The sequence below is a fragment of the Curcuma longa genome, chromosome 7, assembly GCF_044706935.1.
Source record: "Curcuma longa cultivar G26 ecotype Majalengka, Jawa Barat chromosome 7, ITB_CL_G26_1.1, whole genome shotgun sequence".
Taxonomy (NCBI): Eukaryota; Viridiplantae; Streptophyta; class Magnoliopsida; order Zingiberales; family Zingiberaceae; genus Curcuma; species Curcuma longa.
In genome coordinates, this window is record NC_133867.1 from 8,280,333 (window position 1) to 8,349,577 (window position 69,245).

The following is a 69,245-nucleotide window of genomic DNA, read 5'->3' on the forward strand; positions in this document are numbered from 1 at the left end:
TGCACTTGACAGAAATGAAGTTAGTCGTTTTTTTTATAATTCAATGATTTAATTTTTACGATCTAATTAATTTTGAAAGTAGTCGATCTGGTTCTATAGAAATTATCAACCAATCAAAGTAAATTAAAAAATACAAATGGATCTTAGAAATTTGTCATATCTTTCTCATCACATCATAGTTCCAAAGACAACATTTAGATTTTTTTTTTTTTGAATTAATGAGGATTCCAAAATTAATATTGAAAATTTACTTCATATTCAAAGTTAATTTTCAAAATTGTGGTTTGATTTAGAAGAAATTAAAATAAATAACATAATATAATTTTAATTCTAATTCGCCCAAATGGCCTTGAACTAAAACACTCATTCTGAGTTAGGGTCCTAATTAGATTTGAGTTTATGGTATCGAATCGGAATCCACATCCAAACTGACATTCTTAATAGATTTAAATCACCTATTGGATCAAATCTACACCCTCGAACTCAAACCTAATGACCTCCTGTTGGATCAAATCTACACCCATTAACTTGAAACCTAATGGCCTACTTATAGGGGCTGTAAATGAACCGATTCGATAGGTTATTATCTAATAATGCATCAATTATTGATAATCCTTTCTCATACCTTTTCAACAAGAGAAGTCTGTGCTGTTAAAGAATAGTGCTCGTGTCGTGCTATATCCCTCTTACATCACTGTTTCTTGAATGCACTTCTTAGCGGTTAATCCTTCTGTTTCTTGAATGTACTCCTTTAGTGGTTAATCCTTCAGGAGTCGACTACTAAGTTGATTACATCAGTCTGTTGTGCCGCAATGAATACTTCAATCAACTCAATCTATCATCAGTCAACTAAGTGTTGTAGCTTCTATACCATTTGAAGGTTGCAGCTTGACCATGTGAGACCGATGACTATTTGATGGTTGTAGCTTCGATACCGTTTACTGGTTGCAGCTTCAGCTCAATCTGTCACAATGGATGCTTCAGAGAATCTCAATGTGTCTCTGAAGTATGAGGTCTGTATACTTGAGAAGGAGCTTGGGATTCAAAATGAGGAAAGGGACTTCGACCAGAGACTGACTGATGATACTCATTGGCAACACCTAGAGAATATCAAGAAGATTGCAAAGCTTGAAGCTGAGTGCCAAATCAGTTCACAAACTTGTGGAACTAGTTGAAGGGATCATTCAGAAAAGTAATGAGAGTAAAACCGGTCAAGGCATATCATCTGGAGATGATGATGGTTCTTCTTTACATGATAAATCTGCATCAGAAAATGGATATGTGGCTCGAACATTTCAATGGGGAATCTCCAATCTCACTTCTGTTTTACAGAATTTTATAGCAGCATGCAAGGATCTTTTGTCTGGTAAGATTGGCCTTCAAAGAAAGATTTGGAGAACATTCCAAAAACATCTAGTACTCAGAGTGAAGCATTGAAAGCTCAGCTGCATGAATCAGAAGCAAAAGTTTCAAATTTACAGAAAGGAATTGAAATACTTGAGAAAACCAAGGAGCAGATTGAAGAACAGATTGCAAATAAAAAATCCATTAATGAAGACCTTGATCACAAGTCTTTAATCTTCGCAGGAATAGAAAAACTTGCCTAAATCTAGGGAAGCAGTTGAAAGCATTGGCATCAACAGATGATGGACATTTATTAGACAAGGTGATATATATGACCGCGAAGTCTAACCATCATCGCCTACAGTTGCTTGACCATATGAGAGAAAAGGATCACTTGGAGCCCACAAACTTAGTTCTCCAAAGAAGGAAAATCCTGTGACTGAACCACCACATCCACTGATTCCAGCTTCCGAAAACACAAACCTCAGCCATAAAATCTCGTTGAGAAGTATAGTTCAGATGTCACTGGAGAAAAATGCTTCCAATAAGAACCCCACCAGGCAAGGCCGATGAAGGAATGCTCATGAACAAGTGTCTTTATGTGAGGAACAAATTGAGACACAAGAAAGGCATTGAAATCAACTGAATGGGACTGAACGGATAGTCTTCATGTAAACTAACCTGCCAGCATAATATCAATTCATATTGACCAAAGAAAGGCATTTACCTAAACGATACCAAGATAATAGACAATGCTAACAAGCATAAGAGAAATTTTAGTAGTAAGCTTGCTTAGTGATAAAGGTTCTTTTCTGTCTATTAAGATTATCCCTCATCCTCAAACATAATGACGAAGAAAATAGCTCCCCACTTAGTATGATAAGATTGCCTGGGCTAATCTCTACTGCCTAATTTTGCCTGATATTATTACTGATTATGAAACGACTCCAAATCTGAGTCCGAGTCTTGCCCTACTGGCCATTCCTTCCAATCTTTGTCAACATGCTTTTGGGCCCAAACTACTGCTGCACGTGCAGCTTGAGGAGCACCTGGAAGTCCTTTCTCTCTGAGTGTATCAGCCATGTCGATGAATGGAATAACCAGGAGTGTTCCCGGCCCACCATATTCTGTATGTAGAAACTTGCTAAAGATCTGCATCAAAAGCACCATTACATAAGAATCACTTGGATGAGAATAGGATGTGTGATTTAACAAATAGATATACCCTTGTCATAGTTCAGATGAAGAACAGAATGCCAATAAGAATGAAATGCCACTCAGAGGCCAGGTGTCTAAAATTGAAGCATTTCAAACTAACAAATACTTCAAAAAGAACCCAACTGATAGAGATTGTCACCTCAAGCAATCTGAGTCACAGCTAGTTAGAGATGCACTAAGCAACAACAACAACAACAATAACAATAATAACAACTCCTAAGCACCCACCAAAAAAAACATTCTTAAGCAGAATAATAAGCACATGAATTATGCAATGACTAATTATCCCAGGGGAAAAAAAGAAAAGAAAAGAAAAAAAACAGCATGTTGGTTACTTAGAGAACATATTAACATAACTCCTAAGGGCTGCAATTTACTTAGTACACAAAGTTGGAACATGCATTCTTAACCACACTCCTAGAATTGTTTATAGGACTGTTTTACAGTCTAATACAAAAGCAATTCAATATACCCCTGATAGTCATGATCAGGCTACCTCCGAAATCTCAGAAAGTTCACTTGTAAATTGCACCTCCATGACACTAAAAGCTAAAATTACAGTCATTTACATCATAAATTCATGTTATGCATCAGCAAAACCATTTAAGCCATAAAAGAGTTAAACCACTTGGAAGCTTAATCAAAATAACAAATATTCTTGTTCGACAAGAATTCACAAATCACCTATGATGTCACACCCCACTTAGATGAGAGAATGACCTATTGACTAGTTAGGACCAACCACTAGCCCAATACTAAACTAGGGTGTCACAATCTCCCTGCATAAGGCTTGATGTCCTAGTCAAGGCTCAAACTCCAACTCATACGCCAGAATGCCTAATCACCTACATGTAAGGCCCAATAGTAGCAGAAGCACACATTTCTAACTGCTTGACATATTTAGATTTAGATCTACTCTAATACTAATTGTAACGACCAACTTAGAAACCTATGTCAAGCCTAACCACCAACATAAAATATTTAAACCAAGTCTCAGTAGCTAAATCATCTAAGCTCGTAAAACTTCTTTACTAGCGAGAAATTCACCATGTGGGATTAAGCTTGGGTATTACATATGACATTGTAGTACTCCTTGAGTTTGATCACACATAAAGTTATTGGTAGTCAACTAACTTAAGGAACTCCATTCTTTAAAACTTAAAGCATAAAAAGTCATTTCAGTTTAGCATCAGCTCCACATTTTTCCTAGAACAAGATGAATAACTATAAGATGATGCTCTCATCATATGTGGTACACAGTAAAAGATGAAGGATGACTTCACAGAAGAAATCATTCTTTCACTTATTACAGAACTTTAATCAATCCTAATTTGCCTCAGTTCTTGATCTTTCCGTATGCATCAGCTCAGCTTCAAATTCACCTTTTTGGTTGAGTAGATACAACAAGAATAATTTGGCACTATAAAATACTATCTAGAAGAATCAAAGGCAACGATAGATGTAGGTACAATTACCAACTACCCCATAGGACCGAATCAAGGAATGGATTCATCACCACCACCAAGAGAGCGTATTTGAGGGCATAACATAGTTACCCTTAAGAACACTACGTAGAACCAATGAAGAAAAGCCTTCAAGTAAACAAAGTGACGATAACAAGAAGCTCCAATTTAGTAAATCCTACACATAAAATTTAGGACGGAAGCATACCTCGGTACAGACATCGACGACTTCACCGACTGAATCACCGAAGTACTCTTTCTTTTTGGTCAGCCTCTGAAGCATATGCGCGCGGAACCTGGTTGTCTCCTGAACCAGAAAATCCAAAAGAAAAAAGAAAAAGACGCAAAGAATCACCAGCAAGTCCAAGAGCCCAAATGGAGTAATTAAAGCCAAAGAAGCAGGGTGGGATATGCGCGCGCACGGCGAGGGCAAACTCGGGAATCGGATCGGGGAACTTGTACTCCGCAGCTCTGCACAGAAGGCGGTCGGGCCGACGAGAGAAACGCGAAGAGCGGCGGAACGACGAAGGCGGAGGAGCGGACGAGAGGCGAGAACGGGCAGGAGGAAGGGAAGGCTGTGCGAAGGGGCGGTAGAAGAGGGAGGGACACGGCGGAGGAAGAGAGGAGGTGATGGATCTGGAGAGAGGAAGGCGGTGGTGGGAGCACAGCAGAGCTGAAGCCCTACCAGCCGCCATGGACATCGTGAGTTAGGATCAGATCGATTATTTTTCAAAATTAATTGAATTATAAAAAAAATAAAATACCTAGATTAAAAAAATTAAATAAAAAATCAAAAGAATATTTTTTTAATTGAAAACGTCAAAAGAATTTTTTTTATTTATTATCAAAATAGAATTTCATGTATTCTCACTATATTTTTATTTATGAAAATATTTTTATTTTTATGTGGTGGTAGCATTTACAATATGTGCATTTTGATTTTGATTAATATTAATAATATTATATTAAATTATAGTAGTTATAAATAGATGGTACAATTAGGATACTTTTATTTCTAATGAAACACTTATCAATAATATCTTGTAATAATCTGAAAATGATTGATTGATTATTATATGACAGATTTATTGAAATAGATAAGAGTCGAATCTAGACGAAGCTGAGACAATGTCCTTCCTCGTAGTGGTTAATTGTCTGATTTATTTTTTAGTGATGATTATGAGACCGACCGTGTAAAATTGGAGTAATAGATTTCACTTTTTGTTGAAATGTAATAGCTAATAACTACTACGATAAATTATTTCTATTCAATATTGATCAAATGTTTCTAGCTACCAGCTAATTTTTATCCAAGTCACTGATGAAATGCTAAAACTCCAAAGATTTCTGGTGCTGATACAAACAGAATTAAAGAATCCCAAAACAAAGAATAACAATGAAAAAGAAGATCAACCAAGGCATTGATATTATTAATTAATTAGATTATGCCGAGAATCATCATACAATAATAGTACTCTTTTCCGACCAAAATAAAACTCTGAGAAATTAAAGCAAACACATGCATGGACAAGATCATGAATCATCCTGCTGCCAATTAATCCTTAATATTAATACTTAAGTTCCACTTTGTTCCTAGCTTTGATCGAAGAAGAAGATCTAGAAGCATTTCCGGTGCACGATCGATGGCCCCGACTCATCGTACTCGGCCTTGGCAATCCACATCTGCATTCATAATCAAGGTCAAAAATTAACAACTCCACAAGAACTACTGTTCAATCCCGATCGATCGAAAGATATATAGATCTGTGTCACTCACCTGTTGGAAGGTGCTGAGCGATGCCAAAATGGAGCCTCCGATCCACACGCTGTACTTCCTCTCCGGCGGCGCCACCACCTTGATCTTCATGCTGCTGGGCGCCAGGGCGATGATCTCCTTGCTCATCCTGTCGGCGATGCCGTCGAACATGGTGGTTCCTCCGCTCAGCACGACGTTCCCGTAGAGATCCTTCCTGATGTCCACGTCGCACTTCATGATCGAGTTGTAGGTGGTCTCGTGGATGCCCGCGGCCTCCATCCCGATCAAGGACGGCTGGAAGAGCACCTCCGGGCACCGGAACCTCTCGGCTCCGATGGTGATCACCTGCCCGTCGGGGAGCTCGTACGTCTTCTCCACCGACGAACCCTGGTTGGCCGTCTCCAGCTCTTTCTGGTAGTCGAGAGCGATGTACGACAGCTTCTCCTTCATGTCTCTGACGATTTCCCTCTCCGCGCTGGTCGTGAAAGAGTACCCGCGCTCCGTCAAGATCTTCATCATGTAGTCCGTCAGGTCGCGCCCCGCCAGGTCGAGACGAAGGATGGCGTGCGGCAGCGCGTAGCCCTCGTAGATCGGCACAGTGTGGCTGACGCCGTCGCCGGAATCCAACACGATCCCCGTCGTGCGGCCGCTGGCATAGAGGGAGAGGACGGCCTGGATGGCGACGTACATGGCGGGGGCGTTGAAGGTCTCGAACATGATCTGGGTCATCTTCTCGCGGTTGGCCTTGGGGTTGAGAGGAGCCTCGGTGAGCAGGATGGGGTGCTCCTCCGGCGCCACTCGGAGCTCGTTGTAGAAGGTATGGTGCCAGATCTTCTCCATGTCGTCCCAGTTGTTGACGATGCCATGCTCGATGGGGTACTTCAAGGTCAAGATGCCGCGCTTGGATTGAGCCTCGTCGCCGACGTACGCGTCCTTCTGGCCCATGCCGACCATCACTCCTGTGTGCCGTGGACGGCCGACGATGCTGGGGAAAACGGCCCTCGGAGCATCGTCCCCGGCGAAACCAGCCTAATTAATTAACAATATTATATTACATTTTAGTTTTCACATTAATTAAATATATATAATTGTTTGTTTTAATTACCTTAACCATTCCAGTGCCATTGTCACAGACAAGAGGTTGGATATCCTCGCCTTCTGCCATTAATCTCTAGCTAGTCGATCGATCGACCTGCACATATATAAATATGAGTATATATATTAAATGGATTAGCTTGCAATGGATAATTAAGATTAGACAAATAATACCGAATGTGGATGCAAGAAAATGAGAAGATTAATTAATTAGGAGGATTTTGAAGAACAAAATCACTTTCTTAATTTTAAGATTTGATCGTGGTGTGGTGATTTAAAAGGGGAAAATTAAGAAGCATAGAGATCTAGAGGATTCATTGGGCTATTGTGAGCGAGAAACAATGGACATCCGGGTATTTCTATCCGACTTCTATGGGGCAATATAATTATATTCTATGGTGTAAACTGTTGTTAAATATATAATAAATATTTCAGTAAAAAAAGTATTTCTAACATTTAAATACAATTTTAATATCATGTTTGTCTATTTTACTTTTATCTATATTTATATTATTTAACTAAAAATATTAATTTTATTTTGCAACTAAAAGTATAAATCTCTTAAAGAAATCCAAAAATAACATGTTTGTATATGTTAAAATGATGACTATATTATTGGAATCACCTCTTCGGCAAAAAAGATAGAATCTGCCATCCCCGATTTTACACGGTTGCCTCCACGATCATCTGTAACTCTGTTTTGCAGTTGTAACCAACTCAGCTATACTCCAAAAGCTATTGAAGTCACCTCTCTAACTCCCATATCCTATCTTGGCGTTGATAGGTTATAGATGTGATTTGATTAATATAATAAAAGATGAGATAATGTAAACAACAAAGTCCACAATTTCTTATGAAATTCGCTATTATTATTATTTTTTTGAAAAAAAAAAATATTGTAAGCTTTTAGTACTAAGTATTAAAGTTTTCGAAGAAAAAAAAACTCTTCAATTTTATTTAGGTTGGTTTGGAAATGGCAAACGATAGTATTTATTTGATCCATTCTCTTAATTACTTCCCCTTTGATGCTAATCTAAATAAGCATCATTTTTAACAACATTTTTTTTTATCAAACTCATATTCTTTGATTTCTATTTTTCTCACCAGACAATGATATACTTCATGAAAGTAATGGTAATGGAAGTTCCCAGAGGGATCGACAATGAATTATTTCTGCAGGACAATTACCAAAACAAGTCACCAAAGGATGAACGCAACAAGCAGCAAAATTGTTCTATAACAGCAATTCAGGCAGCTTTCCTCTCAGTAATTCTACATTCTTCATTTTAGGCATCTTTCTTGCTATCGGGCAAAGAGTTCTCGATCGAATGAATTTGGTTTCGGAGGTTCTGGTTGTCGCCTAAGAGACGGTCATATTCGATAAGCAAGTCGTCTGATCGTTTCTTGAGAGCTTCTGCCTTCAGTTCTGCAACCTTTGCTTCTTCTGTTCTCTCTTGTGCCTCGAACTTTAGTCGTTTTACTTGTTGATTCAGACTTGCAATTTCTGCATCCCGGGTCTTGATCTCATCAGAACCCCCAGCCTTTGCTTCTTCCAGTGACCGGTTTTGTTTCATCACTGCTTCCATGCTCTTTCTTAGCCCGCGCAGTTCTCTAACGTAATGGTGCAGACGATCGATTATGAGTGCAAGAAAAAGGGAATAACCTGCAACATGCAGATGTAACTTCTGTAATACAACTAGTAGTTTTGTGAGATGCCAGTTGATGTAAAAGGATTGATATCAATGATTCAAAATCCAGAAAGATGCATATTATCAGAAATCAAGAAGATGTGCTCATTTGCAGAATGATAGTATGGATGTTTAGCATGAGAGAAAAAATAAATGAACACGTCAGGACTACCAAATATTCAACAGTACGGCTGCCAAAGTATACAGCTGCTATATACTACAAGTCGCTATAGTCACTTTTATGACTTCTACATATTAGTTGGTCAGTTCTATTAATTTGTTACCTCTGCACTATACCATGAAAATCAATATCAAATTAATTTTACTTATAAATCCATCATCTAATTCATATTCTCTTGAAGATATGGTCTAACCTCATAATGTTCTTGTAAATCTAGCAATAATTGGATTACAACAGTTACTCTGTCATCATAAAAGAATTATTTACAACCAAGGTTTACTAGTAGTCCAGAAGAATGATCATCCCAATAAGTTGCCTCTCAGCATCCCAGGTTATGCCTTTGGATTTGATAACAAAAATGCAGTAAGAAGCAAAAATCCTTGTCATCAATGAGAGAGGAGGGGAAAGTTATTGTTCATGACCTTAGCTTTGATAATAAGTTATCTTATAAGTGACCACAAAGGCTAAATTTTTGGGTAGAAATTATATTGGTAACTTCTGAATTTGGATTCAGGTTGTGATTCAATCCCGATAAGCTCTCTCCTCAACAGTCATATCAAATTGCAATATAAACGAATGATTAGGCTTCAAATTCATGTTAGATACTGGTACTCTCTCAATGACTATAGTTGCTAAAAGTTATCAAAAGTAGGAATTAATTATAAATTATTTAATGACTTAGTCTAGAATTATAAAATTGTGTCTAAGTTACTATAACAGTTTTCCCCTGTCTACTGATATACATCCCTTGTTTGACTACAAGTGAATCACATAACTAACAACTCTAAATTGCCAAGTAACAAGTTAATTCCTTTTATGAAAAGAAAAGTTGCATTACTCTTGTGAGAATTTTAAAAGGAAGCATGTCACGAATTAGAAACAAGGTGACTTTATGCTTAGCTAGACATTTAGAAACAAATCTCATGCACTTATATGATGGCAACATTTAGTCATAGATCTTCTAGTTGAGAATCAACTAGACAAATATGTCAAAACACTAAGGAGAAATAGAGTTCATGAGTGTTTATATAAATCAATCTAAAGAGATATGTGATGAAAAAGAATTGCTAGACAACATACAATTTTAGGGACTCCCCAAGGGAATGCAGTCACTTAGAGAAGCAAGAGAACTCTCACATACATGGTTAGATCCATGATGGCATCTGCAAATTTGCCTATATCTTACAAGGGTAATGCCTTTCCAGCTACCATGTAGATCTTCTAACCTTCAGTATCTTCTACACTTCTACTACTTATGAACTTTGGACCAGAAGTTATACATGTCATTTCTCCTAGTGATTGCAACTCAATCCATGAGTACAAAGCACACAATTCAATCTCTAGATCCGTCGTCCTTTGGTGAACAATAACTCATAAAGTTTATATATGCCACACATTTACATTACAAAGATTTTCTATCATGTTGTCTCACTTCATCTCTCATATGTTTATAGGCCTTTGCTCTATCTGACTCCTGATTACCAAAGTTGCATGACCAATCATGCTAGAGCAGGCAAAACCACCAAAATTCCCTATTCCTTTAACATCCATATCAGATCTGATTACTAACTTGCTCATGCCAAGTCTTCTTGTCACGAATCCGCCCCACAGCCTGCCCTATTTCAACGACGACCCAACATGATTTGATTTTGACATAGATTTTTTAAGTAACAATAATCGCATAACAAATTTGCAATTGTGAACTTTGAGTTCTTTTTTAGTGATCGAAATCATATAAAGAATCAGGAAAAAAATCCATAGAAGATCTTTTCCAAGAAAGTTCCCTTTTTCGCGGGTTAAAGCTTCGATCATGATACGATAAATATGTCCATGATTCACGCACACCATAATGCGATCAAAAAGACAACGGAACGAGAAAGATCTAGATGGCAGAGCGTATGTACCCATGAGGGAAGCCTCAAGGAGGTGGCGACTCATGAGGACCTGGTCGGTGGGCGTGAGGCCGAGCTCGTCGGATCGGCTACGGATCTTGGCCATGCTGTAGAGGCTGGAGCTGAGGACGACGAGGACGGTGCCGGCGACGGTTTTCACCATGACTGGGCCGCGGCCGCGCTTGAGGCGGTCGAGGGCGAGAATGGCGAGCTTGCGGAGCGGCGTCTTGAAGAGAAGTGACAACGCCACCGCCACCTCCGCGGTCAGCACCGTGAACAGCAGTTGGATCATCTTCCTCCCCCAAATCGGATCGCGAGCAGCGAGCAAGGAGATGAATTGGATCGATTCGATGGACTCCAACGCCTCCAACACAAGAATTCTATGGGCAAAGCGAAAAGTAGCGAACTTGTATTCCAACAAAGTGTTAAAAGGTCTAAAAACGGAAAGATATCCCCGAAATATTCTACCACCGCCACGTGCACCTATAAAATAATAATAATAATAATATAATAAAGTGATATAAATTTTATAATATATAATATACAATATTTTCTAAATTTATAAATTTTAAATATTCTCACAAATAAAAATATTTTAAAGAACCCTCAAAGGTACACAAAATCTATAATTTTTTTAAAAAATCCATTTTTAAAACATAAAATATATAATTTTGTGAAAACATCCAACAATTATCTGGATTGGCTGGTAAAGGTTTGACATGCGGTATATTTGGAAGGCAAGGGTAGAAGGATGATACATGGAGTAAGTTTGTAGAGTTTGATGTATCTTAAGGACTAAGATTTTGATAGGAAACGACTCAAAAGGCGAGGGAAGAAGGATGACACGATGAGCAAGCTTAGTACATTTGAGGTATTAAGGGCCTAACATGAGATGCACTCTCTCGATCGAAAGCGAGGTGAACTAGGGGTAAAGGATTGGGAGCTTAACCCTACCTTAGGCAATACAAAACATTGTTAAGGTGGGAAACATACAAATGTGTAACCTTTGGCCAAATCGGTGAGGCCCTCCCGCATCGGGGAGAGCTCGGGAGTCGGGAGGACCACCGGTGTGACGGGGCATGGCGAGACCAGTGGGGCGATCCCGCCGGATTTCTTCGCGCGGATGAGGAATGAAGTCGTATTCCGGGGGGCGAAAGGGGCGGAGCGAACGAACTTCTTCTTCGAGTAGAACCGGATCGCCTTTACGTGATTCTCGTACTGGAACTCTTGAAATGTCGGTTGATTGTATCCACCGACAATGCCACCGTCACCAAGAGGCACACCTCCGGTAGCCGCCGCCGCCTCCTTGCGGTGACCCACTAATTTCTCAGCCTTCCAGTTCATCACACGACCGGGCATGGCTCCGCCGGGGGCAACGAAGGGCGGAGGTAGCCGGCAGGAACTGGTGAACCCCCATCGGATCCTCCGGCGCCGGAGGAGGCCAGATCCCAAAGCCACGGTTCACCATCATCTGCGAGGGGTCGTTCATCGATTCAATCTAGAAACCCTAAATCCGAATCCCCCAAACACAAGGAGCAATCGAACCCCAGAAAAATCGAAATCGAAGCAAGCGATCGAGTAATTTAAGAAATCCGCCGCCGCCGCTAGGTTTCGCTCGCACAGGGAGAGGAGTCATTCGCTCGCGCAGGGAGAGGAGTCGCTCGCTAAGTTTCGCTCGCGCAGGGATGAGAGGGTTACGCTTACGTCTTGCGGGGTAATAAGGTAAAGAAAATTTACTGAACCCCGGAATACGTAATTACCTAAGTTTTTCTTGGTTTTCTGATTCCGGGTTGGATACCCTTTTTGCTGATGTATGCTGATGTGTCAGGCATAAAACATTACCTGGGAATCATTGATTACCTAAACCAAACAAAGTTTTTGTTGATAACTTTGGATGAATAACTAAGGTAATCACAGATTACCCCCAACCAAACGCACCCTTAGTTCAAAAAGGTTGGAGCTTAAGCCTCTGTTTGGATGGGGTGAGGGAAGGTTTATTAACGGAAGGGGAAGGAAGGGAAAGGAAGGGGAAGAGAAGTATTTATATTTTTCTTGTTTGGGAGGAAGAGAAGGTTCATTAACGTAACATATGCTATCTTGTTTGAGAGGAAGGAGAAGGAAATGAAGGTTAAATATATAAAATTATAAAAATATCCTTATAATCTACAATAATTTAGAAATAATTGTTCGTTAGATATTTTATCTTATCTAATGTCTTATAACTATTCGTTCAATGAGTTCGTCAATCGAAATTATAAACTAAATATATAAAATTATAAAAATATCTTTATTTTTTAAAATAAATTTATATGTGAAAATATATATATAGCTCATAAGATTAACACAAATTAATATTTACAACTTAAAAAAATAAAAAATTTAAAAAATAATAAGTAAATATATAAAAAATATACGAAATACACTTTGGTATGATAAAAGATAAATCAACATTTATATATATATTTTTATAAAAATTTACTGATGTAAAAATTTATGACGAAGGTCGACATCGAGGAATGCGAATGATGAGATCCTGTGACGACTGCGTTATGTGACGAGGAGCAACGGTGCAAAAATCTAATAGATAAGTTATTTTAATAATTAATATTTTAATATAAGGATAAAATTGGAATAAATATGTTTTAACATTTCCTTCCCCTTTCTTACACCCCAAATCAGAATGTAAGGAATTATGTCTATTTATGGACATGCAAGGGGAAAGCTTACCTTTCCTTCCCCTTCTCTCCCTTTCCCTCACTTCTTTACAAACAAGGTTACAAATTCCCTTCTCCTTATTTACCCTTCCTTCGCCTTCTCTCACCTCCTCCCAAACAAGCTGTAACTCTAGGTACCGATCTGTCATGTGATAGCCTTGTCAGGCGACCTGACTATGTAGCGACCTTATTGGGCTACTTGGCCACGGGCCTGGCCGAGTAGCTAGGCCCATGGCTACCCTAGGAAAGCGGCCAAGTCAAGCAATCTGGTCGATTAGCCAAGGTTGTCATGTGGTCAAGTCGAGCAGTAGGTTGCTCAATAGCAATGGTAGAATCCGAAATTATAATCTATTCAAGTTTATCGTGGAATTTGATTTCAGAATTTAAGATTTATTAGTCAATATAAGAATTGCATATAAAAAAATCCTAAATTGATCATAAATTTTTTTGTCTATGATGAAACTATTTAAGATTTTCTTTTTAGGATTTAAAGATTGAGTTATAGTATTAAATAAAAAAATTTTAAAATAAAAATAATTTAGTTGCTCATGGGATGTACGAGGTAAGGAGTGCGAGATAATAATCTGACACACTCCATGAGCACCTATATTTTTTTTATTTTATAAATTCTTTTATACTTAATAATATAACTCAACACCTAAATCTCAAGATAAAATACTAAATGGTTTCACCATAAGTATAAAAAATAAAAAAAATCGTACGGTTCATAGTTGCGTACAGGATATATGAGATAAGGAGTGTAGAATAACAATCTGACACAGAGCAACTAATTTTTTTTCATTTTAAAATTTTTTATTGTACTTAATATTATAATTTAATCCCTAAATCCTAAAAAAAAATTTAAATATCTTAATTGTAAATAAAAAATAAAATAAAAATAAAATGATACTGTTCTTATTTCAGGTGCTCGGATGCTTATGTCTAGTACCATGCGCACATATATAAATGTGCAGGATATCATATTCATATATAATTTATTTAAATAAATTTACTATTCTAGGTAGTTTTTTAGTCCTTATACAACTCTAATAACCAAAAATAAAATTATAATTTAAATAATTTAACCATCTTAAGTCCCTCTACTAATTTTAGACAAATTATTTCAGGGTTAAAGATCTGAGTGAAGTGGATGAAGGGACATTTTCTCGAACACCTTGTCTACACTGTCTTAAGCTTAACACACAACGAGATGTAGCGAAAGCGGATTATTATCCTTTATCAAGTCTCGTGCCACGCCCGCGCCGCCGGCGCTGCAGACCATTCCATTCCTTGCCTTCGTGGGTTGGATTGGAACTCGACGGTGGCGTCAATGGCTAGGGTTTCTCTTGGCCGCTTCCTTCTCCCTCTCCTTCCTCTCTCTGCTCCTTCGTCTCGCTCCTTCGCTCCAAGCCCTTCCCTCTGTTACACTCATCTTCTCTCTCGGGGTCCCGGAACTCCCGCTTCCATGAGCTCCTCGGCTCTGTACGTCGCCGATGATCAGATAACCCACCGATGGAAACCCATGTGCCTTTACCACACCCAGGGCAGGTGCACCATGGTACGTTTTCGAGGTCCTGCTACCTGAGCGCGCAGTGCTGAATCTTTAGGCTACGATCTTCTTTTTTCTTGAGAAGTTTTGTAGCTTGAAGAGTGTATGGAGGCAGTGGTAGCTGCGATTAACTGAATTTTTTGTCGCATTTTTCTTTTGAATGATAACAAGTGTCGCTCCGGTTTCATTTTTATTCCCAATCTTGAAATGTTGTTGGCATCATTACCATTTGCGTAAACTTCTGAAGGATTGCAAAAATTCTGCAAATTCACATTGCAGTAAAGATTTTTTGAAACCACCGTTGATTTTTCTCGATGCATGGTTCTGTGCTATGACTGACCTCACTCGTTCCATTTCGAAGCTGCAAACCGCTTGGAACTGATTATCCTCGTTTTGTGAGGAAGAAATTGTCAGATAGCCTATGCAGAGCGTACATGCTAAAATAGTACATATGGTTGGAGAAAGTGGTTTGATCATAAGGAAGCTGAACATCTTTGTTGGATTTTATTAGTTAGGACTTGCTACCCTGTGGTGATGGAAAAATAAAAAATATCCACCTGGACTTTTGGTATGCCAGTTTGCAATTATATTTTGCCAGAAGGTTTACATCTGTTGCTTTTGGATGATCTTCAACTTATTGGGTGTAGAATATTTTTTATGGTTTGAAATTTTATTTTTTTATATCTTATTTAATTTTATAAAGCTACTAAAATACTATTACATACTTTAGAACACATGAAAGATCAACCCCATTCTGCAAGTAAAGTTGCATTGAATTTAAAAACAGTTTGCATCAGTTAGTAGTTACAGTTACATATGATACAAATAATGAACTGTTGAAAATGCTAATATGGTCAATATAATACGTATGACAATAGAATGCCATTTAATACCATGAGAAGAACGAAATTATTAAGTATTAGCTTCATCATATGCAGATGGGTGATGCTTCGCACCTGCAGAAGTTTAATCATGATTTCCTGGCAGATCTTAAAGCAAATGTTACGACCCTCAATAAATTGAAGCCTCAGAATCTAGATTATCTTTTAGTTTTGGATCTAGAGGGTAAAGTAGAGATCCTTGAATTTCCTGTTCTGATGATCAATGCCAAGAGTTTGGATTATGTTGATTCATTTCACAGGTACCTTTTTTAAGAATTAGAAATCCTCATTTTCTTCTTTTCCCCATTTTATCACTTAGTTAATGAGGGCATCACACTAGCATGCCTAATGCTGGTATTTTCACCTAGTTGAACATTTTTAGACATTTATTTTGTGTGCCTTAATATCTTCCAATAATTTGAGTCGAAATGATTAATACAAATAATTCAGTAATGATGAACCTAAGTTGTGTCAGGTGATTTTCTTGTTTTTTCTAAAAAAACTTCACAAAGGTTAAAGTGTTGTTTAGAATTTACAAGGATTTTGATTCTTTAACAAACTATTTACAATTTAGGAAAGATGATAATTTATTTTTATAGATTATTTAATGAACATTATATAATTATTTAATCTTGAGAAATGAGAATTGGGGTAAGTTAGGAGTCATAAAATTATTAATAGTATTATATTGAATGAGGTTAGAGAATTTTTTAAGAAGAAAATGATATGAATTTGATTAACTAAGTTATTTAACCAAAAGATTGATTTAGAAGATGACTCAATTGGAGGAAAGTTTTCTTTAGTACCAATTTTTAGGAATTAAGGTGACATATAATGTTTCAATTGATGTTATAGTATTAAATTTCTGGAAATAATTATTGAGAAAGGAATAAAAGATTAAACAAATATTTCTAAATTCGATTTGAATTTTCTGTTTGGAAGATCAACTATAGTTGCTATTTTTTGAATAAGACAACTAATAGAGAAATAAGAACAATTTGCATTTTGTCTTTGTTAACTTCAAACAAGCTTATATAGAGTCCTTAGACATTAATCATTGAAGAAAATTTATAACTAAGTAAAATTGACTTCGTTAGGGACTTGGATGGTAATGTAGTTAGTGGTAGAGTTATTTTGAAGTGTGACAAATTATTTTCCTATAACTAGACATTTACATCAAAGGTTAGCAATCATGTATAACTCCAACAAAATGAGTTAAAACAAGTTAAGATGGCATGTACATTTATAATATGCCCAATACATTTTATAGTAAAATAAGTTGAACCAATTAGAGTTTAAGGTGTAAGAAGAAGAGGGTGACCAAAGAAAACTCCAAAATAATCAAAATTTTTAAAATGATTTGAATATTACTAGTGAAATAACCTTGCTTGGAGATGAATGTAAGAATAGGATCCATTTATCTAATTCCAAAATAGTTGGGGCTAACACTACACTACTTGATGATAATCAAATTGTACGATTGACACATCTTTTAAATCGTTGATGAATTCTGAGGAGAGTCTATTGAATTCTCAATATAACTTTTAACAAATTGGACTTCTCCATTCAACTTACGATTTAAAAATCTGGTGGTGAGATTGTCCTTTCTAAATCATTACACTTTTTTATTCATCAAAAAAAGATGTGTTTCAGTTATTACTAACTTTTGGCCTCACTAAGAAGCAATACTTTGGTTGCTGGGAGCAAATATCCATTTTTTTTTTACTAAGATGCATTTTCTATATGTAGGTTTGTACGACCAACTCTGATGAGCGAGCACAGGATTAATGAGTATATTGAAGGGAAGTATGGGAAGTTGGGGGTCGATAGGTATGTACAACAGTTGATACTCATTGACTATTTGCATCTTTCACCGTTATTTATTTATATCCTCTGTCACATATTTCTGAATCTGAGATTGCAATTAGTCTTGGACATGATTCATGCAGCAATTGTCATGTAAAAGTGCTCCCAGCTTTAATTTTGAGAGCTATAATGGTTGTAGGGGTGGCATATACTTAATTTGTTTGTTGCTCAAGGAGCATCACTAAATATTGTTCTTGTAAGCCCTTTGTATTGGTTACTTTAATCACTCAAGGTTAAAAATTCATAGATGTTTATATAGATTGTTTTTCTCTGTGCTCTTTCTCACAATTCATTAATCATTACTCAATATTTGAAACCCTAAAGATTATGCCAAAGATGGAATTAGCTTTAGCTGTTGGTTGCAACCTTAAAGGATCTGAATAATGGTTTCTAGTCCATCAATTTTCAATAAAAGAGAGAGGAAGTGAGTGATTTCAAACTGGCAATTTAGTGAAAACATGAGCAATGGAATGAAACCAAGACAATAGTTGCGTCTTGGATAGATGGGGACAGCCATGGAGATGGTGATGTAGGACAACCTATAAGAGTTTAAGGCTTTCTTTTTAGACTAATTGGAAGGAGAAGAAAGGATGAGGAAGAATAATGTTTTCCTTTTAGACTAATGGAATCAGAAGAAAAGAAGAGGAAGAAGAAGAAGGCACATATATTGTCCTGTTTGCCTCATCAAAAGTAAGATTTATTCAATTTTTTCCTGGGAAATTCATTTTCTCATCTTTTCTACTCATCAAACTCACATGCCAGCTCTTGACAGTCCCCAGGTGAGATCTCAATCACATGTTTCAAAAAGCATCCACATAAGCCACTTATACAGCCACATATGCTGATGTAGAGGTATTGTATTGTAGCAATGTTCAAGCTATCATGATTGGATTAAAATATTTTCTCTGTTAAACAAACAAGAAGCATATTTATGGGTTGCTTAGATCAATGTGATCTTATATATATTGACAAATAATTAATATCATTTTTCTAAAAGAATATAGATTTCATATGCATTGTGTGGTGGCATGATCACATACTGCCAGCATACTTTTTTATAAAACATTGACCACAGTCTGCGCATTCATGTTTTTCCTATATCTAGAGATGGAACCAATGTGATAAGACTGCATACAATAGACTCAATGTGGTTCGATTCTTTCTCGGGATCGCGCACTAGCGGGAGCTTCGTGCACAGGCTGCTCTTTTAGAGATGGAGCCATGTTTCTGTACAAATCCATGTTATGACACTTTCTTAGACTGATACTGCCACCCATTTTTAGTTACATTGACTAAATTGCGACCATTTCTAGCTATGTGATTGGGAGATAAAAGGAAGGTTAGTTTGAAAGACACCTTGGAGAAGCTCTAAGTTCTCCAAACCCACCACAAGGGGAGGAGTAATCACTCATATTCTACGACCAACCATAATTTGTTGATTCAGAAGTCCACTCTCAATTACAGACAATCACAAATAGTAAAAGATATTATTGATCATTTTCTTTGATCAAGCTCCTTTCCACCATAGGAGATACTATTCGTAAGGCTCATCCTTGTGACATCTTCAATCATATCTTCAGGCCATCTAGATTTGTGGCCTGATCAAGAACATTTCCCTTTATTAGATGAAGCTCTTGTATCTTTCGAGCAGACAATCTAACAAGTTAATGTAAAAATAGTAGGAATTTCCATTTGGCAACTTACTATTTGCAAAAAGATGCACAGAACAATTAAAGTTATATAAAAAGATATACTCAATTGAGCTCAAACCCTAATTGTTTACTGTTTTTGAGGTCAGAGTTGATTCTCTTTTTTCTATAATCTGCTTGATTTTTGTTAGGAGTTTGCATGTTCTGCCGAACTTATTGTTCTATGGGTTAAACCAAGTTTGTTGAATATTGCTTGACTTGCTGGACAGAACTAGAGGCAATTTTGTAAAATAACCAAACACCTAACTTATAGAAAATGTTTTTCCGTCTTAATTATAGTGTAAGTTCATGCAAATAGGAAAAATGATGGTTATTCTTATTTTACATATGCCAAGAGTCCAAATCTGAGTTGTCACAAAATTTAAGAAAATATGGCCTTATTCAGTCTGAATTCAGATTTTTTTTTTTCAAGATCCATTGTCTAATGTATCTTCATCAATTATGAAAGTTTTATATGTTGACCAATCAAACTATAGATTGTTTTTGTGGTCTTATGTACCTTTTAGCCACCACATGTTATGGGGAATACGGTTATAATTTTGTCAGGTGTGCATAAAATTTTAAATGTATACTTCTTTCTTTACTTTTTGTTTGTGACAAGAAGCCCTTACCTTTATGATTTGTTGTCATATAACCTTTGAATCGAAAGCCACTACTTTATTGGTGCATTTCACTAATCTAAATTGATGCCACCTCAAGGTACCTGATCAATTCTAAGATATGCCATCGTCTTTGTATGACTATCTGTGGCAAGTTCATTTGGCTTTTTGAATAGGAAGCAACACTCCTTTCTCTGCCATTTAAATAAGTCATTCTATTGTTATCATTTATCATTCCTAATTAAATTGATGCATTCCTACACTTATCATTAGATTAATACTGGCATATTATAATATTCTAAATGGTTTCATATGATTATGGTGTTTTATCTTCATGTGAGCTTCATTTTAAATCACTTGTTTAATTTGCAGGGTGTGGCATGATACTGCCATCCCATTTAAAGATGTGCTTCAGGAATTTGAATTATGGTTGCAGAGTCATCAATTATGGGAAAAGGAGCGACGAGGCTTACTTAATCGAGCTGCATTTGTAACTTGGTTAGTCCTAGTTCAGACTATACCTGTCATCTTTCATCTTATGGTCATGTGTGCGTAAATCTGTAGATGCTCATGTATATCTCAGCTTGGACTGCCGTTGAGTTAGGTAGGAATATAAGAGGCTTACAATGTCATTGTGATTTTGCTTTCCTTTATATGAGTTTTACATTTAAGCAGCTTCCTTTTATTAAAGAAATAATCTGATGATATGCTTTTCTCTGCCTTGTGATAATAGTGGAAATTGGGACTTGAAAACAAAGATCCCTGAGCAGTGCAAGGTTTTGAAGATAAAGACACCTTCATACTTTATGGAATGGATCAATTTGAAGGACGTTTACCTAAACTTTTATAAAAGAAGGGTAAGTAAATTTCTTTTGTGTTGTAGTCTCGCGGTTTAGTCTGTCTGTCTGCCTCCAAAATATTCAGTTGGGTACTAAAATTTCACTAGGGTGTTCTTAGAATTCCATTATTATCAATTCATACTCCTATCTCATTCCAGGCAACTGGTATGATGACAATGCTAAGACAACTGGAGATTCCATCATTGGGCAGTCATCACCTTGGAATCGATGATGCTAAGAATATAGCGAGAGTTCTTCAACGTATGCTCATTGATGGAGCCATTCTGCAAATCACTGCAAAGAGGAGTTTGTCATCTCCTGGTGATGTAAAGTTTTTTTTCAAGGACAGAGTCAGATGATCATCTGAACTCTGGAGTAAAGAACTATTGCAGGCGCGAGATCAGTGCTGCTCCTATGAGCAAGTTTCTTTTGGGGGCATTGAAGAAAAGTTGACAACAAACTTAGAAAGTGCAGAATGCATTATCACCTTGTGTTTTAGATAAGTTGAGGCCTCGAGATTTTGTTTTCCTTTGTATGCATGGAACTAATCTAGTTATTTGTGTTTAATTATATCTGATCCATGTGTTTTTTTTTAATTAGTGCAAGAGCTATAACTTCCTCAATGAGTGCAATAAAGAGTTCTGATTTGTTGATATAGATCCATATGTAACGTACCAAATCTGTACTAGATCTCCAATTTGTTGGTTCAATTAATTCTAACAGCAAGTCAAATTAGTGGATCAAGTTATCTTTTCATTGAAAATTATTAGAACTAGAAATACTCGTACCACTGAAAATATGAATATTGATTTCAACAAATAACATGCAAACCATGATTGAATAAAAGTAGTCCAATCTCCAACAATAGAGTAAAACAACCAGCATACATGAAGTCATTTGAGGTTTAAAGCATCTCCAACAGAAAGTATTACCAACCCCTCATCATTATACACCAAAATGTGAAGGCAAATTCACATAACTATTTGATACTAGATCCAAAGATAAATAGGGAAGTATTAACTAAGCCAACAATTCGGTGACATTTCTGCGCCAAATGTCAGCTCCTTAGCTTCCATTCTTGCATTATTGTGGACGGTATCAAACAGTATCCAGACCAAGCATCAGATCATCACAAGCACCCAGCTTCAGGTGATCAATCGCCCTATCTAGAACACTTGAAAAGTTACTAATTGTAAAACTTAATGTGAAAATAGTGAAATGGAACTCACCAGTTGTACTTGGCATTTGAGATGTGAACAGGGAGAAAGATGTTTCATTGTCTGTGTTGGTTGATGAGGGTCTCCCAGTTTCAGACCTGTCCATTCTAGTTGGCAGCGGGATGGAAAATCCGAAAAGCCTACAGTTTGTCACAGCACTAGTAAGATCGCCGTGGCCATTCTCTGGAATCGGCTTTGCCACTTGAGCATTTTCATACAATTCTGATCTACGAATCCCTGTGGAGGAGCCATATATTATGTCACATGGTACCAAAGGCATTTGTTTTTCAATGTCAGGCGGAAGAGCAGAATTGCCACCATAACCATTTGGGTGCTTATCCATACCATGCACTACATGAGAGCATGGAAATTGTGCGCTTGCTTGTTGAAACATCAGAACGGAGGATAGAGATGACACTTGAGCTGAAGACACAGGTGGTTTAGCAATCGCAGTAAATTCCTGTAATGGTCTATTAGACCAATTATTTCCCACCCCAAGCAAGTGACTAAAGACACTTGGACCACTTTTGGACCAAGTATCGGTTGGATAACCCTGAAGAGGGGGCTTCCATGGACCTATTTCTTGACCTTGCAAGACCTTGTGGAGACATACAGATTCCCCAAAGCCCTTGTAGGGAAAGCCAGAATTACCAAGTGGAATTCCGACGTTGGTTCTCATATCAGTTGTTCCATTAATATCCTCATAAAGAGTTCTCAAACCAACTATTTCTTGACCTTGCAAGACCTTGAGAAACCTTGCAGATTTCCCTGAGTTGGAACATCTAATTCCATCTGCAATAGAGACTACAACATTTAGCTTGGTGACCATGAATGAAAGAGTTTCTGAATCAGATATATGATTCCACTTGACAATTACAAACTTACTCGGAATCAGTGGTTCCAGATGGTCTGGAGCATGATATATTTTTGTCTTCTTTGGACCAGTTGTTGGCAGAACAGTAGAGAGTAAAACTGAACCTGTTGGTTCAACATCCCAAGGAGATACCCTGTTATCTCCATTCTTAGCTGACTCATCATCCCATCTCACCTGCAAGATTTAAGTGTAGTGGGAAAAAAATAGAAATGCTATTGTAATGATGCTCATGGAATGCAATCCATGTTCGGCCAAACTCAACGCACATTGAACTAGAAATTATCTCAAACATCATGACTCCAGAATTTCACTGTTGCAAAGCTATTCAAGATGAAACTAGAAAGAATGTCACAGTATTGCATAGATGAACAATGTATCTCAAAAAAGAAAGTCTATATAATGGGAAGTTTGAGATTATAAAGAAAAATCATAAAGAGCACTTGACACATTTTCCAACAGAAATAAGTATCACTTACTAATATAGACCTATGTTTACACTATACCAATAAAATAGGGCAGCAACAGTTATTCCACAGATTATAAAGATATATATTGTTCTGAAAGTAAAATGCCACACCGTGTGTCAATCATTTGACAGCAGTTGCATGAATCTTATTTCCATTGGACTCTATGCAGTCATACCTATGCCATTTAGATCTCTTAATTATAGTTAAAAAAATTTATCTGTCTCCCTTTGTCACCCATACCTTGAACATTATTATTATTATTTTTGACATGGTGAGGTTGCACCTAACTGCTGAGCACTAGTATTCTTTAATCTCTCCTATTCACTTCACTAATCCACTTTCATACTTGCTGCACTGATTTCTTGTATAACTTATTTCTTTACCACACAACATCCAAGAAACGTATTTTGTCATATAGCACTAGAGCATAGAAGCCTGTCTCTATCTGACCATCCAGTTTTCACCACTATTTGTGACATTGGTTTGGAAAGCTATAATAAACCCCCTACTGGAATGCGTAAATGTGCATGCTGCCATTACCAGTACGAAATTACTCAATCCTAAAGAAAGGTCCAAGTTTCTTTTTTAATATATACTTAGGAACTTTGCCTTTGAAAAATGAACATCTAGTAAAAGTTGCTCTCATATAATCAATTCAACTTGCCACCTAAACCGGGGATGGCAGCAGGTTGGAACTCATGATTTTGCCTACTATTAGAACCTGACCTCATTTAATTAAAACAGTAACTACTCATTAACTCCCTGAACACACTCCTTCATATAGACAGGTACTTATATGTAGTACTCAATTGCCATAAAATGGATTAAAACGGAATTAGTTACCCAGGAAATGGTTATTAGAATAAAAGATACAATACTTAAAATATGTTCTTTTGCTACACACTAAATTAAATGTATGAAGGAAAAAATTGGAAAATAGAACTTAAACATTAACAAAATCTCAATTATTATCTAAATAAATATAATAATCAACTAGATTAACAATCAGTATAAAGTAAATATCAATAATAAAAAAGAATGTTCACATTTATATTTATATTTATACATTATATGCTTTGGATAGTCGATGCTTGACCAGCATAAACATGAACTTGCATAGTAATACCTAAGTTTTTAAATTAACTGAAGAACTGTGAAGGAGACACATGGCCATACAGTATATCTAGGCAGGACACAAATATTTGGAGATCTTCAAAGGTTGCATTGATGGGGTTTGCATGAAGAGATATCATAGATTTGTTGCTTAATGTCTGGTGGATCAACAAATCAAATCAAAACATTGTATGTGACAAGGTTGCTTAAGAAAATATGGGTTCCTGAGTGGAAATGGGAGCCAGATACTCTCACCTTTTTGCTTCACCGTACTTGAATTTGAGGACCATACTTTACTTAAAGGGGTAGGATGTAACATCTAAGTAATTTACTGTAAGCTGGTTGTAATCTATATGTTATCAATTTAAGACTCAATTCTGAGTTTGCAATCAAGTTCTTCATTAGGGATGGGCATGATGGGATGGATGGAATTTAGGCTTGAACCAGGTCTTAATTGAAGCCAAACTAATCCACATTTACTGAACCACCAATCCAGGTGCATTGAACCAGTTGGTGATGCTCATTAGGATATTTGAATTTTGAGTTAGTAAATAGTTGAGTTATTCGGTAATTTGTCCATTGTAGTAGTCAATTAATGATGATAATGTATTTCATGGGTTGTCTTTAATGCTATTAGTTGCACTGTAGGATGCTCTAAAACTACATTTCAGTCCACAAGATACTCATGGAGCCATGACCTACTAAAGGTTTGACATCAGAGGCAAAAGAAAAAAGGAAGAGAAAAGAAATGAAAATAAATACCTCAGAAAACTTCCATGCTGCTCTTCATGAGTTAAATAATCTAATATGGCATTTTTTCACCTTCAAGGGTAAAGGTGTTCATATGGCTAGTTTTGCATGACAAGATCAACACCAAAGATGTGTTGTGTAGGAAGCATGTGTACATTTCAGATGATCTTTGTGCCTTATGTCCTTAAGGCTCCAGTCATTACATCAAAACTTCCTAGCATCTATTTTTCAGCTTATGGCTCAGCTAAGATTCAATGGCAACTTTGCCTCAAAGTAATCCACTACCCCAGCCATCTGATTCATGCTATGAGAAATAGGTAAACTCTTAACTATTCCAGCTCTTGTGTACTCAACTCCTTCACTCATGCTTGGCTTTTCACTATTTTGTTGGTTCATGGCAAATGCATATTTGAAGACTCTAATTCTTCATCACTTATGATTGTTAAGTGGCTATCTCACTTGAGGATTTGATTGGTAAGGCTGGCATTCAAACCAGTTTGCATACCATGACGTGCAATTGCACTTGCAAGCAGGGATCCTGCATCATATTGGCAGCTGATTTCGAAAAAATAGGTACCCTGCTAGCTGGAGCAATGTGCTCTCGTTTGAGGATAATGTTATTATTTATTTTTTGTGTTTTGATACTCTATGTCAGCCCTTCTGGACACTTTTGCAAAGGTGAAATAATACCCCTATGCTACTGTTTCCAACATGAATAAAGGGCAATGATTGGTCTTCTCACACTATCATTTTTCAAAAAGAAAAGAAAAAAAGTTACTCAATGGCCTTTTTTTTTAATCTGGATTCATCAAACTTGTCGAAACCTTGGTATTAGCTGGTATTCATCAAATTAATTCTTGACTAGAAATACCTCTTGTTATTGACCCCAGCCTCTAAATTGTGCATTAGTTCAGAAAGGACACTCTAGAACATGGACTGGACTCAAATTGAGAACAAGTAATGTAGAGTATCTTAGCTGTAGAATTTAATTGCTTTGACTAACCATTGACAATAGGACACAATCGACGATATGAGTAAGCTATTAAAACCATGTTGTCACCTATTTTTAACAGGACAATTTTGCTTTTTTCAAGGTAGTGTATCATTGCGACTACAAATCTATTTGACAGTTATAACAAGACACATGCTTCTCACTCCTGGTTCAAGAAAAAAAGTTATCATATTCAATGGGACATGTTTTGGAAAGTGAAATGAGAATAAAACAGGCTATGTATTTGTATCCATAATTGTGCATATCATTACTGGTCAAGGTAAGGAAGAAATATAATTACTAAGGCATACCAACAGGCATTTCCATTTTGAACCTGGCCATCTAAGAGGATCAAGCTCACCCACTGAAGTTATCAAACCAGTATATCTGTTCAGAATCCAAAATGGTTATCTTTAAAATCTAACAGCTGCTAAAATTCACCCACAGATAAGTCAAATCCCAACCTTCTGTCTGCTGCCTCTTCACTGTCAATTTGCATTCTAAACCTTGTTCCAATAGAAAATGCATGATTGAAGCTATTTGCAAACTTCCGGTAAGGAATGACATAATCTGATTGAGTAGCCCTACAAAATCCCCCAATTTGTCAGTACAGCCAGTGTCAATTGGAGAGACATAAGTTTGATGCCTGTTTAACTCACTAATACATCCTAGTCAAAATAATGAAAGAAAATCAACAGATACAGAAAGAATACCAAAATTGACCAGAAGTAGAAGCACAATTGCCAAAGCAACAAACACTTTCATAGTGTCATGTTAAAATTCTCAGACATGCAATGACAAACAGATTAGTTGAAAAATAAACATTATTTTTACTGTTTGGTTCCAATAACCATCCAAAATTCCAAATCTAAATATATCAAACTGATTAACAACAATCTATAGCTTTAACAGTCCAACAACTAACAGATTAACACATCACAAATTTTCTGTAGAAATCTAGTTTCTGAGCATCTAGTTGTGAACTTGTCTGTCCTTTTGGTATCTACAAGTAATCTTTGGAGTTCCTTCCAGGGGCATTTACCAATGCTTGCTTATTATAGTAGGAACTAGAACCTTGCATTATTTCAAGACATCATGGACATGATGGATTTTCGAAGACAACAGTAGGATATACACATGCTAACTTTACTTTAGGGTTTACTCAAACTAATCACCTAGATGAGAATAAACTTGCTCTGCATTTTTCATTGTTACTTCTTCGTAAGTGCTACAGATTGCAGCTCAATATCAATCATTCAGCTAATGATAAATATGAAATGGATACTTATTTCTTGTTCCTGGAAGGATTCATTCTATACAGATCTTAGAAATTGACCCGTGGTTATCAATTCTAGTGTCGTATGAAGTCTCGACTGATTACCAGGCAGCCTATACAGGCAGTCTATCAAGGTTTTATATGTCATCATAGATGTGGACATTCAAGTAACTGAAATTGTAGTTCATCAAACTAGTTTGGGTTGAACCAAATCAAATAAAATCTCTAAGTATTATATGCTATGGTCCCTTCTAAAATAATAAAGGATTTTATTTCTACTGGGAGCATTGATCATTGCGATTATGAAATACTTCTATAAGGTTTGTTCTTTTGGTGTGATAAGTTGTAAGTGTTCATTTAAACATTTGTTTTGCATGCATTGAATTATATGCACAATGCATATATGATATGTTTTAGATTGTTGATTAATATCGATCATTCTGTATTACGTGTATTATGTTGACAGTGACCTGCATATTTTGATATGGAGTTGACTGTATATCCTGATTGGTATTCTTAAAAATACATATGTCAAGCATTTTTACCAGTGCAAATCATTTGTTTGTTAATTGTAATATGAACCGTATATGCCCCTACATATGCACTATGGAATAGGTTGAGCACATAGTCTCCGGATGCTTTTAAAGAAACTTGATTAGTGTTTGTCAAAGAGAACACAAGATCTTAGTTGAGAATACAAAGAGAGATATTTGAGTTGTCTCTAGCTTGCCTATGTTATTCTAGTACATGACTTTTTCAAGTTTATATAACTCAGCTTGACCATGTCTCTAATTTGCATAACCTCACTAAAGAAATGTGACAGGCTATTACAGAGTTCATTACTCATGATCACATGGACAACTTCCTAATATTATAACTGTAACACACCCCTCTTCCAAATCAATATAACCTCAATGATAATCTTCTTGAGAAAAGGGGAGTAAACTATTACAAACTTCCACACTCACACTTGCATATATAACTTCCTACTAAAAATGCCGCTGTTAAAGGACAGATTTCCCATCCATGCCATTCATATGATTCCTTCCACCTAATCCAACTTGGGAGATGAGGCATATGAAAACACTCTTGCTTGAACAAGATGCATGTACTCAAGCACTGTATTGCGGCCTTGTATGAACATGAGCTTGGTCCATCATTTAATAACCCTTGTCAATCAGAATGGTTGAAACAGACTATGATAGTGTCTGACTGACTTGCAAAATGGGAGTGTGATAAAGTATATCTTCCTTTTTCCAGAACATGTGAGGTTTGTTGGCTTTGCAAGATCCACCGCAGAAGAGGTCATAGGCTCTCTAGTGGATCATATATCTATTTAACCAGGGACGAAGGGGGGGGGGGGGGGGGGGGGGGGGGGGGGGGAAGCCCCCCCTCCTCAATTTTTTAATACAAGAGGTGTAGGGGTATAAAAACGAGGAGCAAATGAGAGGGTGAATGGGGAGTAACTACACGGCCACCCCCTCAACGTAAACACATATCTTTCACCCCCTCAATATGAAATTTCTGGCTCTGTCCCTGTATTTAACTAAATAGGTATGAATTCAAGTAGTGTAGTATAGTAAATCACAAGTACTTGATCCACCATCATCCCTATTACCATGCAATTTGTGCCAAGTCAATAAAGGTCTAGGCCGAGCCTGGCAAACGAGCCAACATGTTTGTCAACTTGGGTCAGTATCATTACTGTGTGACACATTTAATGTTTGGTCATCAACAACCTAGGCTAAATATCTTCTTGCGTGATAAAGTTTCTGATTCCTCTAAATTGTTGCCTCTTCCCTCCACCTTTTCCTTCTGGTCAATTCTAACCCGTGCCACCATGGCTCATGCATTCACATGCTACCATGGCATCGACAAAGTATTGTTCGAGTGAGGGCTAATATCTCAATTTGGAACCTTAGCTTGGTCTTAATGAGGGTGGATAGAAGGATCAAAACCCTCAACTCATGCAATTGTTTAATTATTATTATTTTTAGTAGATGTATCTCTCTAATTCATTTTTTTTTTAGAAACCTCCCTTGGGAGAACTAATCACTTATGTTTTTCTTTTCTTCTACTACACTTTAATCTGTTGATTCCTTAGAGAGAATGCATTCTTCTAACATATGTCCCATACAAAACCTTGTTGTCTTTAGATATGAGCATCTGTGAATATTGAGTCTATATTATTGCCCAACGAACCACTATTTTTATAGCCCTACAAAACACATTATATTGGTGACTACCAGAGAGCAAACTTCCTCGTCTAGCTTGCAGGGTCTCCACAACAACTGTTCATTTCGTGCCATTGCACCAATAATATAACCTAGAAAAGTGTCTCCAACATTATCTCAAGTAACATGCCTCCACAAGTCTCTTTCTCTTCATGTGGATCGGATCATATCCTCTTTTCACCAAACCTTGATTCTAAACAAGCGGTCATGACATGCACCTTGTAAATCCCTTTGCAACCTTTCCTTAAAATGTAATCACAAGCCATAACAAGATGCCTTCTTCTACCACCTGAGTAAAGGTATTAGACATCATTGTTTTCTTCGAAAGCAAATTATAGCGACTTTGAATGATGTCTAAACTAAATTGGGAAAAAATGCTGATATTTTGTTTTTCATGAATAGACAGTAATATGCATGAATTTGTGAGAAAAAACTAATTAAATGCAAGCAATTTAAAATATCAACTAAATAAGCAAAAATCAATTTTTAGGAAGAGGAATTGCGTTTATAACCAGATGATACAAGATTCATTGATATTGAAGTTGACAAGGTTTTGATCTGGACCAATGGATGAAGATACTCAATCAGCTCTTTTTAAATCTAGAAGAGACAAACATTTTCTTGCAAAATAAAATGTGAAAGCGCAAATAAATCTTTTTAGGAATTCTATCTAACAATGTCTTAAAATAGGAAGATGTATATATGTATGATACAAGGGCCTATAGCATATAACATCCCCTATGCATGGTTGGCTCATGTAGTCTACGTCGTTGTATGATATGAAGACAGATTAGGTTGGAGCAAATCAAATAAACACCTTAGCTTTTAACTTGCCCTAATTTCTTAAATAATTTTTTCCCTTGTGATCGTGATTACTAATATGAAATAAGTTTATGGTATGGTAACTTGTGAGTGTTAACATTGGAGATTTAGGGTAAAGAAATTGTATTTGCATTTTTATATATAAGAGGTATATATACAGATTCATTATAAAATCCTAAATCCAATCCTAATAATGTGGGACTAAACTTACTAGACCAATAAACCTATTAATCTAATTCCTATATCCCTCCCCCACAAGCTCAAGCAAATCAACTATACAGTGAGGGAAGAACCATAGACAGAATCTTTACCAATTATGAACACAAGATCAACTACATGGTGACAGATTGGTTGGACAAATATTTAGTGAATAGAAGAGGACATAATACCTTTTTGAGAGAAGGAGATAGATAATTTAAGTTGTATTTTGTTTGCATGAATCCTTGTATTTTCTTCATATATGTATGGTACATGACTCCAATACTCCCCACTACTTTAAACTCATTACCAACAATGACCATTTCTCCAACTTGAACAACCTTCGATAAAATTCTTTCAATTGCTTCCTTATATGGACAACCTCCTAAATAAAATGCAACAACATTAAACTAATAGCTCATAGTTCATGCGTTCAAGCAATCAATTCTACATTCTGATCAAGAGGATCACACACACACAATATATATATATATATATATATATATATATATATATATATATATATATATATATAATTGATTCTTACTCTAAACATGAAAGAATGAACAATGCTGCCTCTTCTGAATTAGATGCTTAAAGCTTAAATTATTTTGCTTGATTTGTTTCTAGAAGAGGAAAATCAAAGATGTTTTTTATAATCATACAGACATTGCTGATTCTGAGTATATAAATACATTCTAATTTGCAATTTCCAACAAAAATAAATTCAAAATGGCATACTTATTTGTGTGAATTCTTTTAGATCTAGCCCCATGCACGTCTAAGTACTTATAACTACACACCATGTACAGTTTGACTACTTTCAGATTCTTGTAATTATGATAGCAAAGAAGGCGATAAAAATGATCACTGTGAATCACATACCTTGGGTCATAGTTAATGCAGAATACTTTTCTGGCAGAAACTGCATTGGCTACATCCCTAAGTGTGCCAAATTTCTCTTGACTGCTAATAGCATGGGAATGAGTGTTTCTCTTAAGTTGATTGTCTCTCCTTATTCCCAACCTCAACACCCCATCGTTACCCCTAATTTGCGGGGAAAAAACTGATTTAAATAGAGAAACTGTTTAAAGCAGCTCACTTATCCATGCCAGAGAGGAAATATACATACAGAAGAAAGAGCACAGCATCGCGAGAGACAAGTTTTTTCTTGTTAATAAATGCACTCCATCCTGTTGTTAGAAGATGTCTACGGGGTTGCCCTATACAAGAATGAAAATAGTTAACCATTTAAAAGCATTCCTCGTTGATTAAAATTCTCACCTTTAGAAAACTAATAAGACAAGCTTAGGCTGCATATCACAATGTTTAATGCCAAAATACAGTATAGCATCACCCTTGTTGCAGGTCCAACTGAAACTACAGTAGCAAAACAAGTAGTACCATGAAATTTTTTTAAAAATGAAATAGTCTGGCAGCAACTTGAAAACCTGAATAACAACTAATTTTTGGTGGTCTAGTATATGCTGAAAATGACTTGTACATGCCATGTTGTCCATATTTGGCATCGATGCTATTTACCAGTACTAATTGACTAATTTGCATCCCTCAAAATACCTCTGTAGATATGACGAAATCTCCACTCAGTGCCATGCAAGTCCTTAGCAACAATCTCCTGTGACGGCCTCTGCTGCCTATAATCCTGTGGCAAAAAAGGAAAAAAAAAGACAAACAAGAGGGGAAGAGGCAATCCAACTAAAAGGTTCAATGTGTTTCATACAAGATCTACATCTTAGCTTCTCATTGAAAAACTAGCTTTCTATGAAAATCGCACAATCTTACCAGGGGAGGAAAACAGTCTTCAGCAGCTCGACGAGGTACAGAGAAACCACCATGGCTACTAGTGTCAGAAGCAGTCAGGGTCTTGCAGAACATCTGTGTAGTGAGCGACTGGCTGAACCCATCACTCTCCTCCACTTGCCCATTTTCTCCAGCGTCGTCGTCTCGAAGCTGTTGCTCCAATTTCTGAGACGGAAATGGCAATACAGTCATAAGTGAATAAGTCAGCAAACTGTTCCCAGCCGATATTTTCTTAGCAGAAACCACCAGTGATTCGAGTTCACAAAAAGAAAAGATTTTGTTGGGAAGAAGGCAAGTATCAACGTTATTTATATGACAAAACTTGCAACGACCACCAGCATTTCACCCATTTTTCATCCGGAAATAGAGGTCTTCTGCATCAACGATAACTGCAGATGGGGTTCATTTTCGCATCAAAAGGATCCTAACCTAACCTTATCCTCGGCAACCAGGGAGAGCTCAGCATACACCTCGTCAGCATCCACCTCCGCCTGCCAAGTTAAGAAATCAAAGCCATTTTCTTCCAGATTCACCAGGACTAGCAAATGGAAACCAAGGAAAAACAACAGGGCACGAGCGCCGACTTTGAGAGCGACATCCACCACACGACAGAGAAGATGAGGAGGCAGATCGATTCCTTCAGCCTCACCCACGCCTCCGAGCCTCGCGAGGTGACCCTGCGGGAAGTACACCACGAGGCTCCCCTTCCTGGGCAGCCAAACCCGCGGCCCGGCGCAGGCGTGCCACAGCTCCAGGCAGACACAACTCGCGGCGACCGGCGGCACCTCATCGATCGCCTCCTCCTCTTCCTCCCCCTCCTCCTCTTCTTCCTCTCCTTCGTCGATGGTGTTCAGATCGATCCCCATCCTACGGCTCCCAGGCGCCAGCAGCAGCAGGAGCAGCAGCAGCAGGCGAGAATTGGGGGAGGGGAAGAAAAGCGGCAAGGAAGAAGGAGATAGAGAGGGAGGGCTACAGCGGAGGCAGCAGGAAAGCAGCAGCGATCACGGAGGGTTTCGCCATTGCGCAGTCGTCGTCTTCTTCTTGGTTCGTTCGTGCCTTTCCTCGCGCTCTGCTTCTGGGAATGGGATTAATAATACATTTTTTTACAAACAAAAGGCCTTGTCCTGCTCCTGCTACTACTAACACACACACAGCTGCTCCGTCCGTACACTGCCCCCATTCTTCTCTCTCTCCTGTCTCTCTTTTTTTTTATTTTTTTATTTATTTATTTATTACTAGTAGTATTTTGAACATTTTATTCTTTTATTTGATAAAATCATACTGTAATTTACATAAAGTTTAAATATTCTAAGATTATTTTTGATTTTTATAAATTAAATATATTGTGTTTTCTGAAGTCCTAGACTTTTACTAAGTAGATATAAATTAGTTAAATCTAAAAGTTGATATTTATAGTATATTTTTAGAAGGGCCTTCTATGTTTTTATTTATTTTATTTGAGTCTTAGAATTTTGATAAAATTGTTAAATATACTAAATCTAATCAAATTTAAAAAATAGGCTCTCTATTATGTTCCCTAGAGCATTTACATTGGGAAAATAATGCTTTCAAAATTATATTATTTTGATGTGAAGACTTGGAATATTTGTACATCGACTCGTGGGACTGGACTTGGTGACTTGACATGATCAAGTTAGCTTGACACAAATAGACAATAAGGGAAGGATAACATATGGAGCAAGCTCACACAGCTTGATCTTAGTGCATCCAAAGTATCAAAGACTTTAATGTGATGTTGTAAGTTATGCGGATTCAAAGTGAGGTGGATTTATAAGTGAAAAGGAGAAAGATGACGTGTGGTGTATCCAAGAGATATAAAGTTCACATGAGACGAACTCAAGGGCAATGAAATAAGTCTCTAATTGTAGTTTATGACTTAATTACGAGTAAAAAGATGACTAATAAGATCTAGTAAATTGGATGGTTATTAGTTAATTGGAACATTCGATTAATAGATAAGTTAACCAAGTACTCAAGTGTAATATCTACTACAATTTCTAAAGCCATAATAAAAGAAAGTATATATATCTATGGATTAAAATTTTAAAAATTAAATCATTTCCAAAATATCAATTTATTTAAAAAAATCAAAAATATTTAAATATTTGTTTATTAAATGATAATCGAATTTAGACATTTGTTAATAGTAAGTGATTGCCTTTAAATCAAAGCAAAAGGGCAAATGTAAATCCTTTTAAAAAAATAAATAGAAAATTTTTATGACATCTAATCAATTATTTTTAAAATTTATTAATAAAAAAAATTAAATTTTTTAATTTCTTTTTTTCTGTTATTTCCCTATAATTGTGTTTCTAAAAGGCTCATAGCAATATAAAACAACTCTGGGATCTTTCAGCCTCTGCTTTTCATTTTTCATTGACAATATAAAAAGTGCACCATGCTCTGCTCCTCTTGGCCATCCCCAATCCACTTAGGCCAAGCTTTGGACCACCGCCACTTTATGCAGCAGTCCATTTAGAGCTATGGCATGGCCGTGCAGACTTGTCGACTCGCCGAGAGAAACTGCCCTTTGCCAGCCTGATCTTCCAATCTTCTGGTGGCATGTAAAAGAGTCTGTTTTTAAGTCTGGCACCGAGCTCTTCTACTAACTCTTTGCTTCAGGGAGAGCTTGCTGGCTAGGACACAGAGAGAGAGAGAGAGAGAGAGTTGCCAGTCAATGCTGCTGGCTCTTTGAACTTTCCCTTTTCTTCTGAATAAATGAAGGTGAAGAAGGAAAGAGGAAAAGATGTTAATTTATTGGGTGCAGTGAGTGTGGCTGGCCCTGTGGCTGTGGTGGGGGTGGGTTTATGGTTCCTGGCTTCTTTAATGGCAGTAATTTATTGGGTGACAAGACCTGGAGCTGCTTTGCCCATTTCCCGGCCGCGCTTGTCCCCTCGGTGCTACTGAATCAATCACTGCTCCCATTACTTGCTCTGCTTTGCCTTTCTTTGGAAATCAATGAAGGGGCTTCCCTTGTCCTTCCTTCCTCCTTCCTCCTTCCTCCTTCCTCCTTCCCTCCCCTCTTCGCTGGGCGTCTCACACAACTCAGCCTCACTCAGTGAAGGAGTTGAGGCGTAGACTCGTAGACCCTAGCAAGCAGCAGCCTGCTCTGCTCTGTTCTGCTTTGCTCTGTTTCTTTTAAAATGGCATTAAGTTTGCACTGACTCGGGGGAGTCTGTTCGCTTAGATTTAGTGGGCCCGGGTTTGATGGACTTGGGCCGACCAATGCCAAGGCTGGGAGATGGTGGGGATCGGCCCATCTTGCATCTGCATCAAACATTATAGGAGGGTATTTGATTCAAATTTAAAATTATTAAATTTCAAATTTTTATAATATTTTATTTGATTATTCACGGATTATCGAAGCAAAACTTAAACTGAATTTTATTTATTTTTATATAATTTTAATTTAAATATATTTAAATTAAGATTCAAATAACTTGAAATAATTTTAAATTTAAATCATTTTAAATTAATTAAAGTTAAAATAATTTGAATTAAATTTGAGTTTGAATTTTATTTTAAATTGAGTTCGCTCGAGCTAAAATTATTTATATTTTTAAATTTCAAATAAATTTGAATATTATATATACTTTTAAACTAGAATATCAATATTATTTTTATACTATTCGACTCAATTTCATTCCTTTAGTCCCATTTACAATATCACATCTTAATAAAGAGGGATAAGAAAAAAAGTTTAATGTATTGGATGTTGATTTTTGAATATGTATAAGTTGTATTTTAAATTTATTGGATAATCAAATTAGAATTTGAAATTAATCAGATGAAAATTTGAATTTTATGTATATATAAAAAAGATTGATCCAATCATGGTAAAAAATTTCACACGATTGTCTAAATTCTTAACCACTCGAAATATTATCTTTCTCCTCATAAATTTCTCCTAAGTGTTCATCAACCCTTTAGTGCTCTAACTCGTAGAAAGAGTTATGATCTGGACACATAGAGCAACATCATGGCTTGGTAATGGTTAGGTGCCCCCTGACTAATATAAGACTTTTTGCTCGTTCAGGGCTGACGCGTATGATAAAGACGTTTCAGATGCACACGAGAGATCATGATTCGATCTTATGTCGGGGCATGAATCAGTGTCAAATTTGATGAAAAAATGATGTTGAACAACTTCTATCAAAGTGTATCCACGTGAGAAAAAAATTAAGAGTTTGTCTTCGCAAATAGAGTACTTACTTTAGCATTAAAATGACTTTACAAGAATGGCGAAGATCATGTATTAGCATTTCTGGACATATATGATGGATGAATCAAGGAAAAGGGACACCCACCTTCAAAACTTAGTTGGACGAAACCTAGATATCTAGATTATTAAAAAATTATATATAGGACTTTTCGGAGGCTCGAAGCTTGTTGTTTTAGTTTAATCTAAGATCATGACTGTTGTTGTTATTCTATTATTGCAAAGGTTGTACTAACTTTTTTTTAAATAGATTTTTAGTTCTTTCTATTGATTAATTTTGAAGGTGACGTCCAGCTCGGCCGAAATTTTCTTCGAGCATTCACATAAATTCAAAAAGTGTTCATGTTAAAATTATCAATAATAAACCTCTGTAATCAATTCATCGTTGTAGAGCATCATGCTCCATTTGAATGTTAAAATAGTGGAGCACAACATGACCGCTATCGTTAGATAGCGGTGGTCGGTGGGCATCTGGATTGGCCGCCGTATGCGCTTCCTGATTTACCCTGGTGGTCGGTGGAAAACTTCCGTGAACCGGGCCGACCACCCCCAGAGATGTGGCTACTGGGATTATCATTTTTTTTTTAAATAGTAGTTCGACCCGTTTAGGTGGCAGTTCTACCATGGAGCATGGGCTATGCTAACCCGTAGAGGGGCCTAATGGTTTAATCCTTTCTCTCCGAGGCGATTTCATAATAAACTTTGAGATTGTCTTTTTGAGAACTCCAACGGGCTGCTTTCCTTCCATTCCATTTCACTTGCTTATTCTCATTGGTAGGAACTGCTTGCTCAGATTTGATAAACACCATCCAAGGACGAGCCCCAAGAGATGACAAATCGTTGCATCTCTGACAGTAGACGTCAAGAAGCTGGGAACGCTATCTGCCTCTCAGCCTCTGGTTCCTTCAATCAGGTTGCTTGGATTACTGATGCGCTTTGGCCATAACAAGGTGAGCTTTAATTTGTGAATGCCTCCCTTTCAGCCATTTTTTCTCATAGAAAACAATGTTAGAGATCAGTGTAACTGTAGTTCTTAAACTGTGTACATACTCTAGTTACCTTACTCCAACTTTCAGGCGTTTGGTGTGTGCAAATGGACATTAGGCTGTCATTCATGCACTAAGCTTTCTTCCTCTATGTCTTCGGAGACCACTATCTTCTAAATGGCCTGCGATGTGGCGTGCAAGGTGGCATATTCTGATTAATCTTACGTGATGAGATAATCAAAGAGTAAATTGATATGTCAAGCTAAAAGTTAATAGTTAACATTGAATGGACCGTCATCTCATACTCGATTATCTCAGACTGACCATCTTGGTCTCAACTGTCTTGATCTTGACCATTCTTGATCATCTCGGTCTCGACAGTATCGATCTCGATCGTCTCGAACTAGACCGTTTTGATCTTGACCATCTTGATCTCGATTGTCTCTCTCGGCTACTCCATCTCACTCAACCACTCAGTCACTCTATCTTACTAGATCACTCCACCATTCAACCTCTTGGTCTCGACTATCTCTCAACCACACAACTCTTTTGGCCACTCAACATCTCAACGTACAACTTGATAGTCCCATTCTCAGAATAACTCAGCTTCTCAATTGATCATCCTCTTCAAGTTTCTCAGTTAAGCGATCTCTTGGCCCCCTCAATCTCTTTGTGCCCAATCTTGGTCGTCATTCTCTGCCTTACACAAAATTATCAAAATCCTCCAAACATGCAATACTTACCAATGAGTCAAGATGATTACAAGATTATTAGACTTGATTCCCTGTATACCCTCATGCTTACGAATACAATCAAAAAGTAAGAATAATCAACGACTGTTGAGTTATAAAGCGATTACGAGGTTATAGATTTGGTCCTTCAGATGTTTTATGTCGGGACCCTAGGTCAGCAATCATCAAAATTAATCTCCTCGATCCTAGTAGAAGTCTTCCTTCGAATCGACATAGAGATGTTTTGTCCGTAAATATATAAATCCTCCAATAGGTATGATAAATTTAAGTGTCGACAAATTTTGACAACTTCATACATTTGTCTTTTTCTTTTTCTTCATTTTCACCATTGATATTAATTTGAGTGTCAGAATGATCTACTGAAGTTCTCTAGCACCCGTCTAACTTCTGTTCAATCTATCTTTAGGTCCTTTTACCGATGAAAATGAAGTCTCATATTAATTAAATTTTTTATTGACTGATGACTTAACTACCCACAACTCTAACTGGAAGCATCTTAGAGTTGCACGGTATCGAAAAGCTTTCGATATGCAAGTTTCAGGCAAAGGGATCAAGACTGAATTGAGCGGAAAGCATTTTTCTCTCCTTTCGCCCAACGACTGAAATCTCAAACTTGCCTAAGGCCATGAGTTCTAGAGTCGAAATACTTTTTTTTTTGTTTATAAAAAGATTATTGCATTGGTCCGCTGCCGTCGCGAACACCGTGATGATCTGAACACCACCCCTTCGCCGGCGCCTGCTCCGGTTCCCAGTCCATCCGTCGGCACCTCCTGTGAGGTAATTAACATTTCAAACTCAGAAAAGCCCCGACGATGGCTCCGAGCAACTGCGCCGCCCAGTCGAGGGCGCCGGCGAGGATGTTCATGTGGCAGCGCAACAGCGCGACGGAATGCGCCACCGCCACCAGTCCCACCGGGCCTTGCCATCCGCTGTTTCTGGTACCTAACGCAATTGATTTCTTTCTCTGCAGTTGCACCACGATCCCACCGCCGTCTTTTGCGGGCTCATTTCCTCCTCGACTTGTTCGATCTGCTACTGATCTACCTCCTTCCGGCAGTCGGAGGATTCGTCGATTTGGCAAGAGCATTGAAGGTTCTTGCACGTACCCCCTAAAAGCACCTGCGTTCCCTTCTTCTTCCTCCTCACAGAGAGTAACCATTTCACAGGCGGAATGAATCAAAATGCTGAAGCTTCTCCATCTTCATATGGTTCCATTGCTCAGTGATCTGAGAATGAATTTGTTCTCCAAACTCTCAAATGGATTGAAGCAAAGAGCGCTAGCCTTGATGTTCAAACGTCCATGTCAATAAAGGCAGCAAGCTCGCTATCTTCCTCCTCTTGATGCCAATAAAGCAGCTGCTAAAGCAGTTAAACAATTTAAAATAATTTTGTATTCAGATTAAAATAATAAAATTAAATTCTTCTTCATAAAATTGCTAGATTGTTAGATGAATGTAAATTTCTAACCTTTAACTAAAGATCTTTTAAATGAAATAATTATGAAGATTACATCTGATGATCTGAGCAAATTGAAAGTTTGCCCTTTTCATTTAAGAATTGCTGATTTGTTTAATGTGTTTAATGTGTCTAATAGTATTTGTGCTAATTAAATACCATGGATGGTTAAGTCATCAGTCAACGAACTGTCCGATGTAAATGATCTTTGGGTTGAACAAAAGGGGTGAATCCTGATCTGAATCTGGAGCACACTTCAAAGAAGAGGTTAAACTGGTGTCAGAAAATTCCGATAGATCACTCCGACGTTCAAATTAGAGTTCCGGTGAGAATAGTATAAAATGAGAGAAAAGATAGTATGAGTATAATTTCAGGGATCGAACATCGAACATAGTGATGAGAGAGTCCTTTTATAACCTGCACTGAGTTCTTCCACATTGGGTAGGGTGACATCTTCTTAACTACTTGTAGTTGCCTGTCGAGAAAAGAAATTCCTTCGCATCATTCTTCTCTTTTGTCAGTATGTGCAGCAAAAGAGGACACTGGAGGGAACTAGGTCTGACAGCTTTATAGTTTTCTTGGCTTTATGCTCAGGAGAGGGGGTATTGGAGGAGATCGCGCTTGGCCACCTGGTATGCCCTGTTAGAATATTATATATTATATATATATATATATGACCCGATTTATGTGACCCGGTCTATCTAGAGAATGCTATATATATGGTTGTAATCTTCGTTATTTTTTTATTCAATTAATAAAGTTATTCTGACATGGTATCAGAGCGCAGGAATTAGGTTTCTATATTTCTCACGCGCCGACTACGTTCCTCACGCGTGCGTCTCCTTCACCGCGATTCACCGCGATGCCGCCTCCACCGAGCGCAACCTCAAAAACCTAAACGCCGCCTGCTTCACATGGTGAAGGCTGATCGCGTTTTTGATTTCTGGTTCATCCTCTCCGCCAGGCTCCTCTATGCAGCACTGCTCAACCAAATCATACATTTGTAACCTGAAATTGGAAAAAATAAAACAATAATGTCAAGAAAGAAGAGAAAAAGTTCATAATTATATAATGTTCCAGGAAGTATTTACGGAAATCCAGTAGTTACAAGTTCCAGGAAAGCTGAGTTTGTTGTAGTGAGGGTTCGGGTTTATGAGGGAAGGGGGGGGCGGAAATATTCCTATTAAAATAAGGAATGCAAATGAAACCGAGGTTAAAAAGGTTATTCGGCGGCTAAACCACTGTAAACCTAAGATTTATTATAATAGTTGAACCCAATATTATAGTGAATCCGATCCAAGTTTGATTTTGGAAACGCGTAGTGGAAGAAATATTTGGAGGGAGAGAGGGAAAGAAAAAATGAAAATATACAACGGTTTTAAATTGTTGTTATAGCTTCCAAAACCGTTGTTGAAAGCGCAAATAGACATCGGTTTTAAAATGTTGTTATAGCTTCCAAAACCGTTGTTGAAAGCGCAAATAGACAACGGTTTTCAAACCGTTGTCGTAGTCTTAAAAAACCGTTGTTGAAAGCGCACATAGACAATGGTTTTAAAACCGTTATTGTATCCTCCAAAAATTGTTGTCGTAGTCTCCAATCAACCTCTTAAAAGACATCGGTTTTTGTTAAAACCGTTGTAAAAATGCAAAAGACATCGGTTTTGCCATAAAATTGATATCTTTTGAATGTTGTTAAAGACCGATTTTCTTGGTAGTGTCCCCTTTGGTCGTATGTGCAGCAAAAGAGGGCACTAGAGGGAACCAGGTCTGACAGCTTTACATTTTCTTGACTTTATGTGTAGGAGATTTGGTTTATGAGGAAACCGTGCTTGGTCACCTGGTACGTCCTTTGTCCTGATGTGTAGAAGAAAGGGTATCAGAAGGGACCTTTGTCTTGATGTGTAGAAGAAATAGTATCAGAAGGGACCAAACCTGCAACTGTCATGGGTATATCCTCTTGTTGGTACATTTTCACATGGATGCCTGCCTATAGGAACATTTTCCTCTAAATGGTCATGTGGCGTGACAACACGCAGAAAGTTTGAAACAGGAACCCCAGATGAGGTGCGGGGTGGAGTGGCTTAGAAGAGGTGCCTTAGACAGTCAAGGCTGGGCATGCTTGAGATGGGATTGGGCATGTCTAAGACAAGACGAATAGTGTGGCCTGTAGGTCCCCAAGGATGTCCGCATCTCCACAATGGTATGATATTATCCACTTTGGGCCTAAACCCTCATGACTTTGTTCTCTGTGCACCCTTGCAACCCAACAATCCCTCTCTCAAACAAAGGACCACCAGGACTTCCTACCTAGCCGCAACTAGGACTTTCTGCCCCTCGGTCCACCCGACCTACTAGGATTTCCTGCCTGGTGTCTGGTCCTCTTGATTCAGACACGGGAGCACCCACTTCCTTTGTTTAAGGTTCAACTCACATGGTTATATCTAGATCATGGCTCTTCCCGGCGGTTAGTCTGGTGAAGAACGGTCTTGCTCTGATACCACTTGTAGGTCCCCAAGAATGTTCGCATCTCCACAATGGTATGAGATTGTCCACTTTAGGTTTAAACTCTCTGAAGGGTTGTGTGGCGTGACGGAACGCGGAAAGCCAATGGAAACCCCGGATGAGGTGGTGCCAGTGGAGCGACTTAGAAGAGGTGCTTGAGATGGTCAAGGTTGGGCATGCCTAGAGGGGGGATCGGGCATGTCCAAAACAAGATGAATAGTATGGCCAAAACGAAGGTGGGCCGAGACAAGATTGATCTAGACGAGACGCCTAGTGTAGCCTTGGAGGCCCATTGAGGGGGCTAGGGTCGAGCCCATGCAACTCCCTGGGTATGTCCTAAGCCTGAGTCGCTGGCTGACTAAATCTGATGTAGTCGGGTTCATATTAATTTCTCTTGATATTTCAGTCCAGACCTTGACCATCAATAGACTCTTGATCTTCCTCCAGTGAAGAACCATGTCACTCTTATCATCCATATCAGTATTTTTATTAAACCATAGTGAATTTTATTGCATGGAAAAGAAAATTACACTAACTTATTTTAAAGGGAAAGTATTGACAAATAAATATTTTTTAAGAAAAAATTTGATAATTATCTAATGTAAATCTATTTATGATAAATTCGATAATCAACTCGATAAAAGCTTGGTTATTTGAATTAATTATTTAAAAATAAATTAACTAAACAAATTTAAACATTACTGCCTTTTGAAAAGCCTAACCAAAATCTAGTTTAGTTAGAAATCGAGTTGAAAATTTTGGTGAAATTCTGGTTGGATTCAAAAAAATTATATCTACTTGGTATTCATAAATACTAACAACAAACAATGTAGTACATGAAACAAAATCAACTCTCTAATGGTTTCCTAACTATCATTCTAAACAGTAGATAAACAAACTTCCAACAGCGATTAAGAACTTCCAACAGTCTACACCCGTTCACAAACAATTCAAACAAATTAAATAAAAAAAGTACCAATGAAGACTTGTTGTTCATCATCGGCGAGAAATCTATTCGATGTGTGTGACCTTGATAAGCAACAGTACGTATGTACTGAGGGAAAAAATGGTTGAAAATTATTGTCCTGTAAACAGACGATCGACCTCTCCAGTCTTTTCATCCAGTTGAACAGCAGCAATTGCAGCAGGCAGCTGCAGAAGCCAATTCTAATGTGTAACCTACAAGCAAGAACTCTCATGATTTCATCTTATCTCTCTGCTTGCTCACCAACTCCTCGACGGCCAGCAAAGGCTGCACGCTTCCTTGACCCCGATCGCTTCCAGTCCAATCACCCGTCAACAGTGTTAATGACTCGTCTGTGTCGCCCAAGGACACATATCTGCATTTACACGCTGAGCACTGCAGCAGCACTGGGGTGCAAGCCATCTATAAGCATTATATTAAAAATGGGATGAGACATGATCCCGAATGGAATGGGTGTTTCGCTGACAAAAGCAAGCTGAGCAAGGGAAGGGACAGATGAGGCTAGTTTTCTAGGGAAAGGACGATGGACGAGATCACATCAGATATCAATCAGTGGAGGACAGGACTGGTGTCTTTAATTCCGATAAGAGGGAGGAAGACAGATATACGGCATGAATTCAGCAGCTGTGTTCCATCTTTCACTCTGCGTCTACCTGCTCTGACCTTTAACCTTTTGGATCATACTGATCCCCGATACGGGGAATGGATTCTTGTTTCTCAGTCGAGCCAAGGTGAGCTGCCGAGCCATGGGGTCATTTCAACTAAAAGCCTGCAATGCATGCTTCTGTCGAAGAAGGCCATCATCACATCAACATGGTGCTGCATGCCCTTGACCTTTCTCTCACACGTCCAATCCAACCTAAAGCAGAAAGTTTTCAGATGTGATTGGACCTTTGCTTCTCTGATTGCCTTTGCAATGCCCTTCCTTTTTCCACATTAATTTAATGATCTGGATATCTGACAGCCGCAGTTGTTTATTGAGTTGTATATCAGTTTCACAAAGATTAGTGAGCAAATACAGCTGGGCAGACAACCGGAATCAAACAGCTTAGCTGCGTGCTTTCAAGGCAGATGATCATTTCATGGCTAAACATTTCACTAAGGCTTTGAGTTGCAGGTTTACATTGCCCCGACGTGGAACAGTTTGTTGATTTGTCTGCATATTATCAGTCTTTTTTTTTTTGTTTCGTTTCTGTGGTAATCCAGATATCCAACCCTTCCTTTGCTCGATCTGTAACAGGCCAAACAGCACCATCAAATGAGAGAAATAATTACAGAATTTTGATACCTTTGTAAACTGCACAATTTGGAAACTTGGAAGCACACCGAGAGCGAATTACTGAGAAGAGAATAAAAGTAAAGTTAATCAATGTCGTGCCTGCAAGGCCAACATGTGAAAGTACAGTGGTTTATTAGTATAATAATTATGATTTCTAAACAAATTAAAGGAAAGGCTGAGCTAATACCTTCGTACTGTTTCAAAATTATTATATATTCTCCAGCTGATGTGATGTCGGATAGATTCATAGCTATTTAAGGGCATCTATCTCCATGGTTGGGGAGAGTATCTGGCTTGAAGGTTTTGGAGGCCAAGCCTCCTCTTCAAAGCCCTGCCATGGACATGAGCGATGCTCTCTCCAAACTAGTATAGAAATTGCTGATGGCCTTCTGATACCCTTTTTACGGTTCTTGTTCTTGCCTGCATGTTGTTGATCTTTGCATATGCGATTAAGTATAGGGTTTTGTAAAGAGAGCTTCCTTCAGTCCACTCATGGTTGGCTATGAGATTAGATTAGCTGCCGACTCATTCATCCACGTGCTGAGCAAGTAAGATTTGGAGGCGTTTGCTCGGTAGATGTGTGAATGATGCGGGAGGTAAGTCGGATCTCATGCTGCCTCTGCTTGGACTGAAGGGAGCTCCCTTGTTCACTCCATCCTCCTATGCAGATATGTTTTTAAGCTCGCTATCTATCAAGTTAATTTGCATTCTTTAGTTTGCCTAAACACTTTTAAGTTGTTTTATTTTAGTTTCTCAGAAAGGTTTTTCTTTTCTTATCTAAATTTGATTTCCTTGTGCCTTGAATCACTCACATTCTTGAAATCTTCGTCCTCAACTAGTAATCATACGACAAGTTAATTTCTGCCTGCAATTATCACGTTTATTTGTGCAGCAAGCTTTACTCTCTTGCATATGAATGAATCCAACAATTTGATTCCAAAATGTTTCTAGAAATGCTAGTTAATGAAATCGTCGTCTACCTATTGAAGGTACGATAGTTGTAGCATGTCATTGAAAACCCTAAAAAGGTTCTTGCAGATTGTTTCCACTGTTAAGGATCAATCTCATTGGCTGCAACCCATCGAACAGCAGCGAGTGTATGTGTGCTGCGCCAGCAGCCAACAATAAATTAACCAGAAATGGATCTGCATATATTCCCCGTACAGAAGAATTCTTAATTCAAACCCTAACCCTAATACCTGCACGTGTTTTCGTTGTTCATAGCAGTGATCTCCGGCGTCCGTCTGCAGTCGTCGTCGCTTCACAAGTTCTGAGCAGCAGCACTAACTGGCTTAAGCAAAAGCAAAGTCAGGAATGCGTGCTTTGCGCCGCTACCTGAAGGCAGGACTCTTTGCTTCCCAACCTGTCTCAGGGAAAACATGGATGGTTCCATGCGTCGGCTGGCCAGTGGCAGTCTTGCAGTTCCAAGTGGTCATGGCGCAGTCCTCGATGCTGCGGCTGCTCCTGTTCCTTTCTTCCTCCTCTCTGCCTTGGCTGTTTTTTTAATCAGTGGCAAAGGGCCAAGTTGAGTGGGGGTTTGTAATATTAAATGGAGCTTAAACCTGTAAGGTTAATTACTGGATTATGATAATGGTAGACATTGTTTACTATTGGCTGCCATAATCTTGGGGGGAGGTTTAACTGTACTTAGCACTGGGGAAGTTAATGAATGCAAATTATTGTACCTGTAAATACTGTTCAATTATAAATACTTGATGTTCAAGCCTTTTTGCAAGACATTAGATATCAAGAGGTAGTTCTTTGTTTTATATGGCTTTTGTAGATCTTGATTTGAATGTGCACAATCAAATGTTACAGAATGCAAACCTTTTTCTTGTTCACAATCATCAAATTCAAGGCAAAATTAATAATAAATCTTGGGAACTTGAAATCCACATTTAGACAAAATCTATAGTACATACACAGAATATATAGAGGGATGCATGTTATAGAATATAGGCAATTATTAATTTTAAAATTAATAATTTACTCTATCCCACAAAAGTTACAAGAGGGAGGAATGCTTGTTACATTACAAAATGCAATAAATACAAATAGAGGTGTCCTTCAGCTAATACAACACATGATAGCATAGTACAAGCCAAAGCAGAAAAAGTAAAGTTAATATTTTTTTGACTAACCCTAATGGGCTCGATTCAATCTCTAGCTAATTTGACATCCATGTTACCTTACACGTTTGCAAATCATGTTTTGATGGACTAGTTGAGTTTTAGGATAGTTTATGTGGCTCATGAGTTTCTAGTCAACTGGAAGATGATTCCGATCTATTGAAACAACCTATGGTCGATTACAAGAACTCTAGGGAACATAATATTTATATTCAAGCAGTTGATTGGATGACTTTATTAAATCAATTGAAGAATCATGTTAGCTTATGTTTTGGATTTGATGTTTATATTTTTAAATTTTCAATCAACAAGATTGATTTGGTCCGAGATCAAGGAAGAGATGGATTAACTAGATCAAATCATCATTTTTTGAGTCGAAGTCTATTGTCTTTTGTCGGTTCTGAATTGGATCTTGACAAATCGAGTTCTGACTTCTGTTGGATTGATTTTGATGGATCGTCTTCTACTAAATCGACTTTTGTTATATCAACTTTTGCCAAGTCAGCTTTTGATGGTGTCCTACTGAATCAATTTTTGACGGGTTGGGTCATGACGAATAGAGTTGATTTTGTTAAAAAAGATTAACAAAAGATTCAATAGGAGATCAAATTATATCTTAGTGTGGATTCTCTGATGCTCAAGTTAAATTCGATGAAAAAGAATTGAAAAAAGAAAATAAGAGTAAAAGAATAGTGAGTCTATTGAATCATATATATATTTCAGTGGTATCACTATTACCTTTTGTATAGGGTGAAAAGATGATTTTATCATGTCTTCTTAGGAAGGTGGCTGACAACTTACTATAACGACTATCCTTTTACAAAGGCGGCAGATAACTTGTTATAACAGTTGTATCCTTTTAAAAAAACGACAGACATCCTGCTATAACGATTGCGTCCTTTTAGAAAGGTGGCTAACAACTTACTATAATGGTCGCGTCCCTGTAAGAAGGCGGCAGACTTAAATGTGACTCAACTTAACTTGGGTTGGACTCGACCGATAGCCAGTTGAGCTGACCTTGCTTTTAGGCACAAGTTGTCTAATTTGACCCGAGTTTCATCTCAGATCAGACAAAACGAGGGATATGTTGGCTTAGTCATGGAGAGGGTTGTGTTGATCCAATTATGGACCATACCAAATGGTATGGTCATCTCTACCACATCATAGACCATATTTGTAATCTACTAAAGTAATCATTTGCAACATTATGTGAGTGAACCTCGATTATAGTTTACAAGTGCTTTTGAATGTTATATTGGGCATTCTTCCACGTTATTGTTGAGCTCTATTGGTTGTTCTTCACTACCATCTATCTAGTGTCTAAATCACCTCCAAAAGTTGGACAATTCCAAGACTTTAATTAATTCCCTCTTTCAAACACTTGGGTATATCTTTCTCTTGTTCTTATGTGTTAGCTATCTCTTAGAGGGAGACTATAAGGTCTTATTTACACTCTCATATCTTATCTTTAATTTGATTCTTGTCGATAGAACTTGTTCCTAAGGTTTTAAAATAGTAAAAATAATAATCTTGAATTGATTTCTATCAATCGAGATTTATCATATTTGGCATATAGACATAAATTAAGAGCAAAAGATAATATCTTTGATCTGCCATATTAGTAGCAGCAACAACTTCTCTCGTCCTCTTCCAAAAGCAACATTAACATTGGTTTCTCCTCCTTCTTTCTCACTGTAGCATACTTAGCCGCCTTCTTTGTCGCTTTTTATCGCCGTGGTCACTCCCTCTACCTCCATCAAAGGGAAATCAAGATGATTGAAAGATCGAGATGTAGCACCGAAGCCAAGTACTTGACGATCTCAGAAGTTGGCAACAATATATCGATGATTTATCATTTCACTCTTTTTTTGGAATCTTGTTGCTCCATTCTGTTCCTCGATGCTCCCGTAGATTTTTTTTTTTTGATTTGATTGTGATTTGTAGAGGCAGATTGCCACAAGTAAAAAACAAACAATGAAAGAAATTTTGGAGCAATACTTCTTCACCTGGGAATACATTTTTTTACCCATCAAACATGATAATGATAACTATTACTTTGAAAAATAGAGTTTCTTCCTTTGCTTTATGTTCATGATGGAACTTCATCCCTACTGAGGATGCATTTTATGCTATTTGGTTTAAGAAGAATAAATTTGTCTTGACTTGGTTAATCATCATCAATCATCAAGTCTAGACTCCACTCCCAAAAGTACTATGAAAAAGATGGGATACAAATATTTTGGATCCTGCTCCATCTCCACTGCTCCATCTCCACTAATTCCTACAAACTCAACGACTAGTGATGATTTGTTCTCTATTCATGGTTCCCATCAATTTGACCACTCATGTCTCCTGGTAGTTCTGATGATGATGTTCCTCATCATATGCTTTTTTTTAAGCGAGATTTATGTACGATGTCCATTAGTTTCCACCTGTTATCCTCTTCCATTAGCTCTAATTATTTCTTCAAATTTTGTTGCACCAACTAGCTTTATATAGGCTGTTAAACACACAAATTGACGTGATGGGATGACTACAGAGTTTGATGCTCTTTTTTGTAATGAAACATAAAGCCTAGTTCTGCGTACTTTGTCTATGAATATTGTGGGCTTTAAATGAGTTTATCGAATCAAGTATCGTGCATATGACTCCATTGAACGTTACAAAGTTCGTCTTGTTGTTAAAGACTTTAGTCAATAACTGAATATTGACTTTAATGATACTTTTAATCTAGTCGTTAAAATTACGACTATTAGATTGTTACTATAGATAGTTGTTAGCTTCAATTGGCCGATATGACACTTAGATATTTCTAATACTTTTCCTAATCAATTTGAAAATACAAACTCAACGATTGGTGTTAATACTATCAAAGTTCACATCAATTTGACCATTCATCTGAGTAGTTCTGATGATAATGCTCCTCATCATATGCTTTCCTAAGCGAGATTTATGCATGATATATGCCCATCGTTTTCCATCTGTTATCTTCTTCCATTGACTCTAATTATTTCTTCAAATTTTGTTGCACCAACTAGCTATACACATGCGGTCAAAGACACAAATTGACATGCTGGGATGGCTACAAAGTTTGATGCTCTTTTCCATAATGAAACATAGAGCCTAGTTTCTCGTACTCCGTCTATGAATATTATGGGCTCTAAATGAGTTTATCGAATCAAGTATCATGTATATGATCCATTGAACATTATGATAATTATTAAATATAATATCATATATTTTTCTATTTATTATTTGGACAACGTATATAAATAAGCATTACAATAATAAAATCATCAAAAAAACACTTATTTCTTTCATTTCTCTATGTCTTTTGAAATTAAGAACTCAAGAATTTCATCACGTCTCTTGTCCCCACACTCTTGGACAAAATGGACATGTCGAGAGGAAACATTGTCATGTAATGGAAAATGGCTTACCTACTCTTAATCATGCCTTAGTTTCTCTTAAATTCTGAGATGATGTCGTCCAAACCTCAGTATCTTATCAATCTTTACCCCCTCCACTACTTTAAAACAAAAACCACCTTGGAGAGACTTTATAACCACCTTTCAAATTACTCATTCTTCCATATCTTTAGTTACACATGTTATCCTTAGTTACGACCTTACTCTAAACACAAGTTAAACCCTCACTCTCAACAATGTATTTTCCTTGGTTATAGTTATTTGCATCATAGGTACCGTTGCCTCCATATTTTGACCGAGCGGATATATATTTCTCGACATGCTAATTTTGATGAGTCTCTTTTTTCCATTTGCAATTGCTACCTTGGACCCTCCGTCAGATAATCAAGGCACATTTCTAATATCATTGAGTAGTATACTAGAATCTCCACTGATTGTTCCAATAGGACATATTGAAAGTACAAGAGGGATGATATCTTGGGTGCTACTTCATCTCCACTAATTTTTGCAGACTCAGCGGTTAGTGACACTCTTTAATTATGATTCCCATCAGTCTGACCACTCATCTCCGAGTAGCTCTGATGATGATACTCCTCATCGAATACTTCCTCTAAGCGATATTGATGCACGATGTCCACTAGTTTCCACTCGTTGTCCTCTTCCACACACTCTTATTGCTTCTTCAAATTTTGTTAAACCTTTTAGCTTTACACAGGTAATCAAATATCCAAATTGGTGTGCTATGATGATTATAGAATTTGATGCTCTTTTCCGCAATGCAACTTGGAGCTTAATTCCTTATACTCCATCTATGAATATTGTGGGCTCTAAATGGGTTTACCGACTCAAGTATCGTAAGATGGATCCATTAAACATTTCAAAGCTCATTTTGTTGCTAAAGACTTTAATCAACAATCAAGTATTGACTTCAAAGATACTTTTAGTTCGGTTTTCAAAATTACAACTATTTGATGTGACAATTAAATATTTCCAATGCTTTCTTCATGGACATCTTGAAGAAACTGTTTTTATGGAGCAACCACTTAGATTCATCCACCCGCAACTTACACACATGTGTGTCAACTTCAAAAATCTATATATGGTCTTCGGCAAACACCTCGTGCATGTGCATGGTTTAATCGTCTATCTACTTGGCTTCCTACTCAGGAATTCTCTTGCTCAAAAACTAACTCTTCCCTATTCTACAAATGCAATGAGCAATTTTTAATATTTTTTGTAATTTATGTGGATAATATTTTAATAACTGATAGTAGTCGCTACTTTACTTCATCTTCTTCATCAAGAGATTCAAGATTTTAGCAACGCTCTTTTTTCCCATGGTATAGAGTTTATTTCACATTCTGAAGATTGTCTTCTCTCTTAGAGCAAATATATTTCTGGACTTCTGCAACGAGATAAAATGGATAGTGCATGTCTTATCTCCACACCGATCATTGAAGGTGGTTTCACTATACCTTCATCCTCCCTTGTAATGGCTGACCCTCAAATCTACTAAAGCACTGTTGATATCCAATGATATGTCACCATCATATGATCCAACATTGCTTTCATTGTCAATCGTATTTGTCAATTTATGCATTCTTCCACTAAATACTATTGGAAAGGTGTTAAAAGAATTTTTCGCTATCTCAAAGTCATATTCTACATGATCTTCTTTTATATCATCAGTCCTTGCGAGAGTTGATTGCCAATAGTAATGCAGATTGGGCCAGATTTTCTAAGATAGATGCTCTACTTGTGGGTATGTCATATTTCTTGGGAGAAATCTTATTTGTTGGCTTTCAAAAAAAAACAACTTCCAGTCTCTTACTGAAGCTGAATATAAACTATAGCTAACGGGACGTCCAAATTATTTGATTACAATCTCTTCTTTCAGAATTACATCTTTCCCCAATCATTACACTCAAAATCTAGTGTGATAATATTGGAGCGACTTATCTTGCAGCTCATCCAATTTTTCATGCTCGTACGAAGTATGCGGAGATTGATTTTCATTTTGATGTGTGGCGAATCAACTTTCAATTTCTTACGTCTCTACGAAAGATTAAATTGTTGATATATTCATCAAGACATTATTTAGACAACAATTTACCAAGTTAGCAATCAAATTCAACATTCGGACACTCCTGTTGAATTTGCCTAGTAATGAGTAATGACAACAAAGAAAATAATAATGGATAATAATATTGATTGATTTCAATCAATCGATATTTATCTTATTTGACATCATAATTAAAGATCCATATGAATCGATAACAAAAGATAATATTTTTAAATTTATTATATTCATTATTATGATTATAATTGTTATAAATCTTCTCATTATTATTTAGATAACTTATATAAATAAAACCTTTATCTTCAATAATAACATCATCCAAAATTATTATTATATCTTCTTTCTTTCTTCATCTTCACTCTGTTTCTATCAATAAAATCGTCAAAACACTTATTCTTTATTTCCGTCTCTGTTTCTTTCGTTCCTCTCTGTCTTTCCCAATTAAGAACTCAAGGCCGACCTCCTGCTATTTCTATTATTAAGCTCGTCCACTACAAGAAAAGGCAGCAACCTTTTTCAGATCATTCCGTCCGCCAATGTCTTATGCCATCGCTTAAAGAACGGTGTGGGCAATCAGATCTCGGAATCATGGAAGAAGGCAGAAGTATCGAACGTCGAAGCCGCAGCGAAGCCGGCCGAGTCGAGCATGAAATCCATGTAGGAACTGTAATCGTTCGCCGGAGTCACAGCAGAGAACAGGTCTCCGAAGTCGCTCGACAGCCAGAAGCTGCTCGACTCAGGGGTGGTGGGCGAGACGACGGGAGGCGAGACGGCGCCGCTGGCGGGCGTGGAGGCGAAGGAGAAGCAGTTGTGGTCTTGGTCGTCGGAGCTGAAGCCCTCCGTCTCCACCTTGAGGCTGGTTTGCAAGCTGAGGAGGAGCTGCCGGTCTGGAGGAGGCTGCTGCTTCTGCTCCGGCTCACTCGATAATGCTGGCGGCTCTCCGGCGCCGGGCTGATGCTTCTTGCTCTGGAGGCAAGTGTGGTCGCCTCGATAGGTGACGTCGATGACAGAGGGGTCGTCGTCCGATCGCTGCGCTTGCTTCATCGCAGGACATCCAGCAGCGTTGCGGAAGGTGCATCTGAAATATGCTCTGCCAAAAGATGATGATGATGATCTTTAGATTTACGATCCATGTCAAAAATCGCGGAATCGAAGATTGAAAGGGGATGAAGGCAGACGGCGGCGACCTCGGATACTTAGCTCCGAGAATGTCCTTCTGCCCGTATTTTCGCCAGCTAAAGCCATCGTCGTGGCCGTCCAACCCCAGCACCGGAACTCGGCTCGTCCACTTCCTCAGCGTCTTCCTGTTCCAGAACCAGAGAGGGAATTAAACGCACGCCACAGTTAACCAGCTCACGCTCTCTGCTGCTCCTCCGCTTTACCTCTTCTTGCACATCTCCTTGCGCTGCTGCTCCTTCAGCGCCCGCTCCGATTTGGCACTGCAGCCGCTATTGGAGTGCGGGGAGTTCGCCGCCGCCGCCGCCGCTTGGAGCAGGTCGGAGTTCGCCGCCTTGGCCATGCAAATGGCCGTCTTGAAGCAGGACTGCGCCCGCAGAACGAGCTGCTTCTCTTGCTCCCCAGGACAACGTGCGGCCATGCACGAGCACAGTTGCTGCAACTGCGCCTCGCCTTGTGTCAGCACCGCCACCAGCGAGTTGAGATCCCAGCCGCCGCCAGCAACGGCCTCCATTGCCAAAATTAAACTAAAACTTCTTTTGAAACAGAAAAAGAAGAGCAACTTCAACTGGATCGGAGATGTGATGACGGCGATATCTATCAGCTAACTGACCGATGAATGGAGTGTCTGGAGTGAGGATTTTAATGAGAAGGATTGGGGCGCCGGTAGAAAGGGTAGGAAGTTTGACTGAGACCAGCTTGTGGTTCTTGGATCGGTCAGACGTGGACTGGTCAATGGTCAAAGAGTGGAGTGTACAAGAGTGGAAGTATTTTGCTGACCAAATTAAAGGTTGACTTCTAGAAGCAGGAATGATCAACGGAGAAGAAGGGTAGCTTGGACTGGGAAGCTTCTATTTAATTTCTTACTTGCCAAGTGACGTCATCTGCGGCTTTCATTTGTGACGCGGAGTGGGTCCACGTGTGAGGCCACTTAGATTTTGGTTGGATTTGCTGAGACTTAGATTTTTGTTGGATCAGATGATCTATGGAGCCAGTTAGTTGGTCAGTGCCAGCTGGGACTGTCTGTCCGACACACTCATTTAGGGTTCTTCTAGAATTTAGGTTCCTCGTATAACACATGGTGTAAATTAGGCGGCAGTTTGGTGACCAAAGAGTACCTTCTTTCCCTTAGTCTTTGTTCCCAGCTTTGAATGGTAGGGGAAAACTTTGGCTCAGTGAAAGGGAAGGGAAGCCGTTTAATCATTGGAACAGGAAGTTAGAAAACAAATGTGTATTTTTTTTATGATACTTTTTATATCCAACTTTTCGAACGGATTAAGTTTGAAGATGATGGATTCGATCCTATGGAAATTTTTCACTAATTGTGATTGTTAGGATTTTTTTAGAAATCAATCACGTTGAACAAACATCTTTTATTGAAAATTGATTTTCAGATGCTCTGATTTGCACCATTTATATTTTGCCACTTGTATTGTGTCCGCACCAAATGTGTTTATGTGAATTGAATTCAAAAGGAGTGGCAATGGTTGGTACACATGTAGAATAGTGTTCTTGGACCACTTCGAGGATATTTTCAATTTGTATCTATAGCAATCATATTTATCTTAACTAAGGAAAATGCTTAGCTTTTCCTCTTTCATTAACTTGACTTCCTTGCTTAAGTAGTGTGATGTGGTAAGTCTTATCCGGGCTCGACGTGGCAGGGTAGATCAACAGATAGTCCAACCTAGCCGATCCCGGGGTCCACGGTCAACGTTGTCCTAGGCATCCAGGCCTAGCTAAAGAAGCCGTCCGTTCGATCTGTCCAGATAAACCTGCTTACCCGGCCTATTGGGTCTCGCAATCCGTTTGCCCGGTTAAGCGAGGCAAAGGTTAATACCGGGTAAACGTCCCACTCCAGTATCAGCATGCAGGTCCTTTAGTGATCAGTCTACTTAGCTTACTCATACTCCTCCATTTACCCGGCATGCACGAACATTTACTCTATTTACCAGGGTAAGCTTATCTAGCGTCGGTCCCAGGTATCCGCATCACTGCAATGTCATAGCCCGGGTTATCCGTCGCCTAGCCTGTCCTAGTTTACTCAGTTCACTCAGGCCATCCAGCCTGCTCGGCCTGCTCGTCACGACCCTTCTTTTACCCGACGGATCCCCACGGTGTCCGATCCCGGGTAACTTGCCTTGTCCTATCGTCAGCAATCAGCTCACTCAGACTACTCATTCTACTTGGTCTACTCGACCATCCAGTTCGCTCAACTTACCTGGATAATCCCGGTCATCGTCGGTCCCGGGCATCCCTTCCCACTCCGACATCAATCTCGGCTCAAGTCTTCTAAGCTAACAGACAGATATAGTGCAGACAATCAAGCGTGTGAACTGTTGTACAGGGGAAAGGCTATGGTTACACCCTCACGCCTCATCTCGTCATTGCTGCCAACTTCCTACTTACAGCTAAACGACAAAGGTGACGTACAACATCACGCCGCAGAGCAGTTATAGGCATATTGCCCCTGTTTCCTAGATGTAACCCTACTGGCGTAGGTGTCAGCCACGTCCAGGTTCTGTCCCTCCGGATACCATCACAGTCTGCTCTCCTGACAGATGGAATGTTCGCCTCGTAGGTATATCAACTCCCAAGCAGGTATCAGTTCTCTCTCTGGACTCTCGCATTTTCACAACTACTACTGCTATTCTTCCTTCCTCCATCTTTGCCGGAGACTGACTTGAGCGTCGGAGTGGTCTGCCGGAACTCCCCGGCACCAGCTAATCCATTCGTTCGTGGTGATCTCGCAGGTTTCCTTCCTACCGGGGCCCGCTATGGTTGAGATGGCATTTCCTTGACTGGTGGATTGACCGTCGGCGGTATTTGACCGGAACAAGTAGGTTATAATAGAGTCAAGTTGAATCAAACGTCATGCTTTTCAAACTTTTTAGTAAGATAATTGAACCGAGATAAGCCATTGTAAAATTAATTAAATTACTAAAGTAATTATTCAAGTTTAGTTTTTTTTTATTTGAGCTTAATTTATTTATATGTTATCGAATTAGTAATTCAAACTTATTTGATTATTATTTAAATTTTTTAAAAATTATTATAAACCTAATAAGATTTTTCCTGTTGATCATAATTCATGAACGATGAAGGAATATATAAATGAGTTATTTAAATATCAAATTTACTTAACTTGATTAGTTCAGACTTAGATTAAAAAAAATAATTGATTTTCATAAATAAATTATTTTTTTAATAAATAAATCGGTCGCTCTATCTTGCATCCAAGCGACCTTTCCACGTTACACGATAAAAAGCAATCAAAGATTTATTATTATCTTTTATGCTTGCCAAGTGCCAACACTCTTCCTCGCATTCATTCTTTTGTTTTCACTTTTTTTAATTTAATTTAATTTATTTAATTTAATTTCCAGTTTGTTTCTTCTCTTCTTCTTCTTCTTCTGCAACTAAGGTGGAATCCGCCAGCTTAGCTCCACACGACCGGCTCCCGCACCACAGTTTGTTTCTTCTCGCCGCTGGGCGACGGTGCCGCGTTGTCCTCTGTTTTTCCTTTCGTAACTTGCCCTTGTCGATCTTGAGCTTTGGCAGTTTTTCCCTGCGTTTGCTCACCTGCTGGCGCCGCTTGCTGTGATTGATCTTGAGCTTGCGCAGTTTTTCCCTCCGTTGTCCTGTCCGCCGCAACAGTTGTTTGCTTAGATTCCTCAGCTTTGGCGGCTGGCGTTCCGGCGCGAGCGTCCTGGATCTCTCGCTTCAGTCGCTTCACCACCTCCTCGAACTCGTTGAAATCAGCCACGTCAAGCAACATCGACGAGCCCTCCTTGAAGAACTTTTGCCCATGGAATCCGCTTCGGATTTCCCGCATCTTCTCGTAGCTCTTTCTGGCTTCGTCTTGTTGGTTCAGCATGGTGTGGATCACCGCCTAGAAATTAAATTAGAACATGACCACTAGTTAAATAATCCATGTTTAATCGATGGATCGGCTTTGTTCCTCACCCGATATAAAGGAACTCGAGCATCTGCAGAAGAAACGTCGTCACTTTGCAGGCACGAGTAACTCAGAGCCTTTTTGTACTCTCGCTTGCAAAATTGCAGGAGAACAGGAGTTACTAACTAACGTTCATAGAATTATGTGTTATTGGAATGACCTGAGATCGTTTAATTGTACCTGGTAAATGTTCATTTCGACCAGTAAGAGCTCGAGCTCATGGATCTCGTGCGTGTGCTCGGCCTTGGCCCTTTGATTCTTTATAGCGTCTTCGAGCAGTTTGATTACTTCCTTCTCTTTTCCGCTCATCTCCACGACTCCCACGCATGCCTGCGCGCCATCAACTCATATATTAAAATATTCTCAGCTGAAGAAGAAGAAGAGGATCAACAGAAGTTTTGTTGCATGGTAAAATAGCGAACATATAATTTGACGAAGTCGATGCGGGGCTGTTCGAGCTCGCGGCGCATGTCATCGATGGTGGCCTTCAGCTGGGCCTCGTCGAGCGAGGCGCCGTGGAGGAGCTTGAACCGCTGCATCGCCTTGTCGCCGCCTTGCAGCATGGCTATCGACATGGACCGGGTGACGGGCGGCGCCCGGGTGACAGGCGCCGCCTGGGTGACGGGCGGAGGCTTCTTCTTCTTATGCTGCCACCACAGCGACAGGCACACCGACGTAATGATGAGCGTGCCCGCCGCCGGGCTTTCCAGCACGCGCAGGCAAGCGCCGCCCACAGCCCGCGCCGTCGTCGCCATCCACCCCGACTTCCGCGTGCTCCCCGCCGCCGGCTTCGCGGCGGGGGTCACGGAGGCGTGATCGATGGGGTAGACTAAGACTTCGGTGGCCATGATCGATGCACACGGAGCAGATTGGAATCATATATATCGCCGGGCGGCGGCGTTGATTAACCATGCAAGGCATGGATGAATGCCTTGCTTAAGACAGCAGAAAAGGTTTGAGTGGTAAAAGCATAAAGGTGTTTGTGGGAGGAGGCCGACGTATCAAAAGAACAAACCATTGTTCATAGGAACAAGAAAATTGATATGCTTCTGCAATTGCATTCATCCAAATAGTCGAGCACTATTCTCATTATTTAGCAATATTGCCTGAATCAAATTACTAAAAGCAAGCTTCATCACTACCTGAACAAAAATGGTAATATAAAATAAACCTAACAAGTGAAAAATCACAGTGTTGTCTCAATGACTAAACTATCATCGAAAGGCAGACCAAAAATTTCATAATAGCACCAAAATTGAACTTAACTACAGGAAGCAAAGTATTCTTTTGGACACAACAACCAAAAATAGTGTAAAATAATTTAGCCGAGTTCTAACTTGTTGTTGCCTGAGATTTGTTGAGGATGACTCCCTCGTATTTAACTTGGAACCACTTCATAGCATCCTCCTTGGTGACTCTGTGTTGAATGCCAATTCTTGACTTGCACCTGCGGCGACGGCCCACACGGTAGCCAGGGCGCTCCAAGACAACATAAAAATCCATGCCATAGATACCAGTGGACGGGTCATACCTGTAAAGGTAATTTTAAGATTAGTAGAAAAAAATAACCATTTAGAAGAATTAACAGCTTTAATAAATATGGAACACTTCAAAGATAGATGCAACAAGGACCCAAGGAGGTGAACAATGCTATAATCTCTAAAAGGATTTGGTACACTATTTTCTGATGCTCAAGCAAATTCCTGAGCCTGTCAAAGACCATCTGACTCTATCTATGATCTCTCAAAAGATTTGCTTTCCCACAGTAATCCCTAAACCTAGGCCAAATCTTTAAGCTAACTCATCTCTAGTTTTTATTGATGCATAAAAGGTTTAATAATAAGATATAAGATGAACAATGGTTTCTCCCATAACAGAATCCTCCTTGACAGCTCCAATTATGGCCATAGAAATATTTCAGCAAATATGATAAAGACAACCAAATTCTTTATCTGTTTATCACAATAATAATTCCAAAATTCGATGGAAGGTTGATTAAATTGTAAAGAAACAAACCATTTCTCTGACCAAACCATCAACAGATTATTCATTATTGTCTAATTTATAAAATAATATTTTTATAAGATGAAGCAGGCAACAACTTTGTTAAAAATTAAGAAAAGGCTACGGTTGAATGCTTGGAAAAGTTCTTAGCGCTAAGATCAGAATCAAATTAAACTGACCTCATCTCAATCAAAATTCTAGAGTAATTAAACATCTAAAGGTAATGATGCTTCAGAATTGAATATTATTTATTAAATGAAACATCAATTTACATTATCAAAATTGGTAATTTAGATACAAAATAAGTGTTTAGTTAATATTTATTAAATGAAACATTGATTTACATTATCAAAGCCTGTGCTACATTAGAGGTTTGGTCCTTCATTTTTCATTATATTCAATAAAAGCAATATATGACTGCTAGAATAATAGATATCAACGCACGAGGCAAAATATGGAGTCTTCATGCAGTGTATATATATTCTGTGATTTCAAGGTAAACATGAATGAAGAACATTACAAAGAGCTTACTTAATCCCGAGATCAATATGCTCCTGTATGCCAAAACCAAAGCATCCAGTATCACTGAAATTTCTTCTCAGCAGTTCATATTCCTTTACTTTCAGACCACTTTCCAAAAGTTGCATCGCTTTGTCACCTCTGACTGTGACATAGCATGCAATCTTCTCATTTCGCCGGATTCCAAAGGAACGGACGGTGTACCTCGCTGTAAAACCATACGACCAACAGAGGCTCACAAGAGTAACTGAATGGAAATTATTTAATGAAGTACTACTTTGTGGAAGAGCAGAAATACCTTTCGAGAAAACTGGTATCTGTCCACTAAGTTGTTCCAAAACCTGCACAAGTAGTGGAAACGTGAATATGAATTGTGGGTATCACTTGACAAATGAGGGCATACTAGGAGGTGGATTTCCGCGAGAAACAAAGAAATCAGAATATGGAAGATTGTGTCAGATTAGTAGCACTAAGTTTTATGATACGATAGAGGAAGAATTTGATGAAATACGGATACCAAAATCAAAATGGCAAAAAAAACAGACAAATCACTTGGATCGGAAAGTCAACCAAACGACAGCATTACCTTCGCGGCCCTAGTGAGCCGATCGCCGCTCTCGCCGACCGAAATGTTGAGAACGAGCTTCTGGACTTTGATGTCCCTCAGAGGGTTCGATAGCTTCTTCTCGGAAGCCTGCGAGGGAGGTGAAGAAAAAGACGAAAGAATACATCAGCGAGGAAAACGGAGAAGAAAGTCTGGATAAGGCGAAAGGAATAAGAGAGGAACAGCTCCAACCATAGCGAGGAAGATTGATAGGCGACGAGGGATCGCAGCGAGGAAGGAGGGTGAAGCAGGAGCAGCGGCTCGCGGCGTCCAGTGACCAGAGCGCTAAAGAAGAAGGGAGGGGATAAAACCCTAGTTTCGTTTGGGATTTACATTTACTCCTAGTGTTCTGCCAAAACTACGAAAGTACCACTGTCGTTTGTCCGGTTAGAGGTTCGGATTGGGCAGCCAGCAATCCGGAGAGACTTAGCAAATCCTCAACTAGTATTTGGGGCCATCAATTTTAAATTGTCCATGGAATTGATGCAGCCACTACGTAATTTAAATGAATTAGATTAAAATTTTATTAGATGAATGTAGATCTACCTAAGCCTGCGACTCACATGAGTCAGCCGTGGCTCAAGCTGAGAATTTTTTTATTTTTAAAATTTAAAATTAAAATAAAAAAAATTTGACACATCTAAATCATGATCCAAATTTAACAGAAAAAAGCTACTTGTCACAATAGAATTCCCGTCACAAATGTTGTGACAGGAATCTGCACCGTTGGATTTTAAAATTAAGATTAAATCCTGATCGTAGATTGAATGGATGATTGTGATTGAATGGGTGATTGTGATTGAACGGTCCAGATTCCCATCACAAATTTGTGACGGGAATATGTTGTGACAAGTAGCATCACTCAATTTAACATTTTTAATATATATATTTATATACTGTGTGACGATTTCCTGCACACCCATGAGTGACATGGGATCCATCATCCATCACGCGATCGCGTGTCAGATTTGACCGTCCAAATGTGGGAATACACAGCGTTCCACCCCGACCTCCTGTCGTTGCCGCCGCCCCTCGCCATGTCGTTCGACCATCATCAACCGTCGGCCCAGGCGCGATCGACGCGCCGCTCACCGGCGCATCGGCCGACATCGGATTCTGATCGAATTGTGGCCAGAATCCGACACGAAAATTGATCGAAAACCGATGTGCGCCACTATCGGCCGCGTTCCGACCAAATTGCGTCGGATTCCGACCACAATCCGATCGGAATCCGATGTCGATCGAAGCGCCGGCGAGCGTCGATGGCGCCTAGGCCAACGATCGATAGTGGCCAGACGGCACGACTGGGGCGACGATAGCGGCATCGGCAGTGGGTCGGCTGTGTCGCTCACGAGGTTGCGCAATATATCACTTCTCATATATATTTTTATTTTATGATAGGTTCGTGGATTGACATGCCTAACTTGCAACCCGCCAGGATGATGGACCTGCCCACCTCACCCCTACCATGTGATGGATTTCTGATGAGCAATTCCACCACGGATTGACCCATTTGACAGTATTACTTATATTCCTCCAACAAGAGTTGACATTGTAGTCAGCCTTTAGAACAATATGTTCTTAGTGATTGTCCAATTACTAATAGAAACCTGAGCAGCTAGATCAAGTTCTTCAACTCAAAAATTAAGGATATGATCAACAAAAACAAACAAAAAAAACTTGAATGCCATATCAGGTATAAACAGAAGTGACCTTATCATATCACTCGGACATGGTTGAGTTGGTTAGTGCAGGACAGACTTGCTGAAATGGGCAAAGATCGAATCTTAGCGAAGCCAAGGTAATGCTTTCCTCCGTAATAGCCAATTGTAACTTTCTGATTTACCTTTTCATAGATGATTGTTTCTGATTTACCTCCTCACACATAATTGTGGGATCGCCGATCTTTTTGCTGAAGAAGTGACCTTATCATAGAACATAATAGAAAAGTTTTGACAAGCTTAATTATTAATGCAATACTTACAACAACACCCAGCAATCAACAACCAACAACAACAAACTTATCATAGAACATAATAGAAAAGTTTTGACAAGCTTAATTATTAATGCAATACTTACAACAACACCCAGCAATCAACAACCAACAACAACAACAACAATCAAAGCTTATTCAACTAGATGAGATTGATTATTAATGCAATACTTACTTTCAGCACTCCTCGCACAAATTGAGTTAATTATCGAGGACCTGATAAAAGAGATGCTGATGGAGTTGATGAAGCATACAAAAGGTAATTATCTTGCTCTTTTCTCATTAGATGAGCTGTCGTAACGATGTCATAATCCAAGTCAGTTTCTATGGTTGCTGCACCTTGCAAAACCTTCACCACAGTAGACATGGAAGGCCTTTTACTGCTGTCATTCTGTAAACACCAAACTGCTAATTTGATCATCTTAATGGCTTCTTCGACGTGGAGCTTCATATTGTCGTTACGACTAACTATCTCTTCCAGCCTGTTCATTTTGAGTGTTTCTTGTAGGAGACTAATCAGGTGAATGCTTTCTTCAGGCTGAGAGTAGTCTAAATTTTTTCTTCCGCAGACAATTTCGACAATCACAACACCGAAGCTATACACATCGACTTTCTCAGTTATTACTGATGTCAACCACTCTGGTGCTAAATATCCGCGGGTGCCTCTCATTCTAGTCATCACTTGCTCTTGATCTCTGTCGATCAGCTTGGCTAATCCAAAATCAGAAAGCTTGGCATTAAACTTGTCGTCCAAGAGGATGTTTTGAGGCTTGATATCCAAATGAGCTATGCGTTGTCTACATTCTTCATGAATATAAGACAAACCCTTGGCTATGTCAGTGATAATCTTGCATAAAGTCTGCCAATCCAGAATGTGAGTTTGGTCCTTGCTGTATATCCAGTTATCAAGTGATCCATTAGACATGTACTCGTAAACAAGGAGCCTGTTAAACTTATCAGCGCAGAATCCAATTAGCTTTACCAGATTGATGTGATGAATGCTACCGATCGTCTCAACTTCTGCTAAGAATTCTCTCTTCCCTTGGCCTACTCCATCCAAGCACTTCACTGCCACTTTTTGGTCACCTATGCTTCCCTCGAACACAGAACCAAACCCTCCCTGACCGAGCTTTTTGCAGAAGTTATTTGTAGCTTCTTCGAGATGTTGAAATGAGAACCTTGTCGGCATTCCTGGTACGATTGGGAAATCATCCTCTTCCACTTCGGTGGTCTTTCTTCTTCGAACATACACCAAAAGAAGGCCACCTAAAATAATAACAACTATAGCCACAATGATCCCTACTATAAATCGGACACGAGAACTCCCCTTGTTTTCCTTGGTTTGTTTTCTGATGGCGGGCTTGGAACAGTTGATACAGGTCTCAACCTTGATGTATGCTGATGAATTAAAATAAGTCAAAGAAGGCTGGTTATTCTGCAACGAAAAGAGTTGTGTTGGCAGGAAACAATATCCATCTGAAACACTCTCCGAGTACTGAAAAAGTGCTGCTTTGCATGAGCAATTGTTCAAACAAGTCTGCTTGCAGCTTGCCTCATCTATTTTTTCAAATGCTGCAGCTCCTGAGATTTTGAAACTGAAGTAAGAAACATCATCAACAGTTAGCAGCTGGTGATCTTGCATGGATTGGCAGGAAAGAGGAGTCACAAGGGAGCAACCGAGATTAATTCTACGGTCATCAATCGGCTTGAAGTAGCTTGAGCTACCACTCTCTCCAGCAGGGCAGCTGCACTGCCCATTGGAACAAATACCATATTCTCCACAAACCATCGGGTAGGCACAAACATCCAACGCCAAAACATCAGCTGTCACCTGCCATCCTTGGATCCAAGTCCACTCATAAACTCTGAGGTGACCATCATACTCTAATCTCATAAATTGGACGGAGGATGAGGCCGGAGGCAGTGAGATTGTTTTGTCCGGCGTGCCCGGAGTAGCAAACAGTGTGAACAGATCGAGGCTACCATTGGTGTACTTCACATAAGATGGGGTTTTTGCAGATTTATTGCCATCAACCGTGTGCTGGTAGTAGTATTGAGGAGGAGTAGAAGCGATAAATGCATATAATCCATCGGAAAGGACAGTTAGGTATACCGGACCCTTGGACCAATTGGTTATGGAGACGTTAGCATCAAGTTTCTGCCCTTCCTTGAGCGTCTGCCCAAGAACTAAGGTATCCGTTGGGTGTTCGAAAGATTGCCACACAGGCGCGCCGCTCTGATCGAACAGAACTAGGTTTCCAGATAGGGAGATGTTCATACCCGCGACGGATCTGGAGGCGGTGCCGGTGGACCAGACGACGGTGCCGTTGGCGTGGGCGAGGACGAGGTCGCCGAGGTCGGTGAGGTGGAGGGTGGCATTGGCCCCGACGGGGGTGGCTCGGTTGGCCGACCAGACGACCTGAGGATGGGCGTTCCCCATGATGATGCCGACGGAGTCGATGGAGTCGACGGAGTCGACGTAGACGGCGAAGACGGAGAAGAGGAAGCCGTTGCATGCGGCGTTGCAGTAGAAGCCGCAGGCGTAAGTGAGGCCGTAGAAGAGGGGGCTACGCCGGAGGAGGATGGACCGCACTTGGGAGCCGTCCTCGAACTCGACGGTGTGCGGGATCTGGGAGGGGTTGTTGACCCAAAGCGTGGACAGGTTGGCGGATGGGTACTCCAGCTGTTCCTGGGCCAGGAGGAGAGGGGAAACGGAGAAGAGGAGGAAGAGGACGAGGCAGCGACGGTGGTTGACCGGAGTCATGGCCAGCAAAGTGATCGGCTGTCCGTCTGATGCATGCGTAAGACTTTGTGCATTTATTAATATTAATAAGAAACCTCTGTTTCTATATTGAAAAAGTTAATGGTTCACACACAAAATAAAAAAAAAAAAAAAAATTGACAAAAACTCCTATTGATATTTCCAATCAAATATATAAATAATATTATTAAAGAAAAATTACGAGCAAAGTCAAAAGATATCTATCCATTTTAAAATCATAAACATTCCAATTTTTTATTTTTTATAAAAAATATCATATTTTATTATTTAATTAAATATAATTATCTAAATATTTTTCAGAACGATTATCTTTCATATAAATTTTAAATTTTAATTTGTGAATTCATCTATCAGACGTATTATAATAATTATAAAATTATAACTCCCATGATGCGTCCAATATATTTAATGTTCATAAATATTTACAATATAGTAATTATAATTTTATAACTGTTATAATATGAATATTAATTGAGTAGATCGAATTTGAATTTAACAGTTATAATTGACAACTTAAATATTTAATGAGCATGTTGAATTTGTAACAATTACGATTTCATAATTATTACAATATGAATAAATAGTAAATTATAAATAAATAAGGTGGAATCCACACTATAGTAGTTACAAAATAGTAACTAATATAATATAAATTTTTTTGAATGTTAAATATATTGAACGCGTTTAAGCAACTACGAAATCGACTATTATAAAATGGGTAACAAATTAATAGCTATAAAATTGTAACTGATACATTACATCCGATTTAAAACTTAAAATTAAAATTTAGATGAGATATAATAATATTGAATAATACACACTAACACTGAAGGATATTTGGATTGGATAAATCCCCTTTTGAAAAAAAATTAAAATGCTAAGTTAGATGATTTGAAAATAAAAAATATCCTTTTGTAAAAAAAAAAAAAAAACCAAATTCACCATAATGGGTCTCCGACGACTATCTCTAAGCCTTTGCTATGTTCCTTTCGTCATATATATTATATATATATATATATATATATATATATCGATTAGTAAATTAAAATCAAATTAAATTTAATCAAATTAATAAAATTGAATTAAACAAAATTTTTTAAAAAAAATTAAACTAATCAAATTTTTAAATAAAAATTGAATAAATTAAATAAAATATCAATTAATTTAAATTTCGATCGAATTAATTAAAATAATTAATTTTTAAAAAATATTATAAAAAATTTATAATTTATAATTTACTAAATTTAAAAATATATAATTTGTTTATTTTAATTAATTTAATTTATTCGATTTAATATATAAAATTTTAAATTCAAAATCAAATTAACTGAATTTTAATCGAATAATTGAAAATAATTGAAATTCTAAAATTAAGTTAACAGAATTTTTAAATTCAATTTAACAGAATTTTACTCAGCCCTAACTATATATACGCCCTCTCTTTCCCGAATCCTTCCTGGCAATCGGCATTTGCACGACTCTTTTTGATCTCTAGCTCTTGTCGCCGGAGCTCGGATTTAGAGGTAAGTCTTTGATTTCTCTCCTTTCATCTCTTTGATCTTCTCGATTGTTTCGGGTTACCATGATCCTGTTATTCTGTGACGTTTTTTGCGTCTCGTTGCTTCGACTTTCAACTGGATTTGCGGATTTAGGTTTTTTTTTTCTTCTTGCGTTTCGATAGCGTATGAATGTTTAATCTTTACGATTCTTACGTTATTTCCTTATGTGATTGTTAACTGGATGGGATGTTGCAATTCGGTTTCTTTTTCATGTAGCGGGGACGAAAATTTAGGGTTTGGGAATCTGGATCGGATATGGGTCAAACTTGCGTTTAGTTTAGAGATAGAGATGAAATTTGACTATTCAACTTTGCTCATTCTGAATCCTACTGTATGATCATTAGTCCTACCTTTGGAGTGGCAATTTTCACATGCATGTCATCATCCTTCCTGCCTGAAGCTTTCTTATCAATTTTTGTTGTGTATGTAAAAGAAAGAAATCTGGTAATCTGATTTGCTATAAATATTACTGTGTCACGTTGATCTTCTGTAGTTGTGCCACTCTAGCCTGCCTTTATTCAATTCCTAAGAAATATCCTCAAGATGAATAATAATTTTTAGTAATAGTATACCCTTTATCCTGGACAGCGTTCACTTAGGCTCCATCCTTTCCTGTGGAAATCATTTCAGTGACTATAGTTAGAGGCATAAGGGTATCTTGTGAATCTTAGATTGGTTAGTCATTTCTTCATATCTGTCTATATTTTTTTTTTTCGCATCTGTGACAATGCTTTTATTTTATAGCATGAGCACATTACCTCTTAATTAGGATTTGTTTTTCATATTTCCTTTCACTATATGTGGCATGGTTTTTTACTGATTATGTTTGGTTTAATAGATATCATAAAACTGCAAAAGGAACAAAGAGAACATCTTAATGGGAAAGAGAAAGTCGAAAGCAAAGCCACCTCCAAAGAAGAGAATGGACAAGCTTGACACTGTTTTCTCTTGCCCATTCTGCAACCATGGTAGTAGTGTTGAGTGTCGCATGTAAGTGTCCATTAATATCAACTTGAAGACTGACTTTGATCATATTATCTAAAGTTGCCTTGTTGATAGTTAATTTGTCAATTATTTTCTCCTGGTATTATGTTGGTTTAATTATTCTTGATTTTTTTTTCATATAGTGACATGAAGAACTCGATTGGTGAAGCTTCATGCAGGATATGCCTTGAAAGTTTCAGCACTACTGTGACTGGTATGACTACTTAGGTTCAAAAACTCAATTTTATGTGATACAGACATGCTGTACCAATGTTTAATACCATGATTACTTTTTTGGATGATCAATTCTGCATTTTCTTCTTAAATTTACTTTCATCCATTGATACTGTTTGTTGACACTAAATGTCTTAGCTCTAGCAGTGCAAAGATAATTATTGGTGAACAAAGTCCAACTTAAGTTGTCCTGAATAGGTTGCTGATTGGCTGTTTTTTTTATCTTGCTGTTGAATCATAAGTAGCTCGCTGTTGTGATCTTTTTCCCACATTGATTATGGTGTTGGATATTCTCAGAATGAAACTCATGGTTTTGCTCTTTGCAAAAGGTACACCAATACTAAGAAGCTTGAGTTTCTAGGGGAAAGTTTGTTAGGAAGTGATATCATTTTTTTTTAAAATTATGAAAGTCTAAACTAACTGAACTTTCCTGAGGTCAAATCCCCATATGCCCTCGTGGAAAGTAATACAATTTGAATGTGTTGGAAATTACAAAAGAAATGGTAAGAAGCATTCATGAGGAACATAGGTTGGTGATACAGGGTTGTTGCCAGAGTGTCCATGGTTTCATCTTTCAGAAAGACTTATATAACTGCTGTATATAAATTTGATGGTGGGCATTGTTTACAGTTTGCATGTGAACTTGTTTTACAGTAAAATTAATTATTCAGAGTTTTCTGAGGACTTGTTTTACAGTGAAAAATAATTATTCAGAGTTTTCTGAGGAATGCCTTGAGTTTCTTCATGATACTTGTAGATTACTGTTATTTATGTAGACCATTCTATTTTTAGAGTTTATGACCCTTTGCTACTCTTTTTGCATCCTCTGTTTGCCCCCCTTCTATTTCTATCATTCAAAATCCTACATAACTCTTTGTTTGTTTTTTGTTTTTTGTTTTTGCAGCACTCACTGAGCCTATAGATATGTAAGTCAATCTACTTCTCCATGTGTTTCTGGACACAAGTGATTTTTTAGCTAACACGTCGTCTTGCAGATATAGCGAATGGATTGATGAATGCGAGAGAGTGAATAACGTTG

General features: G+C 38.2%; 10 protein-coding genes across 11 annotated transcripts in view; 2 read left to right on the forward strand and 8 right to left on the reverse strand.

Annotated features, from left to right (window-relative positions):
- Positions 1-2,105: 2,105 nt before the first annotated feature.
- On the reverse strand, positions 2,106-4,726 carry LOC141831393 (protein PLASTID REDOX INSENSITIVE 2, chloroplastic-like). The gene is made up of 3 exons (XM_074718750.1): positions 4,448-4,726; positions 4,234-4,332; positions 2,106-2,496 (listed from the first exon to the last, which is right to left on the reverse strand). Exons 1-3 carry the CDS (start codon positions 4,724-4,726, stop codon positions 2,272-2,274), a joined length of 603 nt encoding a protein of 200 aa, XP_074574851.1. The 3' UTR covers positions 2,106-2,271.
- Positions 4,727-5,642: 916 nt separating this feature from the next.
- LOC141831392 (actin-11-like) lies at positions 5,643-6,946 on the reverse strand. Its single transcript, XM_074718749.1, has 3 exons — positions 6,887-6,946; positions 5,803-6,810; positions 5,643-5,708 (listed from the first exon to the last, which is right to left on the reverse strand). Exons 1-3 carry the CDS (start codon positions 6,944-6,946, stop codon positions 5,643-5,645), a joined length of 1,134 nt encoding a protein of 377 aa, XP_074574850.1.
- A 1,065-nt stretch (positions 6,947-8,011) lies between these two features.
- LOC141831394 (uncharacterized) lies at positions 8,012-11,033 on the reverse strand. The gene is made up of 2 exons (XM_074718751.1): positions 10,650-11,033; positions 8,012-8,539 (listed from the first exon to the last, which is right to left on the reverse strand). The coding sequence occupies exons 1-2, from the start codon at positions 10,927-10,929 to the stop codon at positions 8,163-8,165; spliced, it is 657 nt and encodes a 218-aa protein (XP_074574852.1). The 5' UTR covers positions 10,930-11,033; the 3' UTR covers positions 8,012-8,162.
- A 3,567-nt stretch (positions 11,034-14,600) lies between these two features.
- Positions 14,601-21,444, forward strand: LOC141832231 (putative exonuclease domain-containing protein At3g15140). The gene is made up of 6 exons (XM_074719724.1): positions 14,601-14,909; positions 15,839-16,041; positions 17,531-17,611; positions 20,328-20,453; positions 20,689-20,812; positions 20,953-21,444. The coding sequence occupies exons 1-6, from the start codon at positions 14,682-14,684 to the stop codon at positions 21,151-21,153; spliced, it is 963 nt and encodes a 320-aa protein (XP_074575825.1). The 5' UTR covers positions 14,601-14,681; the 3' UTR covers positions 21,154-21,444.
- Positions 21,445-21,630: 186 nt separating this feature from the next.
- On the reverse strand, positions 21,631-33,644 carry LOC141832219 (auxin response factor 15-like). 2 transcript variants are annotated; one of them, XM_074719709.1, is made up of 11 exons: positions 33,142-33,644; positions 32,992-33,048; positions 32,540-32,722; positions 32,315-32,399; positions 31,869-31,959; positions 31,622-31,783; positions 26,671-26,790; positions 26,518-26,593; positions 22,897-23,059; positions 22,024-22,803; positions 21,631-21,956 (listed from the first exon to the last, which is right to left on the reverse strand). In XM_074719709.1, the coding sequence occupies exons 1-11, from the start codon at positions 33,421-33,423 to the stop codon at positions 21,940-21,942; spliced, it is 2,016 nt and encodes a 671-aa protein (XP_074575810.1). In that variant the 5' UTR covers positions 33,424-33,644; the 3' UTR covers positions 21,631-21,939. The 2 variants fall into 2 exon arrangements, with proteins under 2 accessions (XP_074575810.1, XP_074575809.1); XM_074719708.1 differs by having other exon boundaries at positions 21,631-21,960.
- Positions 33,645-52,718: 19,074 nt separating this feature from the next.
- On the reverse strand, positions 52,719-54,172 carry LOC141832109 (WRKY DNA-binding transcription factor 70-like). Its single transcript, XM_074719591.1, has 3 exons — positions 53,776-54,172; positions 53,581-53,697; positions 52,719-53,483 (listed from the first exon to the last, which is right to left on the reverse strand). Exons 1-3 carry the CDS (start codon positions 54,081-54,083, stop codon positions 52,967-52,969), a joined length of 942 nt encoding a protein of 313 aa, XP_074575692.1. The 5' UTR covers positions 54,084-54,172; the 3' UTR covers positions 52,719-52,966.
- Positions 54,173-56,825: 2,653 nt separating this feature from the next.
- Positions 56,826-58,375, reverse strand: LOC141832686 (uncharacterized). Its single transcript, XM_074720143.1, has 4 exons — positions 57,950-58,375; positions 57,708-57,857; positions 57,536-57,619; positions 56,826-57,461 (listed from the first exon to the last, which is right to left on the reverse strand). The coding sequence occupies exons 1-4, from the start codon at positions 58,373-58,375 to the stop codon at positions 57,009-57,011; spliced, it is 1,113 nt and encodes a 370-aa protein (XP_074576244.1). The 3' UTR covers positions 56,826-57,008.
- A 295-nt stretch (positions 58,376-58,670) lies between these two features.
- LOC141831818 (large ribosomal subunit protein uL5) lies at positions 58,671-60,964 on the reverse strand. Its single transcript, XM_074719216.1, has 5 exons — positions 60,847-60,964; positions 60,637-60,744; positions 60,349-60,391; positions 60,063-60,258; positions 58,671-59,058 (listed from the first exon to the last, which is right to left on the reverse strand). Exons 1-5 carry the CDS (start codon positions 60,847-60,849, stop codon positions 58,860-58,862), a joined length of 549 nt encoding a protein of 182 aa, XP_074575317.1. The 5' UTR covers positions 60,850-60,964; the 3' UTR covers positions 58,671-58,859.
- Positions 60,965-62,710: 1,746 nt separating this feature from the next.
- Positions 62,711-65,411, reverse strand: LOC141832124 (G-type lectin S-receptor-like serine/threonine-protein kinase SD2-5). Its single transcript, XM_074719609.1, has one exon. The coding sequence runs from the start codon at positions 65,409-65,411 to the stop codon at positions 62,853-62,855; it is 2,559 nt and encodes an 852-aa protein (XP_074575710.1). The 3' UTR covers positions 62,711-62,852.
- Positions 65,412-66,858: 1,447 nt separating this feature from the next.
- Positions 66,859-69,245, forward strand: part of LOC141831947 (transcription elongation factor 1 homolog) — a 2,609-nt gene continuing 222 nt past the window's right edge. The window contains exons 1-5 of the mRNA XM_074719383.1: positions 66,859-66,952; positions 67,827-67,978; positions 68,116-68,186; positions 69,111-69,132; positions 69,202-69,245. The exon at positions 69,202-69,245 is cut by the window's right edge and continues 222 nt beyond it. Coding sequence (XP_074575484.1) covers positions 67,866-67,978; positions 68,116-68,186; positions 69,111-69,132; positions 69,202-69,245 — 250 coding nt within the window. The 5' untranslated portion in view covers positions 66,859-66,952; positions 67,827-67,865. The remainder of the gene's footprint in view (positions 66,953-67,826; positions 67,979-68,115; positions 68,187-69,110; positions 69,133-69,201) is intronic.

Coding starts and splice junctions, on each gene's coding strand:
- LOC141831818 (XM_074719216.1), bottom strand. Junction 60,392..60,636: donor GGCTCACTAGGGCCGCGAAG/GTAATGCTGTCG, acceptor CTACTTGTGCAG/GTTTTGGAACAACTTAGTGG. Junction 60,259..60,348: donor GATACCAGTTTTCTCGAAAG/GTATTTCTGCTC, acceptor ATGGTTTTACAG/CGAGGTACACCGTCCGTTCC.
- LOC141832686 (XM_074720143.1), bottom strand. CDS start 58,375: ATGGCCACCGAAGTCTTAGTCTACCCCATCGATCACGCCTCCGTGACC. Junction 57,858..57,949: donor TCGACTTCGTCAAATTATAT/GTTCGCTATTTT, acceptor GATGGCGCGCAG/GCATGCGTGGGAGTCGTGGA. Junction 57,620..57,707: donor TCGAAATGAACATTTACCAG/GTACAATTAAAC, acceptor CAATTTTGCAAG/CGAGAGTACAAAAAGGCTCT.
- LOC141831393 (XM_074718750.1), bottom strand. CDS start 4,726: ATGTCCATGGCGGCTGGTAGGGCTTCAGCTCTGCTGTGCTCCCACCAC. Junction 4,333..4,447: donor TTCCCGAGTTTGCCCTCGCC/GTGCGCGCGCAT, acceptor TTTCTGGTTCAG/GAGACAACCAGGTTCCGCGC. Junction 2,497..4,233: donor TCGTCGATGTCTGTACCGAG/GTATGCTTCCGT, acceptor CTTTTGATGCAG/ATCTTTAGCAAGTTTCTACA.
- LOC141831394 (XM_074718751.1), bottom strand. CDS start 10,929: ATGATCCAACTGCTGTTCACGGTGCTGACCGCGGAGGTGGCGGTGGCG. Junction 8,540..10,649: donor CCTTGAGGCTTCCCTCATGG/GTACATACGCTC, acceptor TGCATGTTGCAG/GTTATTCCCTTTTTCTTGCA.
- LOC141832109 (XM_074719591.1), bottom strand. CDS start 54,083: ATGGAGGCCGTTGCTGGCGGCGGCTGGGATCTCAACTCGCTGGTGGCG. Junction 53,698..53,775: donor AAGGAGATGTGCAAGAAGAG/GTAAAGCGGAGG, acceptor GTTCTGGAACAG/GAAGACGCTGAGGAAGTGGA. Junction 53,484..53,580: donor CTCGGAGCTAAGTATCCGAG/GTCGCCGCCGTC, acceptor ATCTTTTGGCAG/AGCATATTTCAGATGCACCT.
- LOC141832231 (XM_074719724.1), top strand. CDS start 14,682: ATGGCTAGGGTTTCTCTTGGCCGCTTCCTTCTCCCTCTCCTTCCTCTC. Junction 14,910..15,838: donor CCCAGGGCAGGTGCACCATG/GTACGTTTTCGA, acceptor CATCATATGCAG/ATGGGTGATGCTTCGCACCT. Junction 16,042..17,530: donor TATGTTGATTCATTTCACAG/GTACCTTTTTTA, acceptor TTCTATATGTAG/GTTTGTACGACCAACTCTGA.
- LOC141831392 (XM_074718749.1), bottom strand. CDS start 6,946: ATGGCAGAAGGCGAGGATATCCAACCTCTTGTCTGTGACAATGGCACT. Junction 6,811..6,886: donor ATGGCACTGGAATGGTTAAG/GTAATTAAAACA, acceptor TTAATTAATTAG/GCTGGTTTCGCCGGGGACGA. Junction 5,709..5,802: donor CGCTCAGCACCTTCCAACAG/GTGAGTGACACA, acceptor TTATGAATGCAG/ATGTGGATTGCCAAGGCCGA.
- LOC141832219 (XM_074719708.1), bottom strand. CDS start 33,423: ATGGGGATCGATCTGAACACCATCGACGAAGGAGAGGAAGAAGAGGAG. Junction 31,960..32,314: donor ATTTCGTCATATCTACAGAG/GTATTTTGAGGG, acceptor ATTCTTGTATAG/GGCAACCCCGTAGACATCTT. Junction 26,594..26,670: donor GAAGAGGCAGCAGACAGAAG/GTTGGGATTTGA, acceptor GATTCTGAACAG/ATATACTGGTTTGATAACTT.
- LOC141832124 (XM_074719609.1), bottom strand. CDS start 65,411: ATGACTCCGGTCAACCACCGTCGCTGCCTCGTCCTCTTCCTCCTCTTC.